Source organism: Vipera berus (assembly GCF_964194415.1).
Source record: "Vipera berus genome assembly, chromosome: 2".
Lineage (NCBI taxonomy): Eukaryota > Metazoa > Chordata > Lepidosauria > Squamata > Viperidae > Vipera > Vipera berus.
The window spans coordinates 166,152,999-166,216,923 of record NC_138203.1 but is presented as its reverse complement, the minus strand read 5'-3'; the positions used below and the strand labels follow the sequence as shown (position 1 = coordinate 166,216,923).

Sequence of the window (63,925 nt, the reverse complement as noted above, 5' to 3'; positions counted from 1 at the left end):
GTGTGTACATTCTTTGAAAGCTGAAAATTGTCTAAGTAGATATTTTTCCCCAATTTTAATTTCCTACACTACAGGAATAGTTTTAGGGGATTGACTATTGTCAACCTTTCAAGGTACCAAAATCAGGAAGCACATTCCACAAAAAATACTGGAACTTTATTGGTCTAGGCTCAGTAATAGAATCTTGAAAGCCTAACAGCATTTTCTCTTCCGTCACATGAGAGCTGAGTCTTTGCACAATGTGTCCAAGAGCTGATTTGAGCCTTATCATTTGTTCTCAAGTGAGAATGATTTTTTTTCTAGGATCCATTTTGTTTTCTTGGACATCCAATATGGGAAAACCATTCTGAGCACTCAGCTGATCTTTGTAGGTGCACAGACTCATCACTGCATTTGAATATTCTTTCAAAATCCTTCATTGTTACCTTTTCAGTTGCTAGTCTATGGCATAACTGCAGTTTCTTTACTGTTGATTGGATCCTAAAATATAGAAGATATCCACCACTCTTGTTTTCATTGTCAGTTCTAAGGCTGATTGCTGTATCTGTTATCAATAGTTTGGTCTTCTTTATATTTAGCCTTAGGCCCATTTTTTCACTATGTTCCTTGGCTTTCATTACAGAGTAGGCTTTCAACTATAGACAGTAGTGTCATAACTGTAGCATTAGTTACTATTGTTTTTTTCCTCCAATTTTATATTATACTCCTTTCTCCCTTAATATTGAGCATCCCTCAATATATATATTCACAACGTAAGTTGAATAAATAAGGAAAGAGCTTTGACTCACTTCTCTGCCAATCTGGAGCAAGCTTGTTTACAATATTCTGTCTAGACAGTGGCTTCCTGTGCTTTGTATAAATTTCGCATGATGACAGGGAGTTAGATTCCCATTTTCTCAAGGACAGCCCACAGCTTAATATGGTCAACACAGTTAAAGCCTTTCCTTCATAATCATCAAACCATATATTTTCTTTGTGGTATTCTTCAACTTTGTTGTTTACTAGTATGCATAAGCTATAATGTCTCTCATTCTTTAGCTTTTTCTACAATTGGCTTGAATACCTTTCTAAGTATGATTCTAAGAATCATTAATGTTGATTCTTCTGGGTTGCCTATCTCTTTGCTCATTGCTGTTTTTAGCTGTTCTTCACACTGTGCTGCCCAGAGATGTTTTGAATTTGATTACAGATCCAACAAATTAATCTGCATTTCCCTTTACGTGGTGGGCTCTGATCTCTGTTGAATGATCCTAAACAAGTAAAAATGGGGATATTTTACAAGACCAACCTCTCAATTTTTTCTGTTCCCTCTAGTCACCTTCAAAGTCCCCTCTTTTTTCTCATAACCAGCACTTTCCCATAGGAAGGTGTCTTACAATTAGTTTCAAAATTATGATAAATTTGTAAAATTTTAAGCAACTCCCAGGAAGTTATTCTTATATTTCAAATTCTTATTTTAAGTCCATTCGGCCCCTTTATTTATGAATTTCCAACATCTATGTTCTAGTTACCTTTTTGCTATTAATTTAGAAATTAAAAAAAAAATAAAGTCCTTGCGTGAAACTTGTTTGATGAAGAACAGAAGGAAACTTAACTTGGTGGAATGAAAGTTGCCCTTTTGAAGACTCTTAACCTACAAAAGCTAGTAACAAGCTATTTTATAAAAAGGTTAAGAAAGGGACTATGTGAAGCCAGTCTCCTTTTGAAGGTGCCAAATTGCACTTTAGGCAAGATGGCTTTCTCCACTGTCCTAGAGCTCTAAAACCTGCGGGAGACCACTGTCTTACGATTTCCTCATGGGAAGCCACTGTATGCAGCTCTTGGGGCAATCCTTGTCCTCTCCTTTTTCCAGAGAGGAATTCCAAAGAGCTGGTGCATTCACTGGCTCCTCTTTCTGCCCTGGTCATCAGCTCTGCTCTTATGGAGCTCTTCAATTCACCACTGCTTCTCCCTAAGACCAGAACAAATACTCGATTTGCACTCGCGTGCTTTTTATAATCTTCACACAATAGAAAGAACAGTGGGAACTTTCATTATAAGAAGTGATGTCTAGTTTCGCGATGTTAGATGTAGTTACTACAGAGAAAATAATGATAGGCTAAGTATTCATTAGTGAATATCCAATTATTGGACTCCATCTTATTTATTTATACAATTACCTTAAACACTACCATGATCTGAATAATTCCTGTTGTTTCTCTTTTCCCTCTTCATTAGTAAACTTGCCAGAAAATATTTTATGAAATTTTATAGTAATATTTTAGTAGCTAATTAAAAAAGCCTAACCTAATAATTAAATTAAGAGTACAGGGTGAATTTAATATTTTTTAACTTGTTTTTTAACTTTTGTATGTTTGATTTTTAATTCCCTGTAAACCGCCCTGAGTCCTCAGGGAAAGGGCGGTATATAAATGTAATAAAATAAATAAATAAATAAATAAATCTGGAAAAATACATATAACTAAATCCTAAATAATAAATCAAGTTTCATATTATTTGACAAGCATAATCTATATAATAGTAAAATGTCTTCGATGTGAACTGTGACAGCAAAGTTTGAAACTTCAAAATAAACGCCATTGATAAATCCAATGCACCGTCATTACTTGGGATTTTACGGAAGAACACTTGTACGGGTGATATCTTCCAAAAACCCGTGTCCCCCGCCTGTGTACTCTCCGAATATACTGGATTTCGATTCCCCTAATTTTGTGTGCGGAAATCGTGGAGCTGAAGGCAGCATACACGGGACCGGCAACAGGTTGGAAGGACTGCTCAAGAGTCGAAGTGCAAGTCCAGTTCTGCGCCATTCTGTGGCTTGAGCCCGGACCCCAATGGAAGAAACCGCAGGCTCGGTGGCTGCCTGGGCTCTTTCGGGGGAGGCTCTCTCGAAGCAGTCATCTGCAGGACGCCACCGCCATCCCGCCGGACATCGGACGGAATCAAGGAACGAGAGGTAGGCCCGGATGTTCCAGCCTCTGAGGTTGTCATGGATACGCGGCGTCTCTCTCTCTCTCTAAGCCTCACAATCTTACAATCCCGCCCGGTTCTTGTTCTCCAACCGGCTTTCAATCAGGGGATGCGCCCGCCGTCTTAGGCTCCACCCATTGTTGCCAAGGAAGTGAGGTCACATAAGATGGCGGCTCGGTCCTAGCTGCGCTAAGTGGGGGGGTGGGTGGGGAAATCCGGGACTAGGGGCAAAATCGGCGTCCATCCTTCCCACCCGGGCTTCGCTGCCGCCCCCGAACACCTGGGGCGTCGAGAGACGGGACCGAAGGCCGCGATGGTCGCTGGTGCTGCCCTGCACTGAGTCAGGGTCCTTACAACAGGGTTGGGTCCAATCGAAGCCGCCTCGATGGAGTTGAGAGTCGGGAACCGGTACCGGCTTGGCCGAAAGATCGGGAGCGGCTCGTTCGGGGACATTTACCTCGGTGAGAAGGCGCTACGAGATCCGAGCGGTTTCGGGAACTCGGGGGGATCGGAGGCCGGGGTGGGGTGGGGTGGGGGAAGCGGCTGCGTCGGGAACCGGCTCCGGTTAAGGGAAGAGTGGGGGTTTTGCTGGGGCCTTCCGTCCGGGCTGTCCTACTTGGGTTGACTCTGCCGGGCGAAGTGAGAGAGGAACGCCCCAAGAGGCGCATCCAGTACGAAAGCGAGAAGCCAGCCTCGGATCCCGTCACTCGGATCCCCGGCGGCGGGAGAGCCATGTTTACTCGAAAGTCAGGCTCCCTGATTTCCGCGGTCTTTCCTGATTACGATTCTTCCTCTTAATTTAAACTAGGAAGAAACGACGACAAGAGTTGAAGTCGTGTCCGGTAACATCCTTGATGACCTTGGGCAAGTCGCCCTCTGCCCTGCTTCTCCCCCGTTTCCCTCTTCCTGCTTGCCATCGGGGTGGGGAGAGGAAGGGGAGAGAAATACGGAAACAAAATGTAACCGTGCCTGGGTTGAAGACTACGGGCTTCCGGGAGAATGCCAGCCGCTCGTAGGCAGACAAAACCGTAGCTGCTCTTCGGTTAGCTCGGCAGGCCTTAAATATTCCCGAAAGTTTCGGGTATTTTGCAAACTAGCGGCTTTGGGGGAGGAGGAGAGCCTACAGCAGGGGTTTTCAAACTTGGCCCTTTTATGACTTGTGGACTTCAACTCCCAGAATTCCTCAGCCAGCGTACGCTGGCTGAGGAATTCTGGGAGTTGAAGTCCACAAGTCATAAAAGGGCCAAGTTTGAAGACCCCTGGGCCCTACAGTGAAAGTAAACGCCGGAAGGAATTTAGCTGGTTATTGTCAGCTTAGTCTCTCCTGGTTTTTAATAATACCACAAGCGTGAACCTGAGGTCTGGTACCTTACATCTTGGGTAATGAATTTTTAATCCATCCAGAAAAGGATGAGGTGGATTTTTCTGTTGCATTTTATATGTTGTAAGCTCTTCTGGGTGTCTCCTTTCAGATTGATGCACTTTAGGCAAAGGTAAGCCAGAAGTACTGTTGACTGAAACGTGATTCTGGTAAAACAGCTCAGAAATCAGTCATACTAAGGTTTATGACTACATTGCATACATTTGAATTGGTATAATGGGGATTGCTCATGCTGCTGCTGCTGTACAAACGTGTCAAAATCCGAGCTGCTTCATTTTAAATACTTTATGGATCGTAGAGCAATGAATCCATCATTAAGGTCCTAATATTTTTGGTGACAACATAACCCAGTGCTTTATATCGGTGACATTACAATGATATGACAACACATCCACACAATGACATAATCATACGAATGCTGTGATTATGTATTTCTCAATGTCTTGACACAAGTATGTAAATCATGGCGTTTGCATGATCATGTCATATATTTGTTTTCTCTCCTTGTGGATACCCATAGTTTGTTAAAATAAATGAATAGCATTAAATAATGTATATTCAGCTTTCTTTTTTTAGCTGTTAGAGATGAAGGACAACATGAAAATCAATGGCCAATTTGAATAATTGACATATACAGTATGCTTTATTGTACTATTATGTACTGAAGATTAATGGTGAATACTGTGCAAATGCAGCATTCTGAGATCTTTCCTTTTTTTTTTAACTTGGAAACGATCATGTACATGAGAAAGCTTAATGTGGTTTCCCTTCTACATGATATATAGAATGATATATAGTTATTTCAGTGTTATAAGGTAGTACTTCTGAAGCCATTTAGAAAACTCTGCACCCAGCACAAAGAAGACCTATAATTCTCTTGCAGCTCCACCTATAATTAAAGTTGTTGTACAAGTTTAAAAACTTCATATATGTATCTTGTTTCTAATACCCTGGCCCATTAAACTATCAGACAGCAAGCAGATGTTTACCTCATGTAAGGGACAACTACATATTTTCCTTTTGAGAATGCTATATAAGAAAAGTAGATGTTTTTAGCTTATGTAGGAAATAGGTGTAGCAAAATTAAAGTAGCTGTTGGTATTTTGTTTATATCCTTGTACTTCAGCTTGAGGCCATGAGTTTTAGTCTGATTTTAGGCACAAAGCCAGTTGGGTGATCTTGGGCCAGTCACTTTTTCTCAGCCTTAGGTAAGAAACAGTGGTAAACTTTCAAGAAAACTGCAGTGACTTGTCCAGGCATTTCCCAGAAATAAATAAATAAACACTGACTAGGAAACACACAAAATAGTACATTCTACATGAATAAAATTCTCTTAAATGACTAGGAAGTTTGACGTAAATAGTTATTCCATCAATGTAAGACAGGCATGTCAAACTGCCGGCCCATGGGCCGGATGCATCATATTAAAACCACGCCCATTGGCAGCAATGGAGAAAAAGTCATGATACGTCGTGCGATGTCATGTGACATCGCGAGTTTGACATGCCTGATGCAAGATTTCCAGGTTTGTTTATTTATTTTTTGTTTATCAGATTTATATAGTTGCCCATATCACAAGACGTGGGCAGCATACAAAAATCAAACAAAAAGAATTATATAAATACTACCATTATAAAAATAGCAATAATTATTAAAAAATAAAATAAACACAGACGTGGAGAAAGTAAATATTGGAGCCATCATAAGATGTTACTGGATTCTTGGGACTCCCAAGCCTAGTGACATAACCAGGTCTTGGGAGGGATTTCTGGAATATTAACAGGGATGAAGCTAACCTGACTTCACAGGGGAAGTATGTTACATAAGGCAGGTGTCCCAGTACAAAATTCCAATCTCCTGGGATCTACTAAAAGTAAGTCCCGAGCAGATGTTATTCACAGCATGCCTTCTCTACCAGATCTAATGGGAAAGGCTGTTGTAATTGGGGATAACTTGTCTCATGGTTCAATTTTAGTAAGCTTTTGAACCTTTTAACATTCCCATGTGTCATTTATTAGGTTCATATAATGTATACTACAGCGTGCTGGAGAACGGATCTCAAATGTGGTGAACACTGGTGTTCTGAGAGGCTCAGAACATTGGAGTTTTCTAGCATTTTCTTCCCACTGGAGGGACAGAGAGGATAGTGTTAGCTAAACTGCTAGCAGATGCCAATGTTATAAGCCTTCCAGAATGGCAGTGTTTGCCAGGGTTTTTCACCAATTTGAGTTCCATTTCTCCAGCCCATCAAGGGATTTTGGTGTGCTGGAGGTAAAAAGGAAAAGGAGTCCCTGCAGATTTTACTCCGCTAGTCATTGCCAACTAGGGGGCGGTGCCCATACAGTTTTCATCTCCTTGAAACTGAAATTCAGATTAAGGAAGGTTGTTTAGATTATCTGTCTACTCTACTTTCTTTTTAAAAAGTCAAAGATTTCTGTGTAGTCTTATCTGATGCTTTCTTGGTTAGAAATAGGTTTCATGGGGGTGATGCAATGATATAAAAGTTTGTGTTTTTTTTAAATTTAGTTTACTACTGGCCTAACCCAGTGAAAGTTAAGCCCATGTAAATCTCATTAATTTTATTAAGAGAATGGAAATATATACCTAAATATCTCCTGTTGAAATATAGGGCTTATAAATACTTAATTATAAATACTTAATCAGGGTGCCACCGATCAGAGAATGTCGATTGGTGGCCCCCAGCGGGAGGTCCTTCTCTGTGGGCGCCCCGGAGCTATGGAATCGGTTGCCGGTTGAGCTCCGGATGGCGCCCGACCTTCGCTCCTTCCGTCGCGATCTGAAGACACTCTTATTTGAACAAGCCGGCCTGGCCTGATGGGGGATGGGTTGGGTTTTTATGGTCGTTTTTAATATCTGTATTTACTGTTTTTAGTCGGGCATATGTTTAATTTTCTTTTAACTTTTGTATTTTTGTATCTTTTATATATCTGCCCTGTTCACCGCCCTGAGTCCTTCGGGAGAAGGGCGGTATATAAATAAAATTATTATTATTACTATTATTATTATTATTATTATTATTATTATTATTATTATTATTATTATTATTATTATTATTATTATTATTATTATTATTATCTCTGTTTCAAGGTCATTGAGCCAGTGCTGTCCAAAGACATTTCCATGGTCATGTGGCCAGCAGGAGTTCACAGAATGTTATCTTCCCAACAAAGTGGTTCCTATTTATCGACTCGCATTTGCATGCTTTCAAACTGCTAGGTTGGCAGGAGCTGCAGTGAGGGTGGGAGCTCAGTCCATTGTATGGCGCTCGGCTCTCGAACCACACACCCTTCCGTGCTGGAGGAAAGGACTTCAAATCTGGCAAAAGCACTAAGAAATACTATTCTCACAATCGTTCTCCCCAGTAGGCCGGGAAGAGGGCCCAGGCTTCTTGGAATCCTCAACCCTCTTCCTACCCCACCCAAATCAGGAAGCCTGGGCCCTCTTTCTGGCACTCCACTTAATGATCTATGCGGACACGTAAGGATTGCAGCTTTGAGAGCTGGGATTGCAGTTGTTGAGCAAAGCAGTCATGTAGTGTCTCACTTAACTGATTTGTGCAGTGACTCAGATTCCAGACCCAATTGTGGTCGTAACTGGAGGACTACCTGTATATAGTAGTAGGGATATGATTCACACTCTCCACTCAAGCCTGAGTCTCCATTCCTGACCCCTGGTTTAGATGAGGCTCAGCTAAATTTCATATCAAGTAATATTGTGACAGTATATTTAGAATTCAGTTTGTTGTTTTTCTTTTCTTTAATAACCAGGTTACAAAGAAATAATAATGCTACATGTCTATGCATTTGAGATTTAAATATTCTGTTTATTTGCCAGCTGAGTCCTAGCATCTCTGGGCAGCTTATAAAATGTTAAAAAGACATTTTAAAACAAGAAAACAGCATAAAACAAAAAAAAGAACCAAGTTGGCAAATTTAATTATTTAATTAAGATGAGAACAAAGAAAAGGGGCTTTGTTCACCCTTGGCAAAGGCCTGGGCAAAGAGCCAGATCTTCAGGACCCTTCAAAACATGTAAAGTGGGAGCTATTCCATGGTTGGGGGTGGGAACCTCACTCCAGAGGGTAGACAGTGCTACAGAGAAGGACACCTCTGGGATCCTGATAGATAGCATTGGTTAATTGAATGAGCCTAAAGCACCCTGCCAGATTGGATCAGATGGGCAGATACTATGGGAGACATAGTTCGAATGAGAACCCAAAACTTTGTAATGTGGGACTAAATTGATTCCTGAAATGGAAAAGAAAGAAAAATCAAATCCCATGATCCTGCCTATTGAAAACATAGCAATACTCTTGTTTCTACAGCCATCTATAATCAGCCTTGTTATACATACACATTTTCCTAGCACTGAAGAATATTCTGATTTTTTTGCCAATATTTTTCTGGTACAATAGCTTTAGATTTCCAACAAATCATATTATTATAGCAGACAAATCATCTAGTCGTGAAACTAATTTTATGTATCCAAGATGGCTTTCAACTTGTTTGTGACAACTTTTTGTACAATATGGTCAGCTTCTTTTGAAGCTGAATTTGAAAATTACCAATAGTCCTCAGGTTATGATGGCAATTTGGACTGTACCGTAATTTATATTGCTAAGTGATGCGGCCCTAAAGCATGAAGTCATGTGACAAACACTGCTTAGCAACAGCACTCCTGATTGCCATCATAAGTCCAGGACCACACGAGTCATGAAGTAAGGCTCACCCATGACTGTATCATGGGAAGAGCAGGAGTCACAGGCAAACAGGCTGGTAAGCAAGAACTACAAGTAGGCAGACAGGTGTCATGCAGGGAGTGCCTTGGGTGGCTGTTAGAGAGGATGAACGGGTAGCTACACAATGGAGTGCACAGACAGGTGCCATGCAAGGGGGGACACTTAGAGCATGGATTGGTAGGTGCTGCAGATTGGTGCTATGGAATGTGGGCAGGTGAAAAAATGGCAGGAGTGAACAATTTGCAACAGCTAGTTGACAGTCATTTGAATCGTGATCTTGGGGATGCAATCACAGACTTTTTTTAATCCCTTGTTCAGTGATGACATAACTGAATGGTTATTGAACAAATGGTTGTAACCCAAGGACTATCTATACTGTAATTTATTGAGATCACCTGGGAATCATGAAAAAAAAATATTCAGTTATTTTATTTGGCAAGTATGAATTCACAAATGTGTTGGATTCCTACAAAGTTTAGTCAAATTTGGGGTCCACTGATTTCAGTAAGAAAAAGTCAAATTGAAGGGAATTTGTGTGTCTTTGTCCCATACAGTCTTTATCATTTTGTAATGCATTTTAAAAAAAAAATTTCCTCACACGTTTCAAGCTCTTCAGTAATAGGATTTTAATGTATAGTTTTCATCTATTCTGGATGTCACATTTTTATTATATTTTTTGATGGAAGAAGGTGATCTTTTTATGATTTCAACTGAGTTAATTTAAAAATAAAACTACTGTAATGGTTTCTAACATACATTGGTGACTTAATGTGTTATATCAACCTACCCAGTTGTTACCATGGATTAGCATGATATGCAGATCCACTGATCCAAACAAGAGAAAGTAAAACCTTGTCTGCATTTCATTTATTTTAGGCAATAGATCAAAAATAAAAAACCAAAGAAGAGTGAAAACATGGATAATATTACTGCAAACATGGATGTTACACAAAACAGAATGAAATTGAGATAGTTAATACACTGCAAAAATATTTTCTTGCTTTTATTGCCCTTGACAGAAGTTTGACCACTTTTATTACACAACTAGAATATTCTGATTAACAGAGGTCTAGTATGAAATTAACGTGCAGAACGTTGGTAACAGCTATTATTGGGGCAGTTATCTTCTGGCTCTTCAGCATTAAATCTACAAAACAGGAAATATGTTCAGCTGAGTTTTTCTATTGGTTGTTATAAGAATAAACTTGTAAAGCTAAAGGAAGTCTTGCATATCTCCTACAGAGCATTTTGAAAATTATTCATTGAATGAGACCAGAGCGAAAGCTAATTGGTATTCAACTAGATTGATATTTCAGCTAACTGAATTTTCATGGGAAATGTCTACAGAATTGTATAACAAAAGTTGTACAAGCTGTAACAAGAATTTAGATGCAGTTTCATTTCAAATTTGATTCACTCTAGGAAATATTAGAACAGTTGAATCTGTCTGCACATATGGCACATTCATTACTATTGTAGATTGATTTGTTTTTTGATTTTATACTGTACTAGACCACCAGTGAGCCATTGGGTCATCCTTTGAGAGAAAAGCAGTGCAATATGGTGTGACCATATTGGTTCAAAATTGGGAAAAGCTGTATACTGTCGCCCTGCCTATTTAACTTATATGCAGAGCATATCATGAGAAAGGCAGGGCTAGATGAATCAAAAGCTGGAATTAAGATTTCTGGGAAAAATATCAACAACCTAAGATGCAGATGATACCACTCTAATGGCAGAAAGTGAAGAGGAACTAAAGAGCCTCTTGATGTGGGTGAAGAAGGAGAGTGCAAAAGTTGGCTTGAAACTCAACATTAAGAAAACCAAGATCATGGCATCTGGCCCTCTCAATTCCTGGCAAATAGATGGCGAAGAAATGGAGGTTTTATTTTCCTGGGCTCCAAGATCACCGCAGATGGTGATCTTGGAGCCCAGGTAGAAATTAAAAGACGCTCCTAGGAAAGAAAGCCATGGCAAATTTAGACCGCACACTAAAAAGCAGAGACATCACCCTGCCAACAAAAGTGCGTATAGTCAAGGCCATGGTTTTCCCAGTTGCAATGTATGGCTGTGAAAGTTGGACCATAAGAAAGGCTGAGTGCCAAAGAATTGAGGCCTTTGAACTATGGTGCTGGAGAAGACTCCTGCGAGTCCCTTGGACTGCAAGGCGATCAAACCGGTCAGTCCTAGAGGAGATCAACCCTGATTGTTCTTTGAAGGCCAAATCCTGAAGTTGAAACTCAACTTCAGGAGATCAACCCTGACTGCTCTTTAGAAGGCAAGATCCTGAAGTTGAAACTCAAATACTTTGGCTACCTAATGAGAAGGAAGGACTCACTGGAGAAGAGCCTAATACTGGGAAAGGTTGAGGGCAAGAGAAGAAGGGGACGACAGAGAATGAGGTGGCTGGATGGAGTCACTGAAGCACTAGGCGTGAGCTTAAATAGACTCCAGAAAATGGTAGAGGACAGGAAGGCCTGGAGGAACGTTGTCCATGGGGTCGCGATGGGTCGGACATGACTTCACAACTAACAACAACATGGTGTGACCAAACAAAATAATAAATTTTAGCTTGAACATATTGCCAATATTGCCCAGATCTGTAATGATCTAAGAATAGCTATCCTAAATAGAAAGATTATTGTAGTGGCAAATAAATTTCCATAATAAGACAATATTTACTTACCTAAATAAACAGAATGACCACAGATGGGGAAAAATGCAGTGAGAGTGGGAGCGACTTCTGACGTCTTATCAGCTTCTCTGTTGAATTTGCTTGTGGGAAGTTGGCAGATCACATAACTACAGAGACATTGCAGCAGCCACAACTTTGCAAATGAAACCCTTTTGAACATCCTGGAAATTGGGTCCTGGATTTTTTACACATTTTTTTTAAGTTAGAACTTTACTTTTTTCACCATTGAATTTCAGTTTGTTAGATAGCGCCAAGTCTGTCAGGATCCTCCTGTATCTTAAGCCTATTTTCTGGAGTGTTGGCTATTCCTGCCAGCTTGGTGTCATCTGTAAATTTGATGAGTTCCCCATCTATCCCGTCATCCAGATCATGTTGAAGAGCACTGGGCCTAAAAGAGAGCCTTCGGGTACTCCACTGCATACTTCCCTCCATGTAGATGCAGTTCCATTGAGGACCACATGCTGAGTGTGGTTGGTCAGCCAGTTATGAATCCATCTGGTGGTGGTGTTGTCTGGTGGATCAGATGCCTAATAGCAAAGCTCAAAATTTGTCAAAGCATTGAATTATAACATTGAATTATTTTCTTTAAGGTACTGACATAGCTGCTGGAGAAGAGGTTGCCATCAAATTGGAATGTGTCAAAACCAAACATCCTCAACTCCACATAGAGAGCAAAATTTACAAAATGATGCAAGGTGGAGGTAAGCGTTTTTTCCCCCTCCTGAATCATGCAGGCACAAATATTTCACGTCTAGAAGTCTTTCAAATTGGTAAAGAAGGGTGGTGCTTACCTGAGCAGTGCTGTAATGTGAGAGTTTTCATTAACAGTACCACCTGAGCACTTTCTACCTGTATTTTCCCCACATTTCATAAATTATTATTAAGGAATGATATTGTCTAAGCATACGTATAAAATCAAAAAAGTCACGACGATGGCTTTTTTTGCTTTGTGCTAGTAGTCACTTATTTTTAAAGCTAGGAAAAAAAGCAGAAATCTTCATAACACGTTGAAGATGGGAGTAGAGAGGCTGAGCCTGTTTCTTTCCATACTTGAAATATTTAGTTAAACTAAGCTGTATGTTGCCTGCTACAACTTTTGCATATTGTGTATGCAGATCAATAAGGACTTGAAGAACACTATACAAAAAGACTAAATAAAAAGCTGCCATGAACATTCCTTTGAATACTTAAATATTTTGGCACAAATATTTTGGCACTCTTTTTACTTACATTCCAGTTTGACAGATTAAATTTTTAGATGATTTGGCCAGCAAAGAACTATGATAAAGCTTTTGCCTTCTTTTAATTTTTGACTTCCTACTTGAATGTTCTTTGAGGAAAGGATCATGTATTGTGAATGTATAGTATTTTAGTAATTTCCAGAAAAGAAAAATAATGTTGGAAATTAAAGTAAATGTGAAGGCATCACATTGATTCAGTGGATATCAAATCTATAACGTGCTATGAATAATCTATTTTTCCATATTCTAGTCGGCATTCCCACAATCAAATGGTGTGGTGCTGAAGGTGACTACAATGTAATGGTGATGGAATTGCTAGGACCAAGTCTTGAAGATCTCTTTAACTTCTGCTCAAGGAAATTCAGCCTCAAGACTGTTCTTCTACTTGCTGACCAAATGGTATTAGAATCATTGTATTTCTTGGCTATTAGAAATGAGAGTTTCCTAAAAACTTCTCCCTACTTATGTTATGTGCACTTTTTCTGAATAAATGTTGTAAATACTACGAATTAGCTTCTCTTTCTATAAATGTCACACCAAATCTAGCAATTTTTTTTGTATAGCAGTGATCAAATGTTGTGGTTAGGGCTGCCTTATATTTGTGATTTATAAATTAAATAATGATTTACAGTTTATATTTTCAAACACAAGTCCTATCCAGTGAGATCACAACCTCCCTTTTAAAGAATACTTTTCTAAATGGTTCTTAGAATGTGAAGATCAAATAATTAAATAAAATAGTGTACTTCATTTAATGTTTAAATGTTAGCAAAATATAAGTTTAGTGTTATTCAGAATAAAGGAAGAGCTGAATGTATAGAGTTTCATGTTTACTAATTCTGGAATTGTGTTTTTCTACAATTAGATAAGCCGAATAGAATATATTCATTCAAAGAATTTCATCCATCGAGATGTAAAGCCGGATAATTTCCTGATGGGATTAGGCAAGAAGGGCAACCTTGTCTACATCATAGATTTTGGGCTGGCCAAGAAATATCGCGATTCTCGTACTCACCAGCATATTCCTTATCGTGAAAATAAAAACTTAACGGGAACTGCCCGCTATGCCTCCATTAATACTCATCTTGGAATTGGTGAGCTGGTGGTAGATTTTTGTAACTTAACTAAATTGTCATAGAGTAAGAGTACCAGAAAAATCAAAATATATCTCAACTGATATATGATAGGAGATACTGTGTTTTATGAGCACACATTTAATATTTAAATCACATTGCATTGCAAACAGCTTGATGTTTTTCTAATTCGTTGATAGATGCATCATTCATGGATGGTTGGGTGGTTGGTTGGTTGGATTTGAACGGGATTTATCTCATCCTGGATGGATGGATGGTTGGATGGATGGATGGATTTGAACGGGATTTATCTCATCCTTGCTCCAAGTGGATTCTAAGCAGTGTAAAATGTAACAGTACAATCTAACAATAATAATACAAAATGCAAAGTTTTAAGTTTAGCTCTTACGACTCCGTGTTCATCAGTTATGAAAGGCCTTCCAGAATAGTCAAGTTTCCACCTGCTTCCAGAATGCCATGACGATGGAGCCATTTTGACTTCAGGGGCAAACTAGTCTAAAGGAGGAAAGCTCCCATAGAGAATTGGAACATGTAATAGTAAAGACATTCTTTGCAGCTGAAGCTCATAGAAGTTGTCATTTCCTGGATGAGTGATTGAATACCTTGCTATTTTATTCTGGGCTGAAAAGAATTAACAAACTTTGCAGATTGTGATTTGCCTGAATTGTCTGAGTCAACTTTAGCTTCCTGCTTTTACTTCTGTATGCACCAGTTCTCTGATCTTTCAATATTATTTACAAGCCTGCTTAAAATAACTATAAGATAGCGTTTTTTCTTGTAGTTTAGTTGTAACTTTAAAATCTTGCCTACATAACTTATTGCTTTATACATCTTTGCACTGTTTCTCCAAATAATAGAATCTGATGGCTGTACTCTTATACTCCTTGTAGAACAATCTCGCAGAGATGACTTGGAGTCCTTGGGCTATGTACTCATGTATTTTAACCTGGGCTCCCTCCCCTGGCAGGGATTGAAGGCAGCTACAAAAAGACAGAAATATGAACGCATCAGTGAAAAGAAAATGTCTACTCCCATTGAGGTTTTGTGTAAAGGATACCCTTGTAAGTTCCCTCTCTAGAATAAATTTCTTTACTTTATGTTTAAACCTAAGTTTATAGTAATGCTTCTTTTAATGTAATGTCACATATTTTGCTGTATTTCTATTTTAGGAATAATCCTGGAACTAACTAATTATCTCTTGAGTTTAACGAATGTATGTAAACTAGCTATTAAATAACTTATTCCCTTCATTCCCTTTGTCGTTTCAGAGAATAATATCTGTTCATAGATTTTCTATTGTATACAATATTCTTATGACAAACACCTCACTGTATAGCTAGCCCTCCATTAACAAGTATTTTTCTTATTGATTGAATTTTTGTATTTCTAAATTTGAAAATCTAGCGCTTAATTCACTTGCATTGTTCGTTTTATAAAATTCTTCTTTAAGAATACATATCCTTATAATGTTAGCATTTGAAACTGTATAGAGCAGATTCCCCATTTGTACATTGTGTCATCCCAAAGATGACACAATGAAATTCAGTTGAGTCTAATCTTTCCATTTTCTTACATCTAATGGACAGAATCTTGTCGAGCTAAAACTATAAGCCTCTAACCTAATAAACACAGTAAATACATGCAAAGTCTTAGGCCACCATTACTTTTGTTGTTGGTAGAATGTTGTTGATGGTATAATCACAATATAATTATATCTCAGTCTCATTATTAGAATACAACCAGAAAATACAGGAAATTTGTATGCAGTATTCAAAAACAGAAAAAAAGCAGAAAAAACAGCTTCCATAGGCGAAAGTGGCAAGTATGTAGTGTGACTTCCCCTTACACTTGAGCAACGGTAGACACTTGGGTCCTGTAAACCTAAATGGAATCCTAAGTACTGTTATTGTTAGCACCTGTTTGTGTCCTATTTCATTCCAAAATGACTACTGTGCCAAAAGGTTTATTATACCAGGTTTGTGCAAGACGTGCTTGAGCATTACATTCAGTATATACACATGTTGTATGAGTGTAATTCATTGGAAACTGGCTAATAAGACCCAACTTTCAATCACATTATTCCAGTAAAAATGTCAAAGATCACAGAATGTGACAGACATAAAATCATACTTTTGCATTAGCAAAACCATTCTCGAAGGGAAATCAACAAACAAACTGGATATTCAAGATGTGGTATTCAAGCTGTTATAAAGAAATTTGAGAAATCAGCAGAGATCAAGGCCAAAAAAAAAGGAATGTAAGGCCAAGGAAACTTAAATTCAAGTTCCTCAGAGTTTCTTCTTTGAGAGACTGAAGAAAGTCCAGCAAGGATCTGACTCAGCATCTGGCAGCTTCATCGGAATGCCAAGTTGGCCCTTTTACAGTCCAGCAAAGTTTGATCAGGAAGAGACTTTGTGGAAGGGGAACAGCCAAGAAACCACTTTTGTGGAAGGGGAACGGGTGAAAAGGCTAAGATATGCTAAAGTTCACAAAGATTGTAATGAGGATCAGTGGAAAAGAGTATCATGGAATGATGAATCCAGGTTTGAAATGTTTAGGTCTAATCGCTGACAATATGTGAGAAGACGACTTGGAGAGAGATGGATGAATGAGTGATTGCAGCCTTCAGTGAAACATGGTGTGGGGTCTGTTCTGTTTGGGGCCTGCATTTCTGCCATTGGTATTGGTGATATTATCCATATTGATGGGATCATGAAATGCAGAAAAGTACAAGCATGTTTTAATTCATCATGCGATTATTTCTGGAAAGCACCTGATTGGCAGTAGGTTTATGTTTCAGCATGGTCACAATCTCAAGCACAATGCTGGTGCAGTGAAATCATATTTAGTGAGAAAAACAGCTGATAAAATCCTGAGAGTCATGGACTGGCCTCCCCAAGGTCCAACCCTGAATATTATAGAGGCAGTATCACCGGGACAGAGAAAGAAATAAAAAACAACCTAAATTTGAAGAAGAACTCTGGAAAAGTCTGAAAGAAGCTGGTATAATATACCAGAAGATTACCTCAGAAAACTTCACGAGTCTCCTCAAAATAGTTCAAGATGTGCTTAGAGCCAAGGGAGGTCACATCAGTACTGACTTTTGCCAGAAGAAGCCATTTTGATCTGAAAATTGTGCTTGTTTTAAGTTTTTGTGTACATTATTTCCTGTCTTTTCTGTTGGAATCTTAATATAGAGATTGAAAAATAATCATGGATGGTCATTAACACTTTGCTAAACAAACAACAAACAGGTGGTGGCCTGTCACTTTTGCACAATACTGTACTTCCTAAGGGATACTAGGGTGTAAATACCCTGAACCTCTTCCTCATTCAGCCCAGGACTGTGCAGTCTCTTAATTTGGGCTCCTCTCTGGAATGTGCTGCCTCCTCCTCAGGAAAGCTCTGGGCTACCAAGACCATGGCTTCCTCAGGGGCACATTCCATCACAATTACAGGATGAGCAGAACCTTTACTTAGTTGAACAGCCACTCCAATAATTACATAAAATCCAAAGACAAATATGGAAGTATAGTGCGTTGGTACATTTACAGTGGACCTTTTTGTTTGCGTTGATTTTCTGCTAATATAAACTTGGGGTTTTTCATTGCAGCTGAGTTTGCTACCTATCTGAATTTCTGCCGCTCGCTCCGTTTTGATGACAAACCGGATTATTCATATCTAAGACAATTATTCAGAAATCTCTTCCATAGACAAGGCTTCTCCTATGACTATGTATTTGATTGGAACATGCTCAAATTTGTAAGTATTTAATTGTCAAAAATTGGGAATGCTAAAAAGGAGTTGGATTTTTTTTAATTAAATATAGTGTATGACAGGACTGTTACTCCAAAGCCTAAATTCTTATGGTGAAATTCACCTGGAAGACCCCATTCTACAAATACCAAATTTGTAGTGGTGAACATCTTTTTTCAGATGGACAGAGCCTTTGCCTTTTGTACTTTGGGAAAGATCATGCAATAGGTTCTTTCAAATGCTATATATATGAAGACTCATAATCATATGTTCCAATTGTGAGCCATCTGCTGGGAACAATATAGGGCAGATGACAAGGCTAACATAGTTTCTTTATCTTCATCTTTCTCTAGAATTTGTACAATGCTTCAGAAGCTGTCTGGGACTTTTCTTGCCCCTTTTGAATCCATCTGAGTTCCCTCAATCCTGCTGCTAGTACTCTGTCCTATGAAATGGCCAAATCTTATGTGGTCAAGTCTTCTATATTCCTATAGCTACACCAATATGGATCATCACTTGTAGATTCTTTTCCCAAGAGGAAAACTTGATTCAGAACGTAAATTTACATTAGATTTGCATTAGATCTCAATCAAGATGCCTCTCCATTATCCTTACTTCCTCCAAATAACCAAGCCAGGGCCTTTCTCCTTTCATTTTGCATAAATAGATTTTAAGGTGCAAAATTCACTCTTCCCCTACTGCTGTTCTAGAGAAAAAGACAGCAGTAACCAACCCACTATGTACTGTACATAGTTATGTTTATGTGCATTAATATCTGGTAATGTTGATTGAACTTTAATGCCTAAGGCAGCACTAGAATTCATTCTTTATGGCACAAGAAGAAGAAGGCGGCGTCTAACTAGTGCTTTAACCACTAGGCCAAACTGGCTCACTAGTTCCTGCTGTATTGCAGAACTAAAGAAATAAGGCTGATAAAATTACTTGCTTAAGGGCAGCTTTTAATACTCAGCATCTGATTTGGGCCAGTTCTAGCAAAATACTATCTATGACTTGCTGAGTGGTGTGAATAAGAACAGCCAAATGGAAACGGCTAGCCTAAACAAATCTATGCTGTTATTAACAGCATAATCAGAAACTTACTCTAAAACAGGAGCCTCCAAACTTGGCAACTTTAAGACTTGTGGACTTCAACTCCCAAGATTCCCTAGCCAGCATGGCTGGTTGAGGAATCCTGGGAGTTGAAGTCCACAAGACATAAAAGCTGTCAGTTTGGAGAACCCTGTTCTAAAATATAGAGTCCCTATTTATAGGTTCTATTCTGGCTGCCCTGCATTATCTCCAACATGGTAATTGTTTTTTCCTGAAGGGTGCAAGCCGAGCAGTAGAAGATGCTGAGCGTGAAAGAAGAGAGAGAGAAGAAAGAATGAGACACACACGCAATCCAGCTGTTCGTGGATTACCTTCCACTGCCTCCGGGAGGCTAAGGGGGACACAAGATGTAGCTCCACCAACTCCTCTTACTCCAACGTCACATACAGGTAACTGAACAAGCCTTAAATAATAATTGCTTTGTACTAGTTCTTTGTTTAAAACTGGGGGGAAAAAATGCATTTTCAGAAAACTCTTTTGAAGAAAAGAAATGGGAAAGCTGGTAGTTATAAGAAAAAGCAATGTCTACCTTTGTTTTCTGTTACTTCTTCCAAAAAAAGAGATCAGGTTACCTCTCTTCTTTTTCTCCCTCCATATTTTTCTCAGCAGTTATGTGAGATAGATTTGTCTGAGAGACCCTGAATTGTTGCAAACTGATCTAGTGAACTTTCTAACTGATCAGGGATTTGCAACCAGGTCTTCTCAACTCTAGTCTAACTATAATACAATGTTGCAATTATACCTGGTAGGGCAAAATTTTGAGGTACTCATGAACTAAGCTTCTGTCGTTTTCACTGTACCAACCATTTTTTCCTCCCACTTACAGAACTGGTAGTGATACGTTTAGGTTGACCGATGCCCTCAGCGGGTCATTGAAGACATACTTTTTCATGGGATTACAAATCTGGGTGGCCTACATTTAAATTAAATGCTGTTTATTAGCTAATGCTAGTGTTGCCAGCCTTATATTACGAGTAAATATTACTATCAAGAAGACTTCCCAAATTCTAGTGCTCTTTGAAAGGAACCTGTATGTTTGTTCCTTGAGTTGGGCCATCTTTGTCTCTCTCTTTCTGTGATGAATATTAGCAGAAAATCTTAGTATTAAGGTTGTAGGTTCTTCAGGGTACACAGTACCCCATTAGGACCCATAGGGGCAGAGCCGTAATAGCAGATCAGAGGTTTGAGGGATTGCTTGACGGCATGCCTGAGGTCTTCTGGACGTCTGGACAGAGCTGCAAAGAGGCTGCTTCAAGCTTTCAAGAAGCCGCTTCCTGCAATTTGTACAGTCTCATTGAAGGAACTGCACAATACTGACTACCGGTACTTTATTTTTGGATTAATATACCACCATAATCAATCCAGTCTTGGCAGTTGACAGTGAATATAGTGAAATGACCATTTAAACATCAACATAGAATATCAGTATAAATGACAATAAGTCCAGGAGAATGTAATAATGAAAATGGTGCAGCAAAATAAGTCAGCATAACGTATGAAAATGCGCCCCTGGAATAATTCAATTTTTAATAGGTTCCTAAAAGCCAGGAGATGGGGAGGGGCGGGGGAGAGTGGCAGGACTCTTCTCCAATAGAAAAGCCCATTCCAAAGCTTTATAGGTAGTCCTTGGGTTACAATGGCAGTTGGGACTGGTATCTCTGTGGCTAAACAGTGCATTCGTAAAGCACAATACAATACGATTTCAGTGCTTAGCCACTGAAATTCCTGCAGTTCCAGTTGCCCTCGTAATCTCAAGGCCATGCAGGTTGTTAAGTGGGGACCTCCCATGACCACAACATGGGAAGAGGCAGAAGTTCCCGGCAAGCAGGTCAGTGGGTGAGAGCTACAGGCTGAGGGAGACGGGGTGCTGCTGCTTCCAGGCCTCTGTTTCAGGCCCAGCAGTGGCCTGAGTGCCACCTCAAGCACCACCCTGCAACAAGCCTCAGCAGCACCAGTGGCCTCAAGCCTCAGTTCTCATATCCTGGAGTTGTGGAACCAATAGCAGCTGTAGTAATGTTAACATCATCTTTTTGGTTTATGCAGTGGATCTATAGCAAAAAAAAATGGCTGTGCAAAATGAAAACGTTCAGAATGTCCTATTGGAATGTTTCACGTTGAGTGTATTTCAACTGAATAAAATGCAAAATTCAAAGTGTAAAATCTTTCTCAGGTTGGGAGCACTCATCTGTTTGTCTGTTGATTTAAAGCTGTGCATGCAGTGCACACTTTTTGTATTTGTCCTTGCCCAATAGATGAGGCATCCAAGCGGCATGATTTGTAACAGTCTTGAAAGATCAGCAATTCAACAACTATTGTGTGCAATGCATTGCATATTCTTGTGTCTGTAAACCTGTGGAAGAAAAAACACAATACAAGTGAATCCCATAAGCAATATCATTATATCTTGTGAACTAATTTCCTACTAGCAGCAAATTTAAAAACAGCACTTTTTACTAGGGAAATTTTTGAACAAAATTAAACTTGGCCAATATGTCCCTCCTCCCATTTTATTGACTAATGGATTCTGCAATTCTCCGTGACTTAGCAATTTAAAAATAAAAACAAGCCAATCTCTTGACATCTAAGCGAAACAACTTGGCACAAAATGCTCATTTTGCAATGATCTCAGGGTAGATAATTGAATGTAGAGTGTTTTGTTCCAAGTTTATAATGCTCAAAATGGCTATTTTGAGCCTGTAATACTTTGAACACTTGCTATAGTCTTGGTATTTTATTTCAGGGGGAATTACATCATACTTTAAAATACAAAGCACAGTAAATACAGGTCATAGGACTGTATTTAATGGATTATACAAGCTAAGCAATAGATTCTGTAGCTCTTTAGTTGAAAACATTCATAGTACACAATCCATTCATATTTAACATTCTTCTAAAGAGAGGCCAATAAGGAAACATGGACTTGACAGAGAATTCCAAAGCTGTGACTAGAACTTAGAAGATACCCAGAGAACAGGATCTCAGATTTTTATTCTCAAGTTTATGCATCAGTTCTTCAGCTAACCTGACTACAAGTCATTTAGGAATTTTCTCTGTCCTAATGCCTTTGAGATCAGCTCCTGATCGAACAGACACTCGTGTGTCCTGTGACAGATCTCCCAATGCCTCCTCTGTCACCAGAGTCACCTAGGCTCCTAACCATAATGCCTCTCTACTCTCTGCTTGAATTTTGACTCATTCTCATTTCTGGGGCTGGCTGAAAGAGCTACCCATCAAAGGATTTTACCTCCCCTCTGTGCATGGAAGGGCTCCTTTGAGGGGAGGGTGCAGAAAGGGAGCTGAAAACTTTAAGAGTCCTTTCAGCAGGTGGCAGCAGCTTGCCATTTTTCCTACTGCTTCCCTATTGACTTTCTGGGGAAGTCAGCAGAGATTACAAATGACAACTACACGATCACAGGAGGTTTGGTACTCAAATCACAATAAGGTGACTGTGAAGGTGATGGTACAGCATTTGTGTGGCCATCGTTATTTCAGACTTGTTAAACAAATAGTCGTACGTCAAGGACTATCTGTATAAGATTTACATCTTTTATTCAGGAGTTCAAGCCAGTATACACAACTAACAATGCACTGATGATGTTTCTTGGTTGGGTAATAAAATGTCAGCAAGCAAACAGCCAAGGCCAAAGAACACCAAGAATTTCACAGTGCAGCCCCAAGCTATAGATCCTGTCTACACTTCTATTGGAATATGTAATGCTCCCTTCTCCAATTTTTCCAACAACAATCCTATAAGGTAGATTGGGTTTAAAGTGAGTGACTAGCCCAGAGCTACCCAGGGAGCTTTCGTGGTTTTGGGTAGATTAGAACCAGGGTCTCCCTAATGACAGTTCAACCATACTGACCTATATATTATCTCCAACAAGAATTTCTATAGAATTCTGGAATAATTTATAACCAATTTTTCTGTGTAAAAAATCTGATAATAGCTTACTTCTTTTGGTCAGCAAATACATCTCCTCGACCAGTTTCTGGAATGGAGCGAGAACGGAAAGTGAGTATGCGATTGCATCGTGGGGCCCCTGTGAATATCTCCTCATCTGATTTAACAGGTCGACAAGATACCTCACGCATGTCAACCTCACAGGTACAAAACTATTCATTTCATGGGAAAAGAAATAAAGGGGTATAGTGTTGTTTGGCATTCATTTTCAGTTCAGAAATGTTTTGGGCTCTGAATTGAAAGGCTTACCTTACAGTTGTTATGTTTTAAACATGTTGATTTCTTACTTAATCTGAATCGGCTGATGAAAAGCTATTTGTGAAGGCCTCTATTCTTGAGGCTTTAATGTGAAGGAGAGGGACTAATAGCTGTGGAAATCTATAGCTAGGTACCTGGGTGCCACCTTTCCTTAATGCCTTTTTGGGCGTTTGTGTATTCACAGGGAATAGATTTTTAACAGCCATGGAAATTTCAGTGACTTTTGCTATTTTATTTTATTTATTTATTTATTAGTTTTTATACTATACTCTATGAATTGTCAACTGACATAAAGATCTTTTTTTTTTAGCCACTGCAGGTCTCGGAAACCTTGTACAAATGAATGAATATTAGTATTTGTTAAATTTGAGGAAGAATTAATAAGCATTCTTCTTTTAGTGTTGATCAGATACAATTTGCCCAGTATTAGAGATGGACAACATCAGTGGTAGCTAGTCATTTTGTTTGGTAGAGCTTAGTGATAAATATTCCCTGACAAAACAACAGCATCAAACCCACTAACCAACAGTTCTGAGATCTTGACATCATTTGTGGTTGTATTTCCAAATAAATGGCCACTGAATGGGAAATAGCTACCAGCTTTTGTCTGATATAATCATTATCTGTAATAACATGTATTGTATAAGGAGTTTTTCTGAAGAATACTGAAGATCTGAAAAACTGTGATTAATAAGAGATGGAAATAGAAAAGGATTTCCCATGCTTCCTTTGTATACTTTGTAGTAGTTTGTTAGGTACCCTTCATGCATCTCTGATTTTTTTTCTTAGCACTTTGAAGAATCCTATTTAATTTGAGAAGCAGAAATGCTTTTTAGATTATGTGTGGGCATGTATTATTATTTTAAACACATAACTAACTTAAGAGTAATAGTAAAATCTGAATATGTCTGCAGTAGTCGAGCACCTTGACTTTGGGACCATTAATCAGGACTTGCAATTTTTCCCATAAAGCATACATCATTTTTTGAAATGTATGTCAGATGTTCAAAGTACATCTGTATCATGTTTCAACACATTGTAACTGGCTATAAATAAAGATTTTCAGTGTATAGTCACGTAGCAAAAGTTTCTATGGGTGAATCGGATAGTAATGTAGACGTTTTAACTATAAAAAATGATTTTAGCAACAGAGGTCAATAAAGAGGCTCAAAGATTTTTAATAGAAGCGGAAAACTCACCCAAATAAGTAATTACGGGTGAATATAAAAGTAGTCTATAAAAGCATAAGTGATTACACTTACAACTGCCACGCCCTGGCTACAAAAATTCAGAAGACCATTAAACACCAGCAAAGAATATTAGTTTGCTTTCTGCTCTTCAGTAATAATTAGTATTTTTCATTTTGGGTACAAGTAGCTCAACTGACGCTATTGCAGTTAGAAAAAGAGGAGTTTATTAGGAATCCAGACACAATTGTATTTAGTAAACGTTCATAGGATTACTCATTAAGACCCAATTAATAAAACCCTGATTGTTGATAGCATGCTTTTATAGATGAAAGATATGTAATATGAATTTATGCCAAAGGGATATTTGAAACAAGCATTCCTTAAAGCAAAATTAAAAAGATCTCGGATTGGAGAATAACGTTTAAAGGAATATATAATTTAAAAGTTTTAGCTCCCACAGGAATATAGCTTTTATTACCTACTAATGCAAGCTTTTGCAATCAAGTACTTAAATAATATGACTACTTTCTGCAGGTCCAAAGTCTTTAACATATTAATAAAGAAATTACTTATCATTGTAATTATAACTACTTCTATATTATTTTTCTTGAAATCTATACTTCTTTATATTGAATCAGATGGTGGCCTGCTGAATATATTTCTGAAATACTTGTTTCTGTTATTTTTGGTGAGCAATTATTTCAGAAAATACTTCATTATGCACTGCTCAAAATTGCAATAAATAAAATGGTGTTCTCTTTGGCTCTTTAATACAAGGGCATTTCCTTATCTGCTGACAAATATATTTATCTCTAGGACTTGAGTAAATATATCCTATGGGAGATTTGCTAATTTTGAAAAAAAATGAAACCTTGTGAGGTTTTGAGACTCTTTCTTTTATCCTTTCATCTGAAAAGCCAAGCTCCTGCAGACCTCGAAGGAAGAGGAAGAAAGTGCGCATTTTAACCTCTTAAGTTACCGGAAATAAAGCACTTTTGGACTCTTGAGGTGTAATTATTTGCTTTCCTTTACATCAAAATCACTGAAGTCCAGCAAGCAATATTATACAAAATATGTGTAACTGTTTCTTTGGTTTTGATATTGAATTTAGAAGGCATTAAATTTCAAGCCCATCTTGCCTTATTCCAGTATTTCATTCTCTTGGTATATATGGTTGGTGTTTGCCTTGCACACTTGGGAGGCATGAGTAGCCAGTTATTTTTAAATTATCGTTTTATTAATGACTATAAACTGATATGGAACAGAAAAGCTGCCAATGACTGCATATCGTTAATGGTTTAAAGGAGCTGTGAATGATTAGGTACCGGTTAGCAAAGATTTTGGAATTTAAATTTTATGCAGATAAAGGGATAATTTTCAGCCTGAACCTTTAGGTAGCAATAGTTGAATTCCATAGGACAGTATTCTTCATATTCATATTCTTCATACAAACAAAGACTAAATTTTCCATCTACAGTTTTGTGTGTTATTTTTCTAATAAAAAAGACTGCCCCCCCTCTTCTATATCCTTTATAATAATGCAACTAGCACACAATTCTATTACATAGACAACTTTTTTAAGTGGTTTCTTAATTCATTAAAAGGAAAATAATTAGTTTGAAGTAAATTTATCGATGGGCATGATAATTTAAATCATTTTAAATTCCTTTAGGTTGTGAATAATATGGTGTCTTTTATTTTCATCCAGTTGTGTTTAGAATTGTAAGAAATGGCCTGTTTTGGATCAGGAGCTTAGCGTTTCTTAAGAGATCAAACTTTCTGTAACTCCATGGCTGTTCTTGCCTCTTCTTTTTTTACTGGTCCCCCAAAATTCCAAAATTTATGTATTTCATAAGTAAATTTTGATTCAGTTATGCAGATCTGGGTTGCAAAAATCCAGATAACCACCATATGGAAACAAAAATATGCCACTATCTAATAATCTTCTGGATTTTTACAGCCCAAATCCAATCATTCTACATGTGTTAAATCAGTTAGATCCCTTGATCTGTATTAGGCAGCATTGATTTTTCTCTAAATTTCATATTCTAATGCAGTTTGAATTATCATTCTAATGTAATTGAAATTCCTTTCTGAGATGACTGTGAAAGGTCAAATAATCTTTTTTCCTAGTGAAAAAAGATTGGGGGGTGTGTGTGAAAGCCCTAATAAGCAGGCATATACATAGAATGAAGGCTACTGCTAAGCTTGTAAGCCGCCCTGAGTCTTCGGAGAAGGGCGGGATATAAATGGAATTAAAATAAAAAATAAAAATAAAATAAAAGCAATCAGAATAGGTTTTACAATAAATAAATTGAAAAGTTTCTTTTTTAACATTCTTGCAAAATTACAATTGCCATCTTAGGAAGGGACTAAGAGTCCTATGGTCACTTCCTAAGGGCTATGTGACATCATTGGTTAGAAGCCCCTTCTTCCTGTTTCTTGTATAGTAAGATGCACAGAACAAAGAGGCAACAAGGAAGAAGCCTTGCAGACTAGACAGAGAGGTTTTCCCTTTCTAATGCTAAACTGTGATCTAGTACAATATGCACAAGCTTTCACATGAACCAGCCCATTTAGTCTTCCCTTCTGAATAGCTAGCAAGTATTTCCCTTACGAATTAAGTAATTGCAGCTTGACATCTGATCCCTTGCTAAGTATAATTTATTTCATACAAGCCATCTTTAAATTGTAGTTATGGTTTTTAAATATCGTTTTATAACTTTAAAATGTTACAAGATCTAGAGTAAAATGGTCTTCTATCTGGGCTTTCCAAATTAAAAGAAATATTTGCCTTCTCTATAAGCAAGCTAACTAAGCTCTTGTAATTTGCTATTAGATCTTCCACATTCCTTGGGCCTGGTTTGCTATAGAGAAGCAAAAATTATTATCAGGGTTGACTCTTTCAAAAAGGTGAGCTAGACTGTCAGGGTATCAAGTTAAGTAGGGCTCCAAACTTTGAGGGGGGGGAAATAAAAATTAAAAAATTGAAATCTTTACATTGATCACCTAAGATACTAGATCAGGGGTCTTCAGACTTGGCCCTTTTATGACTTGTGGACTTCAACTCCCAGAATTCCTCACCCAGCGTGCCTGGCTGAGGAATTTTGGGAGTGGAAGTCCACAAGTCATAAAAGGGCCAAGTTTGAAGACCCCTGTACTAGATGGAGGCAGTAGTCTAGGTTGCCACAAAGGGTACTTGCCATGCTTCAGTGTTGTCTTTTCTGGTAGGGTACCTATAGCATAAGAGCAATGTCATACTAATGGGTAAGGGAGGAAAATTAGAACAGCAGTCCCCAATCTTTACAGCTTGGCGGCCTGGCAAGTGGGGAGCGGGGAATCAGCCTGCCACTTACACAAGAGGAGCTGCGTGCACGCCAGCCAACTGCTCATGCAGCCTGGTTCCAAACAGATCATGTCCCTGTAGTGGGCCGCGACTTTGGGGTTTGGGACCCCTGGATTAGAATTAAGGCCAATAACAGGCAGAGGACCAGGAACAAAACAATTGGGCCTGGGTTAGAATGGAATACTTCAAAACTATGGATTCTCTTTCTGCATTGTGTTAGTAAAATTAAAGTTTTTGTTCAAATACAGTACTTTAAATATTTGGCCAAATAATTCTAAAGCAGACATTTTTATCATCCTCAGATTTCACTCTTAGAACATGGCTTCAGAGATCATGGTCCTTGTGGAAGATAAAATACAGCCTGTGTGCTGTATATATGTTGTGTATGGTCACTGCCCACACTTCTGCGTGGAAATCTTAGCCTCTTCTGAATGTTAAGGATTCAGCACTATTAAATTATGTCAATTCTTACTTTAGCACCCTGATTGATAATTCTGTCAGCATTAAAACCCAGTTCTGGGATGTTAATGTTATAGTCAACATTAACTGTTTCCTTGGTGACCACTCTAGCAGGTATACCAGGGGATGGGGTGTGAGTGGAGCCTGCTGGGAGCTGAGAATTTGAAGTTGCTGCAAAGAAAGAAGTGCAGGAAGAAGAGCAAATGAGGCAAAAAGCAGAAGATGGTGAAGAAAGAAGAGTTAACACAGAGCAGAAACATGGATTAAAAGGGACATTTTCCTTCTTAAATGTGTGGATGTTATTGTGAAGTATGAAATAAAACTGCTAAAACTTCTAGGTTCTGCAACCTGGCCAGATTTTTATTTTGGCCTTTGCTGAAACATGCATGCAATATAAATAGAAGTTGATTGTGAGCCAGATGAAAATATCTGCATAGTGGCATATAAGAGATAAAGATTTTATGGGTGTCGTAGTCCAGCCAGGGTTCTTTATTTGTAACAGTATAATCCATCTTGTAATGAATAGGAACAGAGTCAAGATGGAGACAAATAGCATTCAAGTGTCTTACGCTTGATGAAATCCTACTAATAGATAACATTCAAATAGATCAGAGACTAGGACAGCTGAAGGAGCCATTTCTAAAACAGCAGTTTTGCAGGAGATAATTGCAGTGTTTTGAAGAATCTGTACACAAAGCCTTGATAATATACACCTGTCTTCATGGGCAAACAGCTATCAGGACTCATTCAACTTCCACAAATATCTAGTAATGTGTAGTGAGATCACAGGCAAGACTTGTCAATATGGAGGACTTGGATTATGGGTTTGAGTGGGTTTTTATAAGGGGGAGAAGTATTAATCATGTGAGTGAAGAAGCCTGCATACATATTTATTACCTTGTTGAGAAATAGATCAGTTGGCTGGATAATTGAAGTTTTAGTCTTAAAATACCTAGGGTTGGAAAATACTGGTAGTTGATGGCAAGAATGATTGTGCAGGAACCACAGGCACCAGCATTGTCATATCACGAGACTCCTCTAAGTAAGCAGCTTTATTCTGATCTCTCACTCAAAGATGGAAGCATCACATGCTAACATACAGGTTCCACATACTCACTGTTTTTCCTAAATACTTTCAACATTTTAGTTGAGTATTTACAGAGTAACTTATTTGAAAGTCTCCCAACAAGTAATTCAATTTATCCTGGTTTTTCTCAATGAAAGTTGGCCTATATTTAGCTGATGTGTCTTTGATGTCCTTTTTATTATTATGATTCCTTTTCATGATAATTTCAGATATATAGCTTTTTCTCAGTGATAAGCTTCAAGCCTTGGTTCTGTAAGAAATGTTTTTTGTCAGCGTGACAAAACATAGGGACTGGGTTCATAAAACTAATTGGAAAAATGCAATTGCTAGTAGATGGATATTCTTACTGTCTTTTGCAGTGCCATTTCTAGCTGGTAGGAAATACTAGTTTTTCAGTTTAGTCACCAACTACAAGGTGAAGATATGGTGATTTTTTTTCCCAGTGAAAATACTTAAGCTTGTTTTTTTTATGGGCTGAACTTCATAACAGGTATCTTTTATATAATTTGAATTTAGCATTTTCTGCCTTATGGGTGATGTTTTATATTCTTAACATATCATTCAGGTCTGTAGAACAGACTGTCGAAAATTTGGGTGTTTTTATGGGAAGAGAATGAGTTTGTTTAAGCTTCATCTGCCATTAGGAAGAAGTGTTGGTTTGTGTGTACACAAAGAAGTACTGAGAGAAAATGTAACTCCTGTTCGCAGAAGAGGGATTAATCTTTTGCAAGATTATTTAGGTTTTGTCTTTTGTGCTGCATTGGCCAGTTGAGAGCAAAAAATGGACTTCTGTTCTAGTGAACATATTCATCCAAAAGCCTCTGTTTGTATCTGTGGTTACTAGTCTGAAGGCTCTAGAGCAGGGCTGTCCAATCTTAGCAACTATAAAACTTGTGGACTTCAACTCCCAGAATTCCCCAGCCAGCCAAGTCCACAAGTCTTAAGTTGCCAAATTTGGAGACTCCTGCTGGAGATTGAGCTTCTACCTAATGGAGTATTAATGAGAGATGCAGGTTTCCTTGATTTACTCATGGGTTAAATTTGTCACTGTAATAAAGGAAAATGTTTTTTTGAATCAACGGCCAGCACAGACAATAAATCATTAACCTGATGATCCTTTTGAGCTAGGAGTCATTCCAACATTTCCAAAATCCTGCTGCTCAGAGCAGTCATTCTTCACACACAGTTCTCAAAACACATTCTCAAAGCAACCTCTCTGGTTATCCGTTTGCTGACAGCTTTTAATCTGTGAAGGCCAATGTCTCTGAGGCTTCTGAAAGGATCACTGCTCTAAAAGGGCAGCTCCACTTAGAAGTTTGAAATTAATTTTTGGGCAGTGGAATTGTTTCAAATGGCTGTCTTTTCCCCCCCACCTCAGAATAGCATTCCTTTCGAACACCATGGCAAGTAGCTGCTCGTCTTCTCGTTGGAAAGCAGCACTGGGTGAGTCCCTTCTCGCTAGACTCCAGCTTGGTGGGTGGGTCTGGATGAACTCCTTTGGGGCATTCAAATGGGGGGGGGGGCTTTTCATTTTAATTCTGCACTTTTATTTCCCTCTGCCTTGCAGATGACATAGCATTAGATGTGCTTTTCCCAAAAGCTTTTAGCGTTTCACTAGTTCACTTTTTCCTCGGAGCCTTAGTACTTCGCTAGAATAGTTTGATTAGAATATCTGTAAGTGAAACCAGTATTACTAAGTAAAGTTGGAAGAATGTGGGATAACCCCATAGGGATCACTCCAGTTGCTACATGGCTTAGCAGTAAATCTGCTTTTTAGCAAGTGTGCAAACTGAGTAGCCCATTTGAGAAAAACAAAACGCCTTGAAGGGAGCATCAAAATAGTATTACGTATTTGCTATGCACATTTTTAATATTTAGTCTATTCATGTGGCTGCCCAACTTAAGATTGTGACTGCCAATAATTTAGACTATATTCATTTAAATTAAATTATTCTAATATATAGGAATATCTGGGGAAATTTTTAAAAAATCAAGTTGGTGTTGCCATGCAATTGAAGCCCTGCCTCCTGTTTGATATGCATCTCATTGACGTTAAAGGGGACAGGGCTTTAGTTATAGTGAAAACTTATGGGGACATCTTCACTGCATGAGCTTAAATGGACTCCAGAAGATGGTAGAGGACAGGAAGGCCTGGAGGAACGCTGTCCATGGGGTCACGATGGGTCGGACACGACTTCGGCAGCTAACAACAATAACATCTTCACTGCCTAATTTAAGCAGAATTATCTTGTAGGATAAACAAAAGATTAATGTGGCCTCTTTTATTTTTCTCCCTTTCCCACAAGCAGCCAAGATTAAAAAAACATTTTCAAAACTGATAAGTAGCTGGAAACTGCCTCTGGACTTGTTGCAACAGACCCTTAAATGTTTGTATTGGTATTGAATGAATCAGTAATAGCAAAAGCTTATCATTTGGTATGTCCTTTTGTCTTGACAGTAGGGTAGTTTTCCCCAAAGCAAAATGGAGTGCGTATGGGCAATACTGTTGTTAGCCGCCCTGAGTCCTTTGGGAGATAGGGCGGCATATAAGTCCCAATAATAAATAAATAAATAAATATGTAGCATGCTGCCATTTTTAAATATTTCCAAAACTCTTTTCTTTTGCTGTTTTACCCAACTTGAGATGCTTAGATTTGGCTAACAGCCGTGCTCTCTTTCCTGACCATATCATTTTATTGTTTGGGTTATGCTTTGCCTCTCTGCCCAAAGGACATTTGGTAAAGCTTCATAATATGCTAATTTCTATTACTAATGTTGAATCATTCTTTTTCCTCTTGTCATTACTGCTTTTGTATATTTGACTCCCCAAAGCCTTTTACTTTATTAACAATATTTGCAAGTTATTATACACTTGGATTTGATCAACTGGATAATCCAACTGTTCAGAATTGTAAGGAAGGTTTCTCTTCCAAATTAACCCTGATTGTAAGATACGTTATACTAAATAGGTGCTTGCTTGCATTTTCCTGCAAAGAAAACGTGTCATGTTTCTCCTCCTCCCCAGTTTGGCAGGGAAGAAAGTTGAAATGAGAATAGGGAAGATGTAAGGATCAGCATCTAGGGTTCGTAATAGCCAAACTCTTTACAAATTACAGTAAGGTTTAATTTCCTATTTTTATGTATAATGTGGAAAACCTCAAGTGTTTAGACCAGGCATGTCAGACTGCTGACCCACAAGCCAGATGCATCACGCCAAAACTGCGCCCACCCCATTGCCAGCAATGGGGGAAAAGTCACAATACGTTGCGCGACGTCACGTGACATCGCAAGTTTGACATGCTTGGTGTAGACCAGGGATGTCAACCTGCCGGCCCACAGGCCGGATGCATCACTAGGAAACCACGCCAACCCCATTGATGGCAATAGGAAAAAAAGCTCCAATACGTCGCGCGACATCACGTGATGTCACTAGACAGAAAAACTGAAGGTTCCAGTCCACTATCAAGTTCCTGATTTATTAAAAAAACAAACCCTCTTGTTACACAACAAGACATTAACCTTGTGGCAATTTGACTGTTTCTACAAAACTGCATTCAAGGATGATCTTAATTTGAAACAACACAAAGAAGTTACTTGTCATTTAAAATGTGCATGAATCTAAACTAGCATAACTTTGGCTGTTGGAATACTGGTATATTATAGAGTTCGGACTTGCATTAGCAAGGACATGGACTAGTAAGGATGGGTGCCTAAAAACACATTTCTTCTTGTTCTCAATCATATGCAAGCTGCTCTCTAGAGATTGGCAGTGTTTTGGTAATCTAAGTACTAAAGCTTTATTGTATAATTCTGAATAGGAGGATTTGCTTCCCACTCATAGCCAATACTTTTTTAAAAAAGTGTTGCTTCTTGCACATCTTAATCCTGTTAGGGGAGCAAAGCTTGGTTTAGTGCACACAAAACAAACCCATTGCTTTCATCCTGAAATGGATTTTCAGTAATTTTGTAGATTATACTTATTTATTAAATTTATATAGCACCCCTCTAATCTAGAGGCGACTCTAGGAGGCTTACAAACAGACTTGGTAGCAGATTGCTTATATGTTGGAATAGATTTAGAATAAAATGTAACCTTATTACAAAAGAAAGCAATACTGACAGTATTAATAGTTTCCACTAGGAATATTTTAAACCTTCACTGGTTTTTCAAAGCATTTAGACTTAGGATCTTCTTAATTTATTTCATTTCCAGCACTTCACTGGAATTGAAATGCTATCAAATTTCTGATGGCAGAGCTCACAGAGTTTGCTTGACATTGCATTTTTGATGGGAACATTGTTATAAATAATGCATATTTGTGTGTGTATACGCGCACACACATTTACAATGCATTTGTCACCTTGCTTCTTGCTTTGGGTTTCATTACTATTTTAAGAGCTCGCCTGAGTTATCTAATCTGTTTTCTCTTTAACTAGCATGGGCTTGTCTTCACCATTCTTCATATATTTCTCCCTGCTCACAAGAAGCTTTCTTTACCATTCCTTTAATACACAAGGAACATGTCATTCTGTCATTCCCTTCATGGGCATTACAGGTGGGTGTATCATTGGCTCAGTTGGCACATAAATCTCTGTACTGGCTTTTCGTCCTTCTGAAGTAGACATGTCTGTTCAGTTGTATGCATGGAAAACGGTGCGTGGGTCCAGGTTTTATGCAGTCTCAATAGGTGTGAGCTGATATTGATACCCTGTTCCTTGGCTTCAATAGATTCCTGCTCTGGCGACGACCAGCGTACTCCAATCTGCTGTGCATCGGTGAAATAATGTTGCCATTGAGGGGCAGATAATGCATGGCTGATCTCCTATGTTATCAATGGCTTTTACTAGCAAACTATCCCAAACTAGAGCAGAAGAAATATTCCAGTTGGAACTCTCCTTGCCACTGTCTAAAGATACTCACAGGAACATGGACAGAAACCAGCAGCTGCCACACTACAAGAGGCTTTAGCCCGAAACCCAATAACCTTATATGAACTCTGGCAACAGGGCTAGAAAAGGAAGCGATGGTATACAGCATTGCCAGCCTGTTATTTAATAGCCATTTTAGTTGTCCCTCAGCAGGCGGCAGTCTTCCCCCCCCCCACCCCTTTTTATTGTTCTACTGTAATTATAAATCTTTTACTTGGTTTAAGAAAGTTTTGTATTCATTTTGCTAAGATTATTGGCTTAACTTCTCTATTAAAAAAAAAAAGTCTTGTCTCGTTCAAACCCTGTGTGGAAATGTGAAAATTCTGAAGCTTGGTTTAAAACAAAAAAAAACCTCAAGACTTGAAACTTCTTGTAAGCTTAAGTGAGACGGGGAATGTCTAACTGAATTAGCGGTGTTTCCTTTTATTTTACACTATTTACTTTTGTATGGTCCCATTCAACAGAACAAGGGAGATTCTCAAGGGTTTTTAATTTTTAGTTTTACTTATGGCTGTCTTGTTCTTCCTGGGTTGTCCGGGCTTTTTTGTTTGTTTTTTAAAGAATTTAAACCTCCATGTACCACCCACACTTTTTTTTAAAAAATGTTGATTTGTCTCATATTGTCAAGAAAGAGTGGGAGATCTTTTGGAAGAAAAAGCTGTACCGAGTAGAGGTAAAAATAACGCTTCATAGATTTTGAAGGACAAAAAGTGCGAAAATAATCTTTCAGGAAGTTTTTAATGTTGAACGTAGAATGTATTACCTTTATCCGTAATAAAGGAGGGTTTGGAGAGGGGCAGGGTATCTTGTTTCTGCTGGGTTGTTCCTGCAGGTGCCAATTAAGCACTGCCGCGGCCGTAGGAGCAGTGTGGTCGTGGGCGGGCCTCTTGAGTACACAGAGGCAGCAAGTGCCGCCAGCCCAGCTGCATTCCGCGAAGGCTCGGAGTTATAAGCAATCTGTTCCTTCTGCAAGATGTCAAGAGAACATTCAAGCTTGTTGAATTCCTTCATTCTTTATTAAAATGTGCAAGCCTGGAACAGCTGGCCTTCAGCTGAAGATATATTTATATAGTGGCCAAAACACTTAGTGTGCCAGCTAATACACATGAAGAATCTTCGTTTTCATGAGCAATATATTTATCCCTTAGTAATCTGGGAAAGTAGAAGGCATGTGAGTCATACCAAATACCACTCAAAGCACCATCAGTCCCACTTCGGGGATGAAAATGCAATATGTAGGTGTGTTGTTACTACTTTTTAATAAATGTGAGATTCTTGCCTCCTTGAAAACTTGGTGGCGAGTATAACTCCGTAAGATTTTATTTTCCTGTTACTTTGCAAGCATTTTGTTTGAAAGCTTTATCAGATCATCTTCTGTTTCCTCTCTTTTTTCACTTCTGTGGATTTTGAACTATGAACAATCTTGTTACTTTTCTTTAGCTACTTCAGAACATTAATCTATTGCTTATTTGTATGCTCACAGTCTGATTTGATGCAACCTATGATTGGGGGAGTGCAATGGGAATGTGTTTTAATGTTGGTCCATGGAAAATTTTGAATAATTGTATCACTGGTTGCTGTAGATGTTGGTTCTTTGCGCATGTGCACTTCCATTTGTACAGTTCTACACTTCAGTGTGCTTTTTGTAAATATTTGTTGTCGATGTAATGTTAGAGACTTTAAAAGGCAGCCTCTTTCTATATATCTGGAACCTTCAATTGCTGTATTATACTTAAAAAGTTGACTGCAAACTTCTCAAATTGTTCTTGATTGTGGGCGGTCTCTGCCCTTCCATTATACTTAAATCTTACCATCACCTGCTGAAAATATAGTTAGGATGTCTCTATAAACCTGTGTATTGGTAACAATATCTCAGAACACCTCATTTGTATTACCACTGTATTTGTGTACTTTAATAACTCTGTAAATAAATTCATAAGGACTTCTAATTTTTTTAATGTGTGGGCCTGTTTGCTTGCATGTGCCATCCGTGTACGGCATATTAAAGCGTGTGTGTGTGTGTGTGTGTAGTACACAATATTAAATAACAAAAGTCAAGGCAATTTCTTTTAACTAAACATTCCGATAGATAATTATTGTAAACCCTTTAACTGTTCTTGTTAAACTTGTAATTAGCCTTTCTTTCTGGTTTCATACAGTTTTGAGCAGCTGAGAGTATTTCTAGACAGATGACAATAAATAGAAGAAAATAATAAGACGGATTGATGTATTACATGGTATTGACTCTGGAACAAAAGGAAGAAATGCTTAAAATAGTTAATGGGATTGGGATGGGAAAAATCAAAATTTGAAAGAGAGTGATCTGTCTATTAAATTTGTATAGCTGCCCATCTTATAAAAAGCGATTCTAGGCAGTATACAACAGTCAGTAAGATAATGCATATATAACACAATAAAAACTAAGAATACCTATTAAAAGATAAATATTATAAAAATAGGCAAAGAGTGAATAAAAATACCCACTTAAGCCTGCTAATATAACCAGGTCTTGAGGGACTTCCAGAATACTCAGAAGGATGCAGCTAATCTAACTTCAGAGGAAAGTATGTTTCATAGGCAAACACCATAGTAGAGAAGGCACGTTTTCTGGGACTCATCACACGTAGATTCCTAGCTAATGGTACTTATAGAATGCCTTCTTTGCCAGGTCTAATACCAATTATACCTCATCCCATAGAGACTAATATAAAATACAAAAAATACAAAAGCTAACAATAGGAAAAATAGGGGAGGGAAAAGGGAAGAAAAAAGTGTAGAGAAGAAGGGAGAAAGAAAGAAAGAAAGAGCATTAACTTCTGATTGACAGTCCTTTCAGCAATTCCAAAAGGGCTCCACGCACATTTACACTATATAAACCTCCAACTGGGCTCAATGACTAAAAGAATGCAAACGACCAGCTGTCTGCAAGAAGTATAAATCTTTCCATTCTCTACCATCCAGTCAGAGCTGAAGAAGCTTCAGAAGTCCAGTTGCCTGGTGAAAAAGCATCTTTGGGATCACTTTTAAGAATTTTCTATATTAGAATATGAATCCTATTCCAATATTTCTTTGCTTTATCACATGTCCACCATAAATGATAAAAAATTTCCTTCTTTACATTTGCATTTCCAGCATTCATTTAAAATAACCTTTATACATTCTTGATAATAACTTATCTGGTGTTAAAAACCAATGCTACATCATCTTATAAAATATTTCGTTTAAATTGTAATTTAATGTAAATTTTAAACCTTTTGTCCATATTCTCCCATTGTTCAAGCTTTATATTGATTTCCTTGCCCACTGAATCATACACTACATATTCACTTTGAAAATTGAAATTCAATAATTTTGATAGATCTTAGCAATGATATGTTCATCACTACCACAGTAGGATTTCCAATTCATTTTTAACAGTCAAACCCATAGCTTTTTGTCTAATTTAAATCTTTCTTTCAGTTGAAAATATGTAAACCAGCCACAGACATCTTCTAGCTCTTCCTTAGATTTAATCCAGCAACTTCATTCAGATCTAAATTAGGGGTAGGCAAGCTTGGCTCTTTTATGACTCATGGACTTCAACTCCCAGAATTCCTGAACCGGCTGGCTCAGGAATTCTGGGAGTTGAAGTCCACGAGTCATAAAAGAGCCAAGGTTGCGTACCTCTGATCTAAATGAAGAGAAAGGACTGAAACCTGTGGCACCCCACATAGTAAAGGCCAGGGTGGGACCTCTCCTCCCCATTTACGGACTGGAATTAACTCTGAAGGAAGGAGGTGAGCCAGCAGAACACCATGCCGCCCATCTCTAATCTTCTGGGTCGATCAGGAGGATACTGTGGTTGATGGTTATCGAAAGCCACCAAGAGGTCAAATAGAGCAAGGATGGATGCATAACCACCATCTCTTCTACCCTCTCCATGTTATCCCATGTTTTCTACAGTTCTGTTTGGAGCAAGACGAAATATGTTTACCAGCTTGATTTCTTTAAAAAAAATACCAGCTTACAAAGATTCTCTGCAATTGTACCGTATATGTATCTGGCTGATCACCACTGATTATGATATGTGAGAACAAGCCAGAATGATGTGTTGACAAATGACGAGGCCCATTTTACCCATATGCCTTCTATGTGAGGTGATCATTTGAATATATTCTAGTTTGTGGAACTTGAGATTTTATTTCCAAGGTCCAGCTCATTCTTTACCATTTTTATGGGGTCTTTCCCAATGTTAGAAGAAGAAGAACGTGTACTTTACCCATCAGTGTGATGATTGATAAGTGCCTGTCCTTATTGAGAGCTAGAAATGTAAATATATACTTCTGGTATTTATGATATTGGAGTTGTTCTATAATTTCAGCAAATACATTCACGTTGCTAAACCCTTAGTTGGTTGAATAAACTCCTGCCTGATCTACAAAAGAGGTTATGCTCTAAATTGTGACTCACAGAATGACTGATGAATTATTTTTTAGTTAAGTGACTCTTACATTGCTTAGATGTTCACTGAGCAGTTATGTCTGTACCAGAAGACAGAAATCTACTGACCATTTTGATTTCCATGCCATTGCCAGTTTCTTAAATTACTTTTATTTTATAAAAGTATTTTACCAAGGAAATAAATGCAAACATACTGTATAACAGCTAAAGGTCTGCCTATAGGAAACCTACAGTTGTTTATTCAAAAGTAAGTCCCTGTGTTCATTTGATCTTACTTTGAAGAATTTAAGATTGCGGCTTTTAGTGAATTGTCAGTATTGCTGACATATCACTGATTTTTTTACTTTTGAATTGAAAACTGTGAAGTCTTAGATTTAGGCAATATGCATATTTCTGTGGATGCACTATACAATCAGAAATTTAAATACATAAACAAGCATTAACATTTTCTGCAATGTCTCAGAATCCATAATTGTAGAGGAGAGCTGAGCTGAGAATTACAGATGAATGTCGCTCAGATCAGTCTTCACCTTCACTTCAGCTTGCACCAAAGCCCACTGAGAATTGGGGAAGTTGCAGTCTTAATACTACTGAGTCCTCGAGAAATAAAATGGTATAAAAATAAATAAACAATACAGCTGGAAGCTACCACAGCTTGTCAAGGAAATTAAAGGCTAATTTGATACTAATTTTTTTGCAGAAATCTAAATGTTCCAAGTCTGAAGAGATAGTCCTTGTTTAACAGTTCAGGCTCTTCACAATTGGTGGACATTTACAACCATCAAAGCATACAATAGTCACATGATTGCTATTTGCGCATTGACAACTGGCTTCTGACAAAATCAATGAAGGAACTGGCAGTAAAATCACAAGTCTCGGTCACACTTAACAACTGCACATTTAACAACCACAGTGTAACTGACATCATAAATCCAGCACGGTCATATGATGTTTGACTTAACAACTGTGCCGCATTAGCAAAGGAGTTGCCAGCCCCAATAGTGATTGTTAAGCAAGGACTAACTGTAATTTTGTTTCTTTACAAAATGAAGTTTTAAATTCAAGTTTTCTTGATTCATAACTTGTCTTTTAAGAGTTTTTGCTTCTAATCCAAGATCCATAAATATTAACAGTGTAGGTCAGAAATGCTCTCTGCATCTGTTCAGAGACTATTCATATGCATCAGATTTAGCAAAAATTAACATGACAAAAATGTGTCATAACTGAGACTTCACAAATTAAAGCCTTATTAACCTCTAGAACAGGGGTCCCCAACCCCCGGTCCATGGAACGGCACTGGTCCGCAGCATGCCAGCAAGCGGGCCGCACAAACAACCAAAGCTCCATCCTCGGGATGCAGGCAGTATTCAAAACACCCCCTCTGGTCCACAGAAAAACCTTTCTTCGTGGCACTAGTCCCTGGTGCCCAAAAGATTGGGGACCTCTGCTCTAGAATATAAAGAACAAATGTTGTTCCATAATTCCTGAAGCTATATTAACAGAATAAAATTTATTCATTATATTTACAGTAGTTCACTAGAAATTACATTAACATCCACCTATTGTGACATTAAAGTGCATTTACATGAGTCAAGACAAAAAGTGACTTCATTTGCCTCAAAATTATCCACGTATCCTACTCATAAACAGCAATACATTGACACTTGCAACTGACAAGCACAGCTTACTTATGCCAGTTCCATACAAGAACTTTGTTCTGAAGCTTCACCTCTTCCCCACAGCCATTGTGTGGCAATATCAGTTTTGTGAATAAAGAATGCAGACATACAGCATAGCTGTCACATGGTGATAATTCAGGGGACGTGTTGCGTTAAAGAACAAAAAGTGTGGTGCAAACTTTCAACAGAGTAGTATAGAACAGAAATGATGTATAGAAATCTTAGTAATAATTATCTCAGTGTACTAATCCTATAGGGATGGAGAATTTGTGCCTCCACATACCTACCCCAAAGAGAAGACCTCCGGTTTCCAGGCTTTTGCATTATTTATGATGTTGATTGAGGGAATGAGGAGGACAAGTTCCCCACCCTTTTCCTAGACCAGAGGTTGCCAAATTCTTCAGCTCATTTACCTCACGAAATTCCAGATTGTTCATTGACCCTCCCAAACATTTAATATATGAAAATAATTTAAGAAATGCTACTTTAACTATGCCAACAATAACGGGATACTCCCATCCACCCCTGGGAGTCGATATTGAACTAATAAAGTTCCAGAATATTTGGTTTAACTATTACGATCCAAGCTCCAACCAGATAAAAACACATTTAAACATAAAAGTCTTTTTAAACAAGTTTAAAATCCTTTAACACAGGACCCGTATTAATGTTTTTGATTACTACAAAAATCCAGGCACATAGATACAATGCTATGTGCATGGAAATACAAGCCATATACTTTTTCATTTATTGCAGGGAGAGAGAAATGCTAAAATTCTTCCACGCAGGTGAATTAGCAGCACCTTCTCAAACAAATAGGGGCTGTTGGCCAATGACAATTTGAAACATGTCAGAGCAGCTAACCTTTAGAACTTTGTTGCCATCTATATATCAATCAGTGAATCAGTCTATAGGAGCAGCAGCAGCAGTTCCACAAGATTAATAGTACAGAATACATCACAGCAGATACAGAATCATCTCTCTGCACTGCCTCCATCAGAAAATCTAGTATCTGTATGGCACTTATAACCTCTAGTGGTTCATCAGAATCGCTGTCATGAAGTTCATAACGCTCAGCCATCATAAATCCTAGATAGCTAACAGGCACACGCAAGTTTTTTTGAATTCCTAAAGAGGCTATAGCTGCATTATGCTGTAATGCACTGGGCTTTCCACATTTCCAAACAAGTAGAAAAATGAAAGACCTGAGACTCACACCTTTTAAATTTGGTTTAATTCAATTACATGGAAGTAGACACCAAACATTCATTTCTCATTACATCCAAGTATATGGGAAAAGGACACAATAATATTTTGCTTTTGTTAAACAAGGTGGGTGACCTGAATCCTGACCCTTCTGTTGCAAATCTTAGCAAACTTTTTCAGAGGCCAGGTTGAGTTTTGAATTCACTTTGAAAGCACTGCAACAATCCTCCGACCTAAATAACATTTTGCTACTTTGAACATGGCCAGGAGGGGGAGGAAGTAATGGCATATGTTAATGTCATCATACAAATACCATAACTTACAACCTTAGGTAGGTTGCCAAGACTCAAATACATTACAATGGTATTTGCTCAACATCCTTGCTGCATCAGAGTTGCTCTATAAGCTGCTAACACTGAATCATATCATCTTATTTCATAAAGTGATTTATAAAATATTGATCAAATTCTATATTATAATTCTGCCAGGCTTTGACCATATGCCCTTGCTACTAAATACCAGAAAAAAGTTTCTATCAAAAGTAACTATGAGATAATAAGCAGAATTAATCTTTGGGTTAAATATTATGACAGAAATTGGCCAGATCTGTCAGTATTTCTGTTTAGTATTTTAATACTGAAATACCTTAAAAATATTTTATCTTTGGTAACCACACAAAAAATAAGAATTTGGGTTTAAGAAATATAACAAGAGAAATTATTCTACACAAATTGTCTACAGGTATAGAAACTGACAAAGTTTTATCTCTCATTATTTTCAGTGTTTCCAGGCAAACATAAAGATATTAGCACAGTTTTCTCCTGACATTAGTGAACTAGTAAACCAGTCTTTTCCAATTTGATTCCCTCCAGTTGTGTTGAAATTAGAATTTCTGGAATTGACTGTGTTGACTGGGAGTCATAATTGCAGGACTTTGAAGGTCATAGTATTGACTGAACTGTTATAAACAAATTTCCCTTCTTTCTTTCACATGTATATGATAGGCAGAAATGGTGGGTAACATCTCATTCTCCAGATAATGGGACCAACTATTGATTGATCAGGGTGGAATCCAAAACTGCTGTAAGATTAGAAATATCCAATTCTATGGCAGGAACTAGGGCATGAATACTTTTACCAAGTTGTTCTCCCTGCCTAGTTAGTATACATGTAATATTGAGTTGGCCAAGAAGTCCAACTTGCAGGCCTGGAGCACCTGTAATCCTTATCTATACCATGGTAGGGATCTTATATTGGCATCTGACAATAAATGGTGTCTAGTATATAGCTCAAATAACGCATAATCTCATTTGACTAATTTATCTAGAAAAGTAATTCATTTAGTGAATGAACATATATGTCCCAGGATAATGTGGCAGGATCCAATCTGGGTCGGTCACCTGGACCACAGATTTTGTCTTCCGAGCTTTGGGCCTCATGCTGGAGCCCATCCTCAGAGAACTTCTAACTTTTCTCTGGGAACTTCTAACTTTTCTCTCTAATTCATTTAGGACTAAAAACCTACTTTTCTCTGGAAATTCTTTTGAAAAACTCAAATATCCACTGGATGGTAGCAAAGAGATACAAAAACCTAACAGTTCTCTAAGGGAGCATATGGAATTTTGCAGCCTAGCTATGGAATACCTCAATTAGTCTTCAAAGTCACCAGGTCACTTTAAAGAACTGTTCAGGAGAGCATAAAAAGTCCATTGGGATAAAATAGACTTTTATCAACACATTTAATATAAAACTTTGCTTCCACCGGTGTCCTTCAGAATAGAGGGATCTCATATTTTCTTTGCTTGTGGAGAAATCTCAACCACTCCTGCCCTCTAATGCTACATTATAGGGCTAGCTTCCACTACCCCAAGCATTGATTTCTCTCAGCTGATTTCCTCAACTCACATCACCAACTGCTATGAGTTGCACAAACAGAAGACATACCTGGTAGTGTGGATGTTTCTTAGAAGACTTTGGGTGACAAAAAGAATCACTACTTTCTTTCTCCTACATTACTTTCTCACATTATTTCCTTCAAATCTTCAAAACTACCAACTCCATTAATCCCTTGTGATTTATATAATGGGCATGATAAAATGTTTAGAAACAGTTTTTCTACTTTATAAAAATACAGCTAGACAAAAAGATATATAGTCCTCTGCCACTAGACAAATGTTGAGAGCTGACGTATCAGTTCTTGTCCATCTGCTGTTCCTGTGTCATAGAAAGTTTTGCAAATCATTAATGTAAGGCATGCTCATAAGAGCCTGCGGTTAAAGTTGGAAGATCAACAAGCAATTAGACAGACTGAAATACCTCTTCAGTCTGTTGTCCTGTAAAAACTAATTACAATTCATTCTGTTTTGACCCCATTTGAGAATAGTTGTTAGATTTTTTTTCCCCCAGGAAGCTCAATAATTGTCTTTTGCACATATAATCTTTAAAGTAAAAAAGATGATGAAAACAATATAAATACATAAAAATATATAGGCAAAACCAAAATTATTAAAAACTCAGCATCCTGTAAGATTAAAATAGGGTTGATCTCTTGGTAATTATTTCTTTAAATCAAACACCATCATGGAAGATACTTTTGAGGTTCTATAGATACAAAAACAATGAGTATGTCATCTGCACTACAGGGACATTTACACATCCATCCATCCAAGATGAAATACTTCCATCCAAGAGAATGTTTTCTGGTAGTGCAAAGCAGGGTCCCTATATGTGTTTAGAAGACCATGGGTTAGTTTACAGCAATAGTTATCTCCAAGCAAATTAACCTGAAGATCAATCCTTCTTTTAAAATGGGGGGAAAACTTTCTAACAAAGTCAGCTTCCAAGAAGTGATTTCATGAGCTTGTTGATCTCTAGTTCCCAAATATAACAGCCCAATCCTAAGCAAAGCTTATTACCAAAATAAATACAAATATTAAAAGTTTCTGAATCTTTCTCTAAATGCTTGGCATTCATTTCTGTTACACTCACACACATGTTTCTGGATTGGTTACAATTTTCCCATTTTTTTCATCTTCTTTAAGAAAGCATTCCACTTCAATAGAGTCCACTTTGGATTCTCCCGGTTGTTGATTTAACTCTTCTCCTTCAGCATGATCTTGTATCTGCACAGGTTTTTTGATACAAAAGATATTTCCTAAAGCCAGCACCACCGAGGAAATAACGACTTCAATACCAGCCAAAATAAAAACATACATATACTTGCCAGTTGCATCCAGGAGTTTGCCTGAAATAGAAAATTTATATCTTTTAACAGCATATTCAGTTAAACCTAGAGTTATTGCATTTTTAATAGTTTTAGAAAGCTGAAGCAAATACATTTGGGAAAAACCTGTTGGATAATCTAATGACACAATTTTAGTGAAAACGTTAACGGGAGGGAGAGGAATAAAGAAGCAATGGTAGCAGCAGGAACCTAGCTTGTACATGCCAATATGTAATATACATGCAAATCATTGACTTAGAATTGAAATACCTCAACTTGAAACAATTTTCTTTAGGCTATATTGCAATATAAAACAGAACATCACAGGACGATATTTTTGTGCTCTATTTGGGAAAGGAAAAGTATGTCTTTAAATACTATGATTTAGCTTTCTCTCAAGTTCCTCATTTTCAATGCATTAAGACTGCTTATTTGAATAGGCTGCACACAAATTAGATCTAGTTCACGCATTTTGACCCCTGCTCCTTCCTCTGCTTTTGCTTCTGCTTAGTAGGTTTGAAGGTATTATTTTTCTTGGTCATATAATTTAGAATAGAACAGAAGTTGTGGAGAGTTACTTCATTTGACTCCTCTAAATTGCCTACTATTTATTTCTAATTAGGAGAGGGATCCACCCAATCCACATCTTGCTTCTCTTTTGTTTTTGTTTTTTTCTCCTTTGAGGCTTGGATTGAAACCATCTGCCTTGGTTTTCCATCTCCAAGGTAAATTGAATTGTAAGCAGCCCAGAATCATTGTTGGGCAGCTATAGAAATTTAATAAATAGATGCTCCTGCTTTTGGCCTTCAGTTATAATCTACATGCAAGAGAACAGAATAGCAAATTGAGCTCTAATTCTCAGACAAGACCAGGGAAACTAGAAAAGAGGGTAACAGCAACACAAACAAAACACATAGGTGGGGGTTTCACAGTTATTACTTCTCTTAAGGTAAAGGTAAAGGTTCCCCCGCACATGCGTGCTAGTCGTTTCCAACTCTAGGGGCCGGTGCTCATCTCCGTTTCAAAGCCGAAGAGCCAGCGCTTGTCCGAGGACGTCTCCGTGGTCATGTGGCCGGCATAACTAGACGCCAAAGGCGCACGGAACGCTGTTACCTTCCCACCGTAGTGGTCCCTATTTTTCTACTTGCATTTTTACGTGCTTTCGAACTGCTAGGTTGGCAGAAGCTGGGACGAGTAACAGGCGCTCACTCTGTTATGCGGCATTCGGGATTCGACCCGCCAAACTGCCAACCTTCTGATCGACAATGGAACAATTAATCTTGTTAATTAACTAGAGTACTTACCTGCTGAAGGTGGGCCAACTAGGACAGCCACTGCCTCAGCCAAAAGAACTAAGCCAATGGCACTTGAAAACCTCTGTGTACCAACAATAGCCATGAGAACTTCAAACTGAAGAGCACCAACCATTCCGTAGGAAATGCCAAAGAAGATGCAGAAGACCACCAGGCCACCATAATTGGAAGAAAGGGAGCCCATGAGATCAGTGAAGCCGTTAAAAAGCATAGCGAAACTGAAGAAATAGACACAACGGGGCCTAACCCACTTCACGCCAGCCAGTATTCCACAAAGAGGTCGAGCAAAAATATCCACGCAGCCAAGAACTGTCAGAAGGAAAGCTGATTTGGTGTCCTCGTACTTCAGGTCTTTAGCATAGCTCACTACAAAAACTGGAGGTACAAATAAGCCTAGCACCATAATGGATGCAGCCACTGTATAGATTACAAAGCCGGTATCTTTGAAAACGCTGAAATCCAATAGCTTTTTTTTGCGTTGCTCAACTGTTTTCAAAGTTTCCTGTTTTTTTGGACTTTCCAAAGGTCTCATCAGAGCTCCACAAACACAACAGTTCAAAAGCAATCCCCCCAAGATGAGAAATCCCCCTCGCCATCCGTATTTATGCTGCAGTACCTGCCCGAGGGGGGAAAGGGCGCAGAGGAACACAGGACTTCCAGCTGCAGCCAACCCATTGGCCAAAGGCCGTCTTTTGTTAAAGTAGCGATTTAGCATGATAAGGGATGGCTGGAAATTAAGGGCCAGGCCCAATCCTGGAGAGAGAGAGAAAAAAAAGGATACAATTTAAAACAGTAATCAAGTTCAGTGCTTGAAACAAGAGTAGAATATGTTTAACTCTGCAGTGGATGCAGGCAATCAATTCTCCCTCAGATGTAGAAGAAGAAGAAACGTTACACTCGTTTATCCTTGTGGGCTGAATATATGTTCTGCATTTAGGCAGAAAGTATTGAGCAAGGTTTCTGACATTGGTGTCCAAGAATAAATGACTGTTTTTGTGTGTTTTTATGGAAATGGTAACGTAAGTTCCTTTGGTGTCTGTCTTAAAATAAACATTCTAATTTAGAAAAACGAAAACAAAAGACACCCCGCCTATGTATATGAAGAAAGAGAAACGCTGGGCAGGCAGAAAAAAAGCTGCTGTGCATTTGCCTGAAGGAAGGAGGGAGAGCAAGGCCTGAAGAATGGATGCTACCAAGGACTGCTTTGGAAGGGGGGGGGAGAAATAGGGAAGTTCTATGGTAGGGGGAAACTGCTTCATATAAAAACATGTTATAATCACCATGATGTGCATTTAAGAGCTCTGCTGCAAATAAGTCTCCCTGCACATTCAAAAGGAGAACATCTATGCAGCCTTTCTTTCCCTCTTATGTGCCATCACTATACACAGTGCAGCCTTGCTAAATTGCTTGCCGATACATTAAAGACATTTGCTATTACTTACCAGTCATGACGCCAGCAGATAGATAGATCTGAATGATACTAGTGGAGAAAGAAGCAACGATCATCCCTGCTGAGGCAAAGAGGCCTCCAATCAGCATTACAGGGCGGCAGCCGAACCGATTGACACACATACTGCATAGGGGGCCTGAAGAAAATAAACAGGTGCTTAAATGCCTGTGAGGTAACATGCCTAGAATAATGGTGGCATTTTGTATTGCTGGAAAAAACCTACCCTCCGTTCTAGTATATATACAGTGACCATATGTACTTCATTTCAGAAAGCTGTTGGGTTTTTTAATATTTCTTTAATTATTTATTTTATTGGTTTTGCTCTTGAAGGTTTCTTTGAAAAACAAAATTTTAAACATAAACTTTTTTTTTATCCGTATGAGCCTCTTTCAGATTTGCCCCTTAATTTTGTCAGCTTTGTCCTTAATTTTTTTCTAAGAAAATGTGGACGCTATAAGTACCAGGGAGTTCTTGACATACGACCAGAATTAGGACCAGGATTTCCAACGCTAAGCAAGGCAGTTGTTAATCGAGTTGCGTGCAATTTTATAACCACTTTTGCCACAGTTCTTAAACAAATCACTGCAGTTGTTAAGTCAATCATGCAGTCAAATTTTGATTATATGATCAGGGATGTGCAATGGTGATAAGTGTGAGGACCGGTTGTAAATCAGTTTTTTCAATGCAATTACAATTTTAAGTAGTCACTGAATGTTTTTAAGTCAAGGACTACCTGTATGCAGCATCAACAAACATATGCAGGTAGTCCTCAACTTACAACAGTTCATTTAGTGATTGTTCAAAGTTATAACAGCACTGGAAAAAGTGATTTATGATCATTTTTTTCATTTATGACTTGCAGCAACCCCATGGTTATGTGATTTACATTCAGCTGTTTGAAAACTGACACATTTATGACTATGCAATGTCTAGGGTCATGAGATCACCTTTTGCAATCTTCTGACAAGCAAAGTCAATAGGGAACAACTGAACAAATATGGCCAGAAAAGTTGTAAAATGGGGCAAAACTCACTTAACAAATTTCTCCTTAGCAACATAAATTCTGGGCTCAATTGTGGTCATAAACTGAGGACTACCTGTACCTTGCAAATTTCTTTACAATCTACTAAGTAGAGAATCAGATAATAATAATTATAATAATATAATTATATAATAATAATATAATTAAATAATAATCATAATAATTCATAATTACCATATTAAAAGTATTGCTGATAATAGATCAGTTTCAATAACATTAAATATATCTGTTTCTGAGGTTTCATTAGTTTCACATTTTCTGTAATCTCTTCTGCATGGCAATTGGTGAGGCCTTGTTAACTCATATCGTAATTGTTAACCTACCTAAAGTTTTCTAATGTTGGGCAATTTTTATTAGAATCATTACAATTTAGAGATCAATGTTTCTGTCAAAATGAGATGTGTCTATGATTTCCTAGCTGCTTACCTGTTCCGTAAAGCATAGCCAACAAAATAGAGGAAATCCATGCTGTGTCACTATATCCAACATGAAACTCTCGGATAAGTTCCTTGAAGAAGACACTCATGGCTTTCGGGAAGGCATAGGAGAATCCAGTGATGACAAAGCCCCCAAAGAGTACAGCCCAGCCCCAGCCACCATCTGGGGCTTTAACTCCAGATGGACTATCATCAATCGCCACAGCTCCCATGATGAGATTTTATGAGTTTCCTAAGACATAATTTGTAGAAATTAAAATTATATAGTGCATCAGGAAAAAAGACAATATTACGCAGTTAAAACTATACTTTGTACAGTAGACTACATAAAAAGAATTTATCATAGAAAGTCAATTAGCTTTTTCTTAGCCAGAAGGCTCATAACTATACATCTGTCCAGTTATCACACAGGCTTTTTAAAATCATATACATTTGTACAGCTTTGGTACATGAAGCATAGTGCAGAAACAGGGAGACACGTTCTACACAAGATTTGCATATCAAAATCACGAAATATAGATAAGACAACAAATGTTGCAAGAATTTTCTTTAAAAATAGAGTGATACAGAATGTATCTAATTCATGATTCGCATTTTATTAGTTTTAAATATATATATACAGTGGTACCTTGCTACTCATCTGCTTTGAAATTCATTGAATTTGGTTCCCAATGCATTTTGACAGGAAAATTTTGTCCTGGTATTCATTGTTTGTTTGGTACTCAATGCGCAAGTTAGAACTTATAGTTGTCAGCTGCCTTGTGACTATGTTATTCCTTATGGGAAAAATTTGTTTGGTACTCATCGCATCTCCTAGAACCAATTAATAATGAGTACCAAGGTACCACTCTGTGTGTGTGTGTGTGTGTGTGTGTGTGTGTGTGTAGTGTATGTATATTTAACAGATGTGTATATATGTGAGACTGAGATATTTCTCTGCTTATTAAAATTAAAATTTTAGTTAGATTAATAATTGGAAATCCCCAGCCTGAAAAGAGCCACTGGCTTATTGGTCACAGGTCCAAGCATCAGTTCCTAGAATCTCAAGTTTAAAGTACCAGATGAATAAGAGGGACCTTTGTTTCCTTGGTCATTTACTTTCTTTTCTGAGACACAGAACAGACATTCTCAATTCAAAGAATCATGCACTACATGGCTGGAGACTTTACCTGCTAGGAAGCGTGTTCTCCATTGTATAGAAGCTGCTAGTCAAGAAAGGATGCATGCAGCTTCTTACAAATATTTTGATTATCACCACATATATTGTTCCTGTAGTTTGATTTTGGCAATCAATATTTTATCCAAAACAGGAACAAAGTCAGAGGTGGAGACAACTTGCAGTCTAGACAGCTGAGGACTTAATATGTTATTATTCAGAGTCTGCTCTGTGACATTTAGGCTTCACCCTGAACCACTTAGAAAGAAAAATTTCACATTGAAGCTCCAGAAATAAATTTGGCAAAGCCTACTAAAGCTGATCTATTGCTGTACACTGCCCTTTCAAAAGAAAAATACTAATATACTTTTCCTTCACCATCTCTGAAACACCGCTAAGTGATTCAGCAATAAGAATTATACAGAAATGTGCCTAAATCACATAAAAGTGGGATGTGAAGCAAACATTGAAGCAACTACTGGCATATAAAGGGCCTGCCTCAGGGGTGTCAAACTCACAACGTCATGTGATGTGTTACGACGTATCACTACTTTTTACCCATTGCTGGCAAAGGGGTGGGTGCGGTTTCAGTGTGATGCATCCGGCCCAGGCAGTTTGACACCCCTAGCCTACCTGAAGAAAGTGGTAATTGACTCAACATGGCTAAGAGGCTTTGAGCTATCTCTTGCAAAATACACAAACAGCAAGCCACTTTCAACAATCTGAAAATATTCATAAGCAGACATTCTACGTAATTTAGTATGTTTTTAATCTCATCTTTTTCTCAGAAAATTGAAGGTACTGTACCCTTTTTCGGTTGAATTGGCAGACCGACAAAAACAGCGTCACAGCATTATTCTGCAAGCCAATCTCTTTTTCTACATTCACTGGAACATTTCCAAAGGGATGGACCTTATGGTGCAAGGCTGCTTTTATCAACCCAATGAAAGCAATGAGATCTTGTAATTGCCATTACTCATCCCAATAGAAGCCTTATCTCTGAGTGTGAATCTGAGCCTGGATTCCCAGGTTCTTAGCTCCCATTTGAATCAGTATCACAGTGGCTTTTTCACAATTATTTAAAATGGTAGAAATATCTAATAAAAGGAGGAGGAGGAGGCTGCCCTTGCCCTGTGGATTAGCATTCCTTTGGAAGTCATATAGCTGCATTCCTGCTGGTTTTCAGAAAAGCCACAACAACCTAGCTTTTCCACCAAGCACCAAGGCAGAGTGATTTGTAACCCAGTTTGATTGTTCCCCAACAGTCTCGTGTATCTGTTTCGTATACTACATTTCTGTTTTTAATCTTAACTTGCTTCTTATTTACTAGGGAGAATTGCTTCATCAATTGAGGAACTGACTGATGAATACATAAATAGTCACCTTCTAACCAAAGTCCCCTTTCCCCTACAAAAGGCCTCATATTTCTGTTAAGTAAAAAGGTAAAGTTTCCCCCGCACATGCATGCTAGTCGTTTCCAACTCTAGGGGCCGGTGCTCATCTCTGTTTCAAAGCCAAAGAGCCAGCGCTTGTCTGAGGACGTCTCCGTGGTCATGTGGCCTGCATGACTAGATGCCAAAGGCGCACGGAACGCTGTTACCTTCCCACCGTAGTGGTCCCTATTTTTCTACTTGCATTTTTACGTGCTTTTGAACTGCTAGGTTGGCAGAAGCTGGGACGAGTAACAGGCGCTCACTCTGTTATGCGGTACTCGGGATTCGACCCGCCAAACTGCCAACCTTCTGATCGACAAGCTCAGCGTCCTAACCCACTGAGCCACCGCGTCCCTTCTTCTGTTAAGTACCTGGGAATAATTTTATTGTGTGAACAAGTGATGCAGTACATAAGGGGTCTTCATACCTGGCCCTTTTATGACTTGTTGACTTCAGCTCCCAGAATTCCTCAGCCAGCATCCCTGGTTGAGGAATTCTGGGAGTTGAAGTCCACAAGTTATAAAAGGGCCAAGTTTGAAGACCCCTACATTACATCCTTCCTTTCATTCTGCAAGCTGTTAAGCCAGGGGTGTCAAGCTCGCAACGTCACATGACATGTCGCAACATATCGTGACTTTTTTGCCATTGCCGGCAATGGGGTGGGCACAATTTCGCTATGATGCATCCAGCCTGTGGCCGGTAGTTTGACAACCCGGTGTTAAGCAATATACAAAGTCTCCCCTTCCTGCAAAAGGTCATTTCCTGAGTGCATTTCTAGGTCTATGAATTTGTATTTCAAAGCTCTGAATTCACTTTGGTGTTTTTACCAACAAAGGTAATCTTAAGTTCATCTCTTTACAACCCAACAGAATGTATTGCTCTAATCTATCTAGCATCTGCCTGCCAATTGGCAAAAGTAGGACAATTAAAGCTATCAAAAGGCTAATAAATGATTATATTAAGTCCCTTTTCATGGTATAAGGAGTTGAACAATGCTCTAATAAATAAGCAAACATCTATGCCAGGGGTATCAAACTGCTGTTGCCGGCAATGGGGAAAAGGCTCCAATAAGTCACATGACACTGCGAGTTTGACATGTCTGATCTATGCCATACCTGAGCTCTTGGCTTTATTAAGACAAGTCTGTCTCAGACAAGAGAACTTGCAGGTTCCCCAGGAAAAAAAAAACAACAAGCTCTGGCTTTTCCACATGTACCCTATGCCTAATTAAGTTGTTAGTGACCAATCATCAGTTAGCTGTGGTTTTACTGACACCTGTATTATTTTAATTTATTAATACATTATTTTTTTCTTATTTATTACTGTTTATTGTTGTATTGCTGTATTTTAAACTATCTGTAAATTGCCTAAAATGCCTCTGGGTTGAGGCAGGAATAAAATAAAGAAAATGAATAAATAAAAAATGTATTTCCAATAGTTGTAGCCTTAATATCTCTTTCAACATTAATCTAATAGGGTTTAATCTTTACAGCAAAAATGAAAGTACTGACTGATATTGATAGGTTCCCCAGGAAACTGTCCCTTGGTCTACCTGATATTTCCAGAAAAGATCTACCGAGCACAAGTAAAGGCACTTCGTAAGTCATAGTGAACTTTATGAAAATGCTCTCCCCCTTGTAAAAAAACATGCATTTCATTGGAGGGCCCCAGCTGTTTTTGTTCCCATGGGAACATACATATCCATCCAGGCAGAAAGCTGCTGTCAGCCAGCTGTTCATTCCTAACCTGCAGCCATTCTACTTATGCCAACTCCAGAAGATATCCCATTAGTAGATTGCACACAGAATACTCGATATTCGTGATCGGATTAATTATCTACTTGTGATAAGCCTCCTTTGAAAATCATATACATAAAATGTCATGACTTTGAAACTACCATGATTCTGATATATTGTCCCACATGAAATGATTTAAGGCAGTTCCTTCATCCAGACATTCTGTCATCTGATCGTCTATTTCTCTGTCTATAAAAGGCCCAGCACTCTAGAAATCCCATGGAATTTAATTTAGACTTCTGCTATTATAAGATGATCTGCAGAGAAAGGCAGACCTTTACCTTTAAAATTGTAAGAGTTAAGTTGGAAGGGGGCATTTCCACCACTGTTCATGGGGTTTGGACATTGGTTTGATCTTTGTTGCTCTTCTTCACAAAAGCCATTTTAATTTGCCCAATTCTTTCTTCAATTTCATGTCCATACTTGAGGTGGGATCTGACCTATGCAAAGTGAAGGGGAATTTTTATTTTCTGTGATTTGGAAGTTTCTCTTTGTACAGTTTAAAATTGCACTTACCTTTTTTTACAGACACATTACACTGCTGATTAATATTCAGACTTTACTATACAATGCAATGCAATGTTTCTCTTGGACTACCTGTTTACAGCTGGCCAGTGGGGAGAAGTAAACAGATTTACCACAGAAGGCATCCCTCAGGCAGTCTTGGTGCTACAAAAGTGGGATTCCAGTAAAAAAGATTTCCACTGTTCACTTCTCCATGCATATAATATTTCAGTCTATTTAATTTAAATCATTGAATGGGGGCAGACCAACAATTTATACAAGGCTACTTGATGAGTACCTGAAATTGAAGGTGATGACAGGTGCTAACTGCAAAAGGCATATTGCAGTTTCATTGATTTCTAGCTTATTCAAGTTCCATTGATTTCTAGCTTATTCTAGGGCTCAGAGCAGAATACTAGTTGTAACTCTGGAATTCGCTAATCAGATTCTAAACTCACCTTTTTCCTCTATCTGTGCACATAAATACGTTCCTACATCTAAAACCTTGAATCATTTGTAAGACCCCTGTCATCACCTTCCTCTAGCAATTTACCTGTACTATCCCCCAGCTATCCCTGCTGAGTTACTTATTCATCTGGCCTGTCACTAGATCTGCACATTGGTGATTGGATAACATTTACAAATCTAGTGAGGAAAGGAAGCCAGGGCAAGGCAAGCATTGGCCAATGGAGATGAAAATATCACACTAAGATAGTTTCTCGCTACCTGAAGAATGGATGAAAGCATTATGCTATTGTTGCCACAACATTTCCAGGACGTGAAACAGAACTGACTCTGGCTCCAGCCGCCTCATTTGTTGCTATGATTTTGTGCACCAAAACATTCAGTGACCGGCCGGCTCACCTACTTTTGGCTTTAAGAAAGGGCCAAGCCACTTGTGCTGCCATTTCCCTGAGCCCAGAACCCCCCCTCCAAACGCGCAGGTATAACAAAAGGGAGGGATGGCTGCCACAAAAAAGGACGTGCCAGATGTGTGGTTGCCCCCGGGCTCTGTTCTGGGCCCAGTGCTCTTCAACATCTTCATCAGTGATTTGGATGAGGGGATAGATGGGGAACTCATCAAATTCGCAGACGACACCAAGCTGGCAGGAACGGCCAGCAATCCAGAAGACAGGCTTAAGATACAGGAGAATCTGGACAGACTTGAACACTAGGAGCTATCTAACAAAATGAAATTCAATGGTGAAAAAAGTAAGGTTCTACATTTAGGCGAGAAAAATCAAATGTACAGGTATAGTATACAGTCAGGTCCAGAAATATTGGGACATCGACACAATTCTAACATCTTTGGCTCTATACACCACCACAATGGATTTGGAAGGAAACAAACACAATGTGCTTTAACTGCAGACTGTCAGCTTTAATTTGAGGGTATTTACATCCAACTCAGGTGAACGGTGTAGGAATTACAACAGTTTGCATATGCGCCTCCCACTTGGTAAGGGACCAATAGTAATGGGACAGAATAATAATCATAAATCAAACTTCACCTTTTTAATACTTGGTTGCAAATCCATTGCAGACAATCACAGCCTGAAGTCTGGAACGCATAGATATCACCAGACGCTGGGTTTCATCCCTGGTGATGCTCTGCCAGGCCTCTACTGCAACTATCTTCAGTTCCTGCTTGTTCTTGGGGCATTTTCCCTTCAGTTTTGTCTTCAGCAAGTGAAATGCATGCTCAATGGGATTCAGGTCAGGTGATTGACTTGGCCATTGCATAACATTCCACTTCTGTCTCTTCATAAACTCTTTGGTTGCTTTTGTAGTATGCTTTGGGTCATTGTCCATCTGCACTGTGAAGTGCCATCCAATGAGTTCTGCAGCATTTGGCTGAATGTGAGCAGATAATATTGCCCGAAACACATCAGACTTCATCCTGCTGCTTTTGTCAGCAGTCACATCATCAATAAATACAAGAGAACCAGTTCCATTGGCAGCCATACATGCCCACGCCATGACACTACCACCACCATGTTTCACTGATGAGGTGGTATGCTTAGGATCATGTTAGCAGTTAGCAGTTCCTTTCCTTCTCCATAGTCTTCTCTTCCCATCACTCTGGTACAAGTTGATCTTGGTCTCATCTGTCCATAGGATGTTGTTCCAGAACTGTGAAGGCTTTTTTAGATGTCATTTGGCAAACTCTAATCTGGCCTTCCTGTTTTTGAGGCTCACCAATGGTTTACATCTTGTGGTGAACCCTCTGTATTCACTCTGGTGAAGTCTTCTCTTGATTGTTGACTTTGACACACATACACCTACCTCCTGGAGAGTGTTCTTGATCTGGCCAACTGTTGTGAAGGGTGTTTTCTTCACCAGGGAAAGAATTCTTCGGTCATCCACCACAGTTGTTTTCCATGGTCTCCCGGGTCTTTTGGTGTTGCTGAGCTCACTGGTGCATTCCTTCTTTTTGAGAATGTTCCAAACAGTTGTTTTGGCCACGCCTAATGTTCTTGCTATCTCTCTGATGGGTTTGTTTTGTTTCTTCAGCCTAATGATGGCTTCCTTCACTGATAGTGACGGCTCTTTGGATCTCATCTTGAGAGTTGACAGCAACAGATTCCAAAGGCAAATAGCACACTTGAAATGAACTCTGGGCCTTTTATCTGCACATTGTAATTGGGGTAATGACGGAATATCACACACCTGGCCATGGAACAGCTGAGAAGCCAATTGTCCCATTACTATTGGTCCCTTACCAAGTGGGAGGCACAGATGCAAACTGTTGTAATTCCTACACCGTTCACCCGAGTTGGATGTAAATACCCTCAAATTAAAGCTGACAGTCTGCAGTTAAAGCACATTGTGTTTGTTTCCTTCCAAATCCATTGTGGTGGTGTATAGAGCCAAAGATGTTAGAATTGTGTCGATGTCCCAATATTTCTGGACCTGACTGTAGGTGGTACCTTGCTCATAGTAGTAACTGTGAGAGGGATCTTGGAGTCCTAGTGGACAATCACTTAAATATGAGCCAGCAGTGTGCTGCAGCTGCCAAAAAAGTCAACACACTTCTAGGCTGCATTAAGAGAGACAGAATCAAGATCACATGAAGTGTTAATAACACTTTACAATGCCTTGGTAAGGCCACACTTGCAATACTGCATCCAGTTTTGGTCACCACAATGTAAAAAAGATGTTGAGACTCTAGAAAGAGTACGGAGAACAGCAACAAAGATAAGATACTGGAGGTTAAAACATAAGGAAAGGTTGCTGGAATTGGGTAAATCTAGTTTAATGAAGAGAAGGACGAGGGATGACATGATAGCAGTGTTCCAGTATCTCAGGGGTTGCCACAAAGAAGAGGGAGTCAAACTATTCTCCAAAACTCTTGAAAGCAGGGCAAGAAGCAGAGGATGGAAACTAATCAAAGAGGGAAGCAACCTAGAACTAAGGAGAAATTGCCTGACAATTAGAACAATTAACCAGGGCAACAACTTGCCTCCAGAAGTTGTGAATGCTCCAACACTGGAAGTTTTTAAGAGACTGGACAGCCATTTGTCTGAAATGGTATAGGGTTTCCTGCCTGAGCAAGGGGTGGGACTAGGAGACCTCCAAGGTCCCTTCCAAATTATTATTGTTATCATTATAAAACTTTTATTCAGTCAATTGAACACTCAAATTGACTGGTATTAATGGTTGACACGGGTTGCTGCCAGCATCCTAGGTTGTTGTTGTTGTTATTGATCACACAGTCAGCCAGAGATTCAGACTGGATTTGGCATTTTTGTCTACCTATCGAGTCCTTACCAAGGACCTGGGATAGGCAGATGTAGTTGCTTGAAGGTATTATAGATATCGTGGCAGGACGGAAGCAGTTCCTAGTAAGGCCGCCTTCTGTAATTGACTAATGGCGAATTTGTCAATGCAAATGGTGTTCAAGTGGTGCTCCAGTTGTTTTGGCACTGCACCCAAGGCGCCTATTACTATTATTATTGTTGATGATGATGATGATGATCGGTTCCTTCCCCCCACCCCCCTTTGTCCTGATTATACACGCGCTCGCCCGTGCTGGAGCCAGGGAATCCTTTAGGCCAGGGGTCTTCAAACTTGGCCCTTTTATGACTTGTGGACTTCAACTCCCAGAATTCCTCAGCCAGCTGGCTGAGGAATTCTGGGAGTTGAAGTCCACAAGTCATAAAAGGGCCAAGTTTGAAGACCCCTGCTTTAGGCTTACAGCGGAGACAAAAGAAAAGCGAACTGCGGCCCGCCCTCTCCTGGCCAAGCTCCGCCCTAAGGACAAGCAAGCGCAGATGTAGTAACCCTTTGCAGGCAAAAACTCCAAATCCCAAACCTACACGCGTTAGCGCGTTGAGGGTGGAAGCTAGCTGGAAAAGATGCGGGAAGAGTAACATTTCAGCCGGATTGGGGAAGTTACGTTTCAAGAAACAAGGAAGCAAAAAGAAATAAATGAAAGCCACTGACTGCAGCCATCGTTTGCAGGGGTATGGTATTTTAGAGTCCCGTCTTCGGGACGCCCTCCCTGCACTCCGAAATTCACAAGAAAGGGATGTCCCGCTCTCTCGCTCTCCCTCAAGTATCTCCGGAGAGCAGTTAAGAAACGGAACTAATGAGACCCTTCACAGAACTTCGTCCGGCAGTTTCCCGCAGATGCCTTACTGCTCCAATAGGCAGACTCTCGCGCCTTTGGTTATATCTAGCTGATGGTTCAGCCAACCGCTGTAGAGGCCCTTTGAACTTAGCAATTGCTCCGGTTGTAACGAGAGAGAGGAAACCAGCCCATTGTAACAAAAGCTACCTCAGGGCCACAAGGGAGATAGGAGCTAAACTCGTCCCTGAAGAGTAGGGGAGGGTCAGTTCGCCAGGGCGGAAGGCCTTTTGGAAAGGACAGCCTAAGAGTGTCCCAAATCCGAAGTTCAGAACCCTTCTAGCTGGAAGTGTGCCCGCTTCGTACAATCGGCGGCTATCCCATAATTTCATTTGCCTTTCTATAAGAAGATCCCTTGGTGGTTTGTAATCTCCCTTAAATGACCGAGATTTCTGACTTTCCTCTGTTTAAAAGCAACAAGATATCTTCCCCAATCTAAATGATACTGCTAGAATTAAGAAAATTCAAGAGAAATGAGAGCTGCTTTACTAGAAGGGCTGGAAAAGAAACTTTTAAGCTCAGATTTCTTTCACTGTAAAATTTAAATATTTTTTTTGCACTAGGCTTGAATTTACAACCTAGTGACACAAAAAACAAGAGACCCAGTTAGCCTCAAATCTGCCCAGCTCTAGACATAACAAAAAAATATCACATTTTTTATGTACATTATTTGGATATAAAATCTACCTGTGCCAGAAAAAAAACACAATATATTGTTTTCCTTTCCTATCATAATTATAAAACACACTACAATCTTAAAAACATTCTTAGTATGCTTTCTTCACATGCAAACACTACTTTGTAAGCAGAAAATAATCTATAATGTATAAATGAAAAGGGGTCCCTATCCTTTGACCCCGTTCCATGTATTTAATCACAATCAGAGACTAGAAATTGTTGCACCATTCAGAATGGTCACCAATACAGGTTACTCCACAATGTTCATACAACTCTTATCCTACTTTATATGCACATATAAATAACCATTGTATAATCATTTAAGTTACCTTTCTCCTCAAAGAGCAGGCTCCAAAAGTTTGTTTATGCTCCTAATAGTTGCCTTAGAAATCAAGAAAGAAACAATAGGGATGGATGAGGCATACAGTCAATGTTGACTCAGTTGTGGGTGTTTCAGGGGTGTGCTTGACCCTGTCACCCTATGTACTTTATCCATAAATCACAAGAACTGTGCAGACATAGTCTTTCCAAAGATGGAAATACTCTTTGCCTATTTGTCCCGTACAGTAGTTGTAATATGCAAATATGTTCCTCAACAGAAACAATTCACCTTCTTCTTTCTGCTTACTCTTGGAAACAAAGACTTATACTTTTTAATGTTCGAATAGCATACTATAATGTTAGAAATTATAGCACTTGTGTAGAATTCTATTCAATATTACATGGAATTCAAAGGTTATAATTATTACTTTTTTACATAGTATAAATTAAAAATTCAAGAAAGGAAATTATCAGAAATATATTAAAAAGCCAAGCACAATTTGTGGTCATTAAATGGATGATAGTAGTTTTTTTGGCAATAAAACCATTTTCAAGTCATTTGTGAACATTTTCAATGTTTTAAACTAGTCTGCAGCTGTGGGATTTCCTGAATGTCTCCCATCCAAGTATTAACCAGGCTCAATCCTGTTTGCCTATTTCAAGATCAGCCCATGTTCTCTAAATGTTGCTTCCTATTTGGGTTCAGTATTTTTTAAAAAAATAAAAATAAAAAGTAAAGTGGCCAATTAAGGATGAAGATTTGGGGCAAAGTGGAATCATTCAATATTGAGAACATTAATTAACCCATGTTTTTGAACAGGGTAGTGAGAGAAAAAGTCCACCTGAGCACCATCTATGATTTCTTGAAAGCTGAAGCTTCTCAGTAGGTTAAGAGTCAGAAAGGGATACAACTTGTTTGTAACTTTCCTGTACCACTTAAGAGACATGTCAAAAGAGAGGAATTTTCTCTTCATTATGCTTATTTAACATAAACCCTACTTTCCAACATATAGCAAAGGACACAATTTGCACACATATGGATTGGAGTTAACAGCCAACATACTCTCACTTCCGATCCCTTTCCTCTTCCCAAGAGAAACTATGCAAATGCACACATCAAAGAATCACACCGCCCCAAATATGCTACCCACTTTGGTACCTGAGATAGATGCCCCCTCCTCCCCCAAGTGATTCCTCCTGTGCTCACAGAAGGAGTATAGCAGTAAACATTGCATGCCCTTTAATGGCACCCCAAATCGGAGGCTTGAAAGGCAGCCCTGAAATCTTTAGAGTTATAAAGTAAAGCAGGAAAAAGTTTCAGGTTTTTAATGGTTCCTTTTACAAATTGGACGGTAATATCTATAAGCTTTATGCTTCTGGCCCTATTAGGAGATACAGGAACACTGCAACATACTGCTGTAAGTCCCTATTTATTCTACTGAGAATAAATGCTTCCAAAGAGGATCTAAATTCATCAACCAAATTTGCTTTCTTGCACGTTCCTGGATTTCCTCTCACTTAAAACATTTCTGCCTTTTATTTTCTCACACCTTTTAGAACTGTCTTCTAAAGTAGATTAAGTTCTGAGGTGCCCTTGCAAATCCCAGGCCTTTCAACCAAAGGTTTCCATCAGCAGGGAGGAATAGTGAATCTTCTCATCCTTCTAAGCTTCTGTGCACAATCAATAACCTTTTAGGAGAAGTTACAAAAAGAAAGAACATCTTCCTATGTAAAAGGGTTTAGCAAGACAGACATAGTAAAAAAGTCTTCTTGAGGAAGAAAATTTTATTGCAGAAATGTTCAATGTATACAATATAGACGTAGTATTTTGTTAGGATTACCATGATTACTTTAATTGCAGAGTTAAAATAAACTCCAAGCAATTTGTTAAAAACATTAGCACTCATTGTCTGTAATACTGCTAAATAAAGACAACAGGAAATTCTGAAATGGAGAGAGCAGGATATTCATATGCAGGGAATTTGCACGCGTCTTCAAACTTGGCCCTTTTATCACTCGTGGACTTCAACTCCCAGAATTCCTCAGGCAGCATGCCTGGCTGTGGAATTCTGGGAGCTGAAGTCCACAAGTCATAAAAGGGCCAAGTCTGAAGACCCCTGCTCGCTCTATCTATCTGTCTATCCATCCATCCATCCATCCAATCCCGCCAAAGTAGTGTATACAAGGATAGGAAGTTAGTTCTCACCCTTGCAAGTCTCTTGCAAGGCAAACAATTGCATAATGTTTCTGTTACTGCTCTCCCCAAATTCTCCAAGCAGGCAGATCTTCCAGGGGCTGAATATAGTTCTGCTTTGTGCAGGAATGAGCAACCATCTTTTGCTGGCTGAGAGCCACATTTTTTGTGTACATGTGACTGGGAGATACAGGGAGTAGGGCAAGGATACTGTGATAATATGCAAATTGATGGACCAAGTGGGCCAACCCCACCCTTCAACCTGGACTTCAGGCTTCTTTAGAATGTGAAATACAAAACTGAGAGGGAAGGTTGTGATTATGATTTATGCACATATTTGTACTGGGGTCTTCTGATCAAAGTCTAGTGCATCACAATAGCCTTTCCTTTAGCTTGACATTGGGTACTGTTTTAGCTGACATTATCTTGACAGCTTTATTCTTAGTTCATATATTTCATTTTTCTGACCAACAGAATAAGCTTCTATTCTATTAGCAGAATTCAAACGGAAGTCTTTTTGAGAAGAAAGACATTTGATTTTTTAGGACACAGCTCACCAAAACATTCAACTCTGCCACTTCTATCATTTAAGCAGAAATTGTTTCCTTTCTGATACTGCATAGTTTGTAGCGGTGTTGCTGCTTTTTTAATATTCCACTTCTCCTTTGAAGCAAGCCAATGGTTCCCCTGTCATCTTGTCTTCTCTGCTTTCACTGGTCCTGCTCTCTAACAACTTCCCTCTACTCAAACCATTGCAGGAAATGTAGGAATTTCAACACAAATACCAAAGAAAATGCTATAAAAGACAAACTGTATCCAAAGGATGGAGGGGATGAAATACATGGACAGACAGATGGATAATATTGCCATTCTAAATCTGCAAAAAGCATTTAAAAATGTATACACTGTAATAAAAATTTCCTGTTCTAAAAAAAAGTTTTCTCAGTGATAGTGTCATTTTTTAAAATATTCTCCCCAGTGGCAGGGATCCCAATCAACATTTTATTGGCACCAAACAAAAGGACTATGATAATGCATTCCGGAGATAGTGACTCATCTAATAGGTTCCCAGCTTAGCTGATAAAGAAAATATCTTTTGATAGTCTATGTATTGATAATGCATATGACAGACAGGAAGCACACAACACTAGAGGATGTGTTGAAAGTTGATGTGAAGCAAGAATAAAGGTGAACCAAATTTCCTGTTTCTTGTTATGCAGAAAGGCAGTGTCTATCAGAATTAACAGATATAGGGAGAGAGTGATGAGGGCATAAACAAATATGAACTTACCAAAATCAGGAATTACCATGGAATGTTAATGATCAGTAAGTCAGTGTTACATTTTGGCATATATAAAAACCCTTTGCAACTCTGGAGTTTCAGTCTATAGTAAACTTGCAGTCTGGGGTCTAAATATTTTAATTCTAATTTATTTCTGATCAGTTCTAATTAAGGGAATGGGAGAACAGCCTAATTACAAGTGTGTTATCTGTGTTTTCAGAATAATTAATCCACATAGAAACTGGCTGGAACTAGAACCACAGTATGTGACGTTTCACCACAGTACTATGTGTACTGTGTACCCCTGTGTACACTGTGTGTAACACCACCCCCCACCTTGCTGAAGGGCTTCAGTATGAAATGCAGAGTCTAGCCCACTATAAGAGTTTTCGTATCAAGAGTTCACCCCAGGAGTCATGGCGACACGGATGAAAGAAACCAGAGCTCTGGTTTCCTAGTCCGATTTCACTTCATCTGGAGACCCAAACAGGTCAGAAAGTCGCCCTGGAGAGGCAATGAGGAAGGGAAACCTTGGGAGTTCAGAGCCAATGGGAGTTTACGTTTACGTTTACGTTTATTTGATTTCTATACCGCCCTTCTCCCTAGGGACTCAGGGCGGTTCACAGGGCATATATAAAAATAACGGTACAAAAGTTAAAAGGAAATTAAATCAATGCCCAGTTAAAAACAAGAATACAATACAAAAACACCAAATTTAAAACCCATAATCCCCCATCAGGCCAGACCCGCTAATTCAAATAAGTGGGTCTTCAACCCGCGACGGAAGGTTCGGAGGTCTGATGTCGTCCGGAGCTCCACCGGCAGTTGGTTCCATAATGCCGGAGCGCCCACAGAGAAGGCCCTCCCCCTGGGGGCCACCAGTCGGCATTCCCTGACCGGAGGCA

General features: G+C 38.7%; 2 protein-coding genes across 11 annotated transcripts; one reads left to right on the top strand and one right to left on the bottom strand.

Moving 5' to 3' along the window:
* The first annotated feature begins 3,184 nt into the window (after window positions 1-3,184).
* Window positions 3,185-36,189, top strand: CSNK1D (casein kinase 1 delta). 6 transcript variants are annotated; one of them, XR_014025114.1, is made up of 10 exons: window positions 3,185-3,431; window positions 12,396-12,506; window positions 13,297-13,445; window positions 13,912-14,140; window positions 15,031-15,201; window positions 17,754-17,902; window positions 19,224-19,395; window positions 22,972-23,111; window positions 28,332-30,750; window positions 34,037-36,189. XR_014025114.1 is itself a non-coding variant. In XM_081317667.1 (10 exons), the coding sequence occupies exons 1-9, from the start codon at window positions 3,356-3,358 to the stop codon at window positions 30,716-30,718; spliced, it is 1,137 nt and encodes a 378-aa protein (XP_081173793.1). In that variant the 5' UTR covers window positions 3,185-3,355; the 3' UTR covers window positions 30,719-30,750; window positions 34,037-36,189. The 6 variants fall into 6 exon arrangements, 4 of the variants coding, with proteins under 4 accessions (XP_081173793.1, XP_081173791.1, XP_081173792.1 ...); XR_014025115.1 differs by having other exon boundaries at window positions 28,064-30,750; XM_081317667.1 differs by having other exon boundaries at window positions 22,972-23,018; window positions 30,686-30,750.
* On the bottom strand, window positions 20,333-59,573 carry SLC16A3 (solute carrier family 16 member 3). 5 transcript variants are annotated; one of them, XM_081317662.1, is made up of 8 exons: window positions 59,553-59,571; window positions 53,693-53,851; window positions 49,016-49,258; window positions 47,540-47,683; window positions 46,089-46,850; window positions 44,550-44,805; window positions 22,959-22,995; window positions 21,235-21,356 (listed from the first exon to the last, which is right to left on the bottom strand). In XM_081317662.1, exons 3-7 carry the CDS (start codon window positions 49,236-49,238, stop codon window positions 22,968-22,970), a joined length of 1,413 nt encoding a protein of 470 aa, XP_081173788.1. In that variant the 5' UTR covers window positions 49,239-49,258; window positions 53,693-53,851; window positions 59,553-59,571; the 3' UTR covers window positions 21,235-21,356; window positions 22,959-22,967. The 5 variants fall into 5 exon arrangements, 4 of the variants coding, with proteins under 4 accessions (XP_081173786.1, XP_081173788.1, XP_081173787.1 ...); XR_014025113.1 differs by lacking the exons at window positions 21,235-21,356; window positions 22,959-22,995 and adding exons at window positions 38,815-39,273; window positions 39,931-40,125; XM_081317660.1 differs by lacking the exon at window positions 22,959-22,995 and having other exon boundaries at window positions 20,333-21,356; window positions 59,553-59,573.
* Window positions 59,574-63,925: the final 4,352 nt, after the last annotated feature.

Excerpts from the sequence above, each read along its gene's own strand:
- CSNK1D (XM_081317664.1), top strand. The coding sequence starts at position 3,356 with ATGGAGTTGAGAGTCGGGAACCGGTACCGGCTTGGCCGAAAGATCGGG. Across the intron at positions 12,507-13,296 it reads CAAAATGATGCAAGGTGGAG|TCGGCATTCCCACAATCAAA; the intron begins GTAAGCGTTTTT and ends TCCATATTCTAG. Across the intron at positions 13,446-13,911 it reads TTCTACTTGCTGACCAAATG|ATAAGCCGAATAGAATATAT; the intron begins GTATTAGAATCA and ends TTCTACAATTAG.
- SLC16A3 (XM_081317660.1), bottom strand. The coding sequence starts at position 49,238 with ATGGGAGCTGTGGCGATTGATGATAGTCCATCTGGAGTTAAAGCCCCA. Across the intron at positions 44,806-46,088 it reads AGTTGGCCCACCTTCAGCAG|GCAAACTCCTGGATGCAACT; the intron begins GTAAGTACTCTA and ends TTTCTATTTCAG. Across the intron at positions 21,357-44,549 it reads ACCAATCCAGAAACATGTGT|GTTTACAGACACAAGAATAT; the intron begins GTGAGTGTAACA and ends TTTCTTCCACAG.